The sequence below is a fragment of the Pleurodeles waltl genome, chromosome 7 (assembly GCF_031143425.1).
Source record: "Pleurodeles waltl isolate 20211129_DDA chromosome 7, aPleWal1.hap1.20221129, whole genome shotgun sequence".
Taxonomy (NCBI): Eukaryota; Metazoa; Chordata; class Amphibia; order Caudata; family Salamandridae; genus Pleurodeles; species Pleurodeles waltl.
In genome coordinates, this window is record NC_090446.1 from 12,439,189 (window position 1) to 12,511,277 (window position 72,089).

At 48.6% G+C, this 72,089-nt stretch overlaps 1 protein-coding gene across 1 annotated transcript; it reads right to left on the reverse strand.

The window, feature by feature from the left end:
• Positions 1 to 215: 215 nt before the first annotated feature.
• LOC138303551 (perlwapin-like) lies at positions 216 to 21,860 on the reverse strand. The gene is made up of 4 exons (XM_069242793.1): positions 21,711 to 21,860; positions 5,631 to 5,813; positions 4,283 to 4,385; positions 216 to 366 (listed from the first exon to the last, which is right to left on the reverse strand). The coding sequence occupies exons 1-3, from the start codon at positions 21,772 to 21,774 to the stop codon at positions 4,300 to 4,302; spliced, it is 333 nt and encodes a 110-aa protein (XP_069098894.1). The 5' UTR covers positions 21,775 to 21,860; the 3' UTR covers positions 216 to 366; positions 4,283 to 4,299.
• Between the last annotated feature and the right edge of the window lie 50,229 nt (positions 21,861 to 72,089).

The window sequence follows — 72,089 nt, forward strand, 5'->3', positions numbered from 1 at the left end:
ATGATTCTGCTTCAAAGACTAGAGTGCTGCAGAGTTTAGCTCCCTGATCTACCTGTCCCCAGTGGATCCTCTGGTCATGGGTGGCCTGTTCGGGCTTTGGCCTATGTCTTTCCTAGAATTGCTGCTTCTTTATAGTCTTCAAAAGCTTTTTACATAAACCGTTCCCTGACCATCATCACATGCAGGACACACAGAGTAAAACAAGGGACACAAGCAAAGGCCTAACACTTTATTTCTAAGTCTACTTTCAGAAATAGTTTGTCTTAGTTTCTTCTTCAAGGTGCTCATGTTTTAGGGGTGTTCATGTGTCAGCTGGTGATGTCCCAATCATCAAGAAACCTCCAGGTCAGCAGAGGGTGGACTTCCCTGAGGAGTAAAGAGAAGTGGAAGCTAATGTGTTTTAGCATTCAAGAGTCCTAAAGCAATGCGACGATTTCTCCACAAGCCTAGACTGGACAGGACAGGAGATTACAACAAATTACCAAAAATATATGTTAATAAACTGAGGATTGTGCTGGTCACATGCTGACTTTAACAACAGGAAACAAACATCCATTCCCTGCTCCTATATCTCAGACCCCTGTCTTCATAGGGTCTGTGCCCTAAGAGGCAACTGGCAGGACCTATACCTCTCCAACTGCACCTAGTGCTTAGTTTGTAAAGAAATAAAGTTTTACTTAACAACTCTCTGCTGGTGCTCTCGAATGGCGCATTTCTCAAACACTGGGATAGTGAATACTAAACTGCCTATTAAAATTCTACCTCGTGCCTCTTTCTTCTACCACCCTAGACTTCCACCGTCTTTATCCCATGAATTCCAAGAACACCTATTCTTTCTTACACCACCATAGACCTCCTGTCTCTATCTCAGGAACACCAAGGCTGCCTGGTGAAGAGTCTACCTGAAGCCTCTGTCGTCCTCCACCCTACACTTCCAGTTTCTTTCCAATACAAGAATACGAAGAATTCCTAAACTTGAGTTCACCACATGCCTATTTCTTTTATTACCCTTCTCTACTCTTCCTGTCTCTTTATCTCAGGAACTTCAAGGCTGTCTGGCCACAGTTACACCTCCTGCGTCTTTCTCCCACACCCATACACTTCCTGTCTCTGTATCTCATTAATTCCAAGGCTGCCTGGCCATGATTCCACCACATGCCTCTTTCTTCCACCATCCTACACTTCCTGTCTCTGTATCTTATAAATACCGAGGATCCCTAGTCTTGAGTTCTCCTCATGCCACTTTCTTCTACCACACTACACTTCCTGTCTCTGTACCTCATAAATACTAAGATTCCTAATATTGATTCCACCACATGCCTCTTACTTCCACCACCCTAGACGTCCTGTCTCTTTAGCTCATAAATGCTAAGATTCCTGATATTGATTCCACCTCATGCCTCTTTCTCCCACCATCCTGCACTTCCTGTCTCTTTATCACATGAACTTCAAAGCTATCTGGCCACAGTTCCAACTCCTGCCCCTTTCTCCCACCACCATACACTTCCTGTCTCTGTATCTCATGAATACAAAGGATGCCGAGCCTTGAATTTACCTCATGCCTCTTTCTTCTACCACCATACACTTCCTGTCTCTTTATGTCATTAATTCCAAAGCTGGTTGGCCATGATTCCACCACATGCCTCTTTCTTCCACCACCATACATTTTCTGTCTCTGTATCTCATTAATTCCAAGGTTGCCTGGTCATGATTTCACCACATGCCTCTTTCTCCCACCATCCTGCACTTCCTGTCTCTATATCTCATGAACTTCAAGGCTGTCTGGCCACAGTTCCACCTCCTGCCTCTTTCTCCCACCACCATACACTTCCTGTCTCTGTATCTCATGAATACGAAGGATGCTGAGCCTTGAATTCACCTCATGCCTCTTTCTTCTACCACCCTACACTTTCTGTCTCTTTATCTCATAAATGCTAAGATTTCTAATATTGATTCCAACTCATGCCTCTTTCTCCCACCATCGTACACGTCATGTCTCTTTATCTCATGAACTTCAAGGCTGTCTCGCCATGGTTCCACCTCCTGCCTCTTTCGTTCACCGCACTTCACTTCCTGTCTCTGTATCTCATGAATACGAAGGATGCTGAGCCTTGAATTCACCTCATGCCTCTTTCTTCTACCACCCTACACTTCCTGTCTCTTTATCTCATAAATGCTAAGATTCCTAATATTGATTCCACCTCATGCCTCTTTCTCCCACCATCCTGCACTTCCTGTCTCTATATCTCATGAACTTCAAGGCTGTCTGGCCACAGTTCCACCTCCTGCATCTTTCTCTCACCATCCTGCACTTCCTGTCTCTTTATCTCATGAACTTCAAGGCTGTCTGGTCACGGTTCCACTTCCTGCCTCTTTCTTTCACCGTACCTGACTTCCTGCCCAGTATCTCATGAATACCAAGGATGCTGAGCCTTGAATTCACCTCATGCCTCTTTCTTCTACCACCCTACACTCCCTGTCTCTTTATCTCATGAACTTCAAAGCTGTCTGGCCACAGTTCCACCTCCTGCTCCTTTATCTCACCACCATACACTTCCTGTCTCTGTATCTCATTAATTCAAAGGCTGCCTGGCCATGAGTCCACCACATGCCTCTTTCTTCCACCATCCTACACTTCCTGTCTCTGTATCTCATAAATACCGAGGATCCCTAGTCTCGAGTTCTCCTCATGCCTCTTTCTTCCACCACCCTACACTTCCTGTCTCTGTACCTCATAAATACTAAGATTCCAACTATTGATTCCACCACATGCCTCTTACTTCCACCACCCTAGACGTCCTGTCTCTATAGCTCATAAATACTAAGATTTCTAATATTGATTCCACCTCATGCCTCTTTCTCCCACCATCCTACACTTCCTGTCTCTTTATCTCATGAACTTCAAAGCTGTCTGGCCACAGTTCCACCTCCTGTTCCTTTATCTCACCACCATACACTTTCTGTCTCTGTATCTCATTAATTCAAAGGCTGCCTGGCAATGATTCCACCACATGCCTCTTTCTTCCACCACCCTACACTTCCTGTCTCTGTACCTCATAAATACAAAAATTCCTAATATTGCTTCCACCACATGCCTCTTACTTTCACCACCCTAGACTTCCTGTCTCTTTATCTCATGAACTTCAAGGCTGTCTGGCCATAGTTCCACCTCCTGCCTCTTTGTGTCACCGCACTTGACTTGCTGCCCGGTATCTCATAAATACCAAGGATCCCTAGTCTTGAATTCACCTCGTGCCTCTTTCTTCTACCACCATACACTTCCTGTCTCTTTATCTCATGAACCTCAAGGTTGTCTGGCCACAGTTCCACCTCCAGCCTCTTTCTTTCACTGCACTTGACTTCCTGCCCGGTATCTCATGAATACCAAGGATGCTGAGCCTTGAATTCACCTTGTGCCTCTTTCTTCTACGACCCTCCACTTCCTGTCTCTGTACCTCATAAATACTAAGATTCCTAATATTGCTTCCACCACATGCCTCTTACTTCCACCACCCTAGACTTCCTGTCTCTTTATCTCCTGAACTTCAAGGCTATCTGGCCACGGTTCCACCTCCTGCCCCTTTCTTTCACCACACTTGACTTCCTGCCTGGTATCTCATGAATACCAAGGATGCTGAGCCTTGAATTCACCTTGTGGCTCTTTCTTCTACCACCCTACACTTCCTGTCTCTTTATCTCATCAATACCAAGATGCTGAGCCTTGAATTCATGTTGTGGCTCTTTCTTCTACCACCCTACACTTCCTGTCTCTTTATCTCATGAATACCAAGATGCTGAGCCTTGAATTCACCTCTAGGCTGTTTCTTCTACCACCATACACTTCCTGTCACCTTTTCTCATGAATACAAAGGTTTCTTAATCTTGATTCCAGTGGGCAAAACTGCAAAATGTTTTCTTACCTAACATGTTTTTTTTGGAGAAAAATTGTCATACAACATCTTAGCGAGCAAAAAATACATGAAAAGCGTTACCAGATTGAAAAAAATAACGCAAAGCAGGCAAACACCAACAAATGAGAATTAGGCGAGATCTTGCTTGCATAGAAAGCTTTTTTCCAGAGTCTTCCTATTGGCAGGTAGTATGTATGTTATGCAGTTCTAGTAAGAACAGCCCCATCTAAACAGTCACACCCAGCCACAAAGCAGCCCACTTCTCTGATACCCCAACAAGCAAAGAACGATGGAGATTGAAATGGAAACTCTCAGACCATCAGGCAGGTTACTTTTCTGTAGCATGTCACAAGTGCAGACGTCACGCGTACCATGGTGAGGCGTTGAGTTAGTATTTCTCGCATGTGTCAGTGCAGGTCCCCGCACAGCATGTCAGTAGTTCAGGGCAGTCGTTGTCCTCTTCACAAGGGTTCTCTTAGGAAACAAAAAAACAGATGATGGAATGAGATGGATTGGAATCTGATAGACAGAGCACTGTGGTCAGAGGGGGTGTACCCCTAGTAGATCCCACTCAAACACCTCATCTCGCGTGGCACATGGGTGTCATGGTGGCGGCTCACAGATTTGGGTGTCAGGGGTCTCTCGTCTCTCTTATGCACTCAGTGAGGTGACACCCTGAAGAGAATGCTCCATTAATTGTCTTACCTCTGATGACATTCAGCTGTGACTTAGGGAAGCCCAAGCTTTGGATCCCTCCCTGTAACTGGTCCTGCTACAGGGGAACCAGCCTCCTCTTTTTCACAACTGTGCTCCTAATTTCCTGCTGTACCGTCCCAAATTGGCAGCTCGAACAGCAAGGATATCCTTTCCTCCTGTCTTCACTTCTTCACTGTATGTGCCTCAAGCTCTCTTCTATTCCGGGTACCACCATCTATCACTTCATATTGTTCACTGTGTTTTTGCTTTATTTTCTCGAGCTCTCTGCCATTGTGTGCCCCTCGTACGCCCTCATTGCCCACGCCCTTCTCCCTCTCCACCCTGCCTCTGTTGACACCAGGCCTCTGTCAGTTCCCCTTGATCAGACACAATGGCATCAAAACTGACACATCGCTCGAACGGTGGCTCGGACATGTAGCGCAAACATGTTCTGGGACTTTTTGGAGGCAATCTTGGGGAATCTCATGTGTACACTCCTTCCAGATCTCCTAACTGCCAATGTTGTGGGATCTCATCCAAATACTCTAGTAACCAGAACAGCTTCTCACCTTCCTGGTCCTATCCACTGATCCTGTGAATCTAGCTCTGGGTTGTGAAGTCTGGCCTAGAGGTCTTCCAAGGTGCACAAGCATCACTAGATCTCAAGAACTTTCAGAACTTTTGTCCTATTACTAAGCTGCCTTCTAAGGGTAAAGTTCTTTCATAAGTAGGGAAGCCGAAGGTTTAATATCCTATCATGCACTAGGGCCTCTGAGCCTTTGACCTATCAAGTCACTTTCCAGTTCTCATCACAGAGGAAAGTACATAGTGAACCTTGTGTGTTGTTCCCTGGCTAGCACCTTCAGCAGGGACTACTGCTGAGATCTTCTGACCTCTCAGCAGGCCCATGTGCTCTGTGATATTATCAGGGCTGCATGAACAGGGGTTCCAACTGGGGGTACAATGACCTTCTCTTTATTAAATCATATTCCTCAGTCAGGGAGGAGTTGAAAAATTACTCACTGAATATTGGGAGCAGGCATTTGTTTTGCCCAGAAAATGAGCAACACTTGAAGCTGCCGTCGCAATCTCGGTCATTTTCACAGGGCTTGCACTTTTGCTTGTCGCCATCTGGAATTAGTTGACATTCGGTGACTTCATTCACACCTGGGCACTCGCCCCTATGTGGCTTCGCCTCGCTGGTACCTGAAAGAGCGGAAGTAGAACCATCAATGGCATTCAGCAGTTGGATCCAACCTCCCCAGATCCCCCCTTGTCGAGGTTGTGAACGAACCTCATGAGTATCAGGTGGGCTGGTGATGTGATGGGCTGGGGGAACTGGCCAGTGACACGAGGTAGAGCGTGCTCTTGTATGTATGTAAGTATGTATGCATCCATGTATGGATTTATAAACTGATTACTTAGCAAAACATCTACAAAGCCTTCCAATTGGGGCAATGGGTCAAGATAGGTCTTTCAGAGATAGACTCTACTGTTTTCAGTAACTTTATAGAAATCAGGTTGCAGGAATCCAGGCGGTACCTAACTCCCTTCAGATACACTGCACTACACCTTTAAATACTGAGAGGCTGACTTCATTATTGGCAGATAGAGTAATGACATTTTCTGCCCCTGCGGACATCGCTAGCATTTCCAGGAGCCACCATCATGGCGGTTGCTGGAAATACATTGTAAGTTTGACGGATCGCTCTGTCAACATGTTGGAGCCGTACATCAAACGTACAACTTTTGTCAACCCTCCTCATCATGGGGGCATTCTTCCATGGCATGGGGGCCACTTAAAGGTTTTCACTGCCCCTTACCACCACTTTTATCATGGATATAACGAGCAGTGAAAACTAGCCATGTGTCCACCCAACCTAAATATGGCAGGTGGACACATGGCCAAATACCCGACATCAGCCCTTATTCCATCGGCCATCAGCGGTACATATAGGCGTTGGAGAGAGGGCAGTCTTTACCATCTATTCACTGAAGGTCCGCCGACCCTCAAAGAGATGTTTGGACCATCACATTGTCAGAAAGGGTACTCCCTCACCACTGCGATGGAGTTACCCTTCCCACTAACATTTAGCCCCTTAATCTGAGCGTGTCGAACCAGTAACTGAAGCACATGAACTTTAAGAGAATTTTAAAATCTGAGATTCCCCTATTTAGGGTGCAATATGGCCACATTAAGCCAACTCCACTACACCTTTAAAAAAATAAAGAATAGATGTGTGATGTTTATTCAACTACAGTGGGGACTTCTAAATCTCCAATCTAAGGGGCAGATGTATACTTTTTGCTGCAAACCTGCGTTAGCGCAAGTTTGCGGCAAAATGATTAACGCTGGCTAGCGCCATTCCTAAACACTGGCCGGGCACCATATTTAAGGCCCTGTTAGCGTCCTTGGGAAGGACGCTAACAGGGCCTGGGAGGCGTAGGGGGAAACGGGGATTGTGCACCAAATTATGGCGCTTCACTGTTTAGAGCCAAAAAAATTGCCTCTAAGCAGTGTAGCACCATTTTCGGGCGCACAAGTCCCATGGACATGGCTCCTGTCTTAGAAAAGACAGGAGCCATGCCCACCACCCCTGGGCATAGCCATTGGGGCCAGCGCTGTGCAGGTGGCCCCAAGTCAGGGCCCCCGAGCGGCGTTGAACAGAAAAAAAAATAATACCTACCCAGACTTACCTTTGGATGGGTCCCCCGTCCGTGGGTGACCACCTGGTGTGGGTAGGGGTGCGTGGGGGTGTCCCTGGGGACAGGGAAGGGCACCTGTGGGCAATTTCAATGGTCTCCGACCATGGAAATGTGCCTACAGGTCCCCTAACACCTGCCCATACCCAGACGTTAAATAATGACGCTAAGCAGGCTTAGCACCATTATTTAAGGTACCCCTCCTCCTGTGCGTGATTTTTGCACAGGAGGATAAATAAGGCGCTAGGACCTTTGAGGCATTTTTTGCCCGGGAATGCCTACCTTGCATCTCATTGACGCAAGGTAGTTTTCCACATGCAAAAAATGACGTTAACTCCAATATTTTGGCGCTAGACATGTCTAGCACCGAAATATAAATATGGGGTTAAGTTTATGCGGGATTTGCGTAAAAAAAAAATGACGCAAATCCGGTGCAAACAGAGTATAAATATGGGCCAAAGTACGTAGCTTGCCTTCCAAGCAATCAGCCCACAGGGGAACATGTCCATCCCTTGAATTCCAAAGAACTTGGCCAATGGACAGGTCTTTGAATGGACCTCCGTCACCCCGCTGCTTCCAAGTGAAAGAAACAGAAGTTATTTTTCTGTCACATACAGCGAATGGGACTGTTTGCAACTCTGAAAACTTATTTTAATTTGTACAAATCCTATTTTAGGAATCTGTTTGCAGCTTCACAAGGGATGTGTTGTAAGCGTCCCTTCCAAATATCAATTCTTTAGGCAACCAAAACCTGCAAAATATTACAAATATACTGACCTCTGAATTGGTGTGGTAAGCCATTTACAAACAAGGGGTCACCATGTGACCCCTTCCCCATTGTGAATTTACAAAAAAGAGGTTTGTTTAGGAATAGGCAATGCCCCAGAGAACCGACTGACAAATCTCCAACAAACATTTTAGAAAAAGTAAACCTTTCTTTGTAAATGCAGTCTTGTATCCTTAAGTTTAGTTTAAATAAAGTTTCTTCATTCAATTGTAATCAGTCATGCTGGTCCGCTGACCTCAGCAAACCACCATCGCTGGGATGGCATCCAATAGGAGTAAGTCTTAGTTTGTAACTTACTTCATTATTATTCTTGGGTTGGGTCACATCATTACCCACGCCAAAAGGGATTAAAGCACATTGAACTATGAGTTCCTAGGTCTGTATGAAAAACTGCACACTAGTTCTATAATACTGGTTGCACTTTTTAATCAGTATTTTGCAATCCGTGTTTTGTGCATCAAGTCCAAGCTTTTTATTAAAAGTGAACTTTTCTTGCTTCCTTAAATGAAAAAGGCTGTACTTAAAAAAAAAAGTTAACTTTTTTAACTGTGATCACAAACATGGTGGTTTGCTGAACCCAGTAGGCCACCATCTCTCTGATGTCAACCAACTGGAGAAGGTATAATTTACAAGGCTGTATCTTCAACTAATCGGGCTGAGGATGTAATCTACAACTGATTGGACTGAAATTTACAATAATTGGCTATGAACATCTTTTTAGGAAATGGGCTTATACTATTGAAATGATGGTGGTATTGGAGAAGTACATTTTGATATAAATAATGTAAACAAAAGGAAAATGTGAAGAAAAACAATGTAAATAAAATATTTGTAATTATTTTTGACATGTAAAGGAAATAGTGATTAACACTCAGATGTCCTTGAATAATTTGCAATGGATGATTTGATTACTGTACAAATGGATTGAATTGGATCCATAGCAATGTAGATTTGTGCGCCCCACTGTTATTTTGTTTTGATATTTACCGGCCTGTTGTTTGGTTCCAGTTTACACATTTTGGCAGCAGGTGTGATATAGTGCTTAGAGCACCGTATGTATTAACATTACAATCCGATAAAATTGGAGGAATGTGCAACTGAGGTAGTCATTGCTGCCTATATGCTTTTGTAATTTACAAGGTAGGTCATAGTGTGACCTGTTCTGAATGAGAATTTTGTGAACCAACCTTTTAAAACGTAGGCTGGGTTCACAAAGCTCCACACTGGTCACATCATTACTGGTCACAATTTGTGTCTAGTTTCCTGCGATCAGTGTTTAATACAAGACATCATTCCCTGGACCACCTACTAACCAACAAACTTTTCTTTAACATTTGCAAACGGGAAGGGGTCCGATCTGTACGCATTTCCTTTTGTGAATAGCTTAGCACCCCAACTGGGAAATGAGTCAAAATTCAAGGCCCTAATAACAAAGAGCCTCGCACTCATGGTGGAGGCTCCGCAGTTGTGGGGGGTCTCCACACTCTTGGGGGATCTCCACAATGAGAAACTGCCACGTGGAGATCCCACCACGACTGCGCAGCCCCCCTGCCCTCCACGAGTGCAGGAGGTCTTTGCGGAGCAGCCCTCAATATTTTATAACCAGAATTCAATTGCAAAAGATTGATACCTCTCATGGGGGCCACTGTTTGAAAGGAATGGCCGCCTAGTGCCCTTTCAAATGCTGATTCCCTGTGGAGGCGCAAACCTGTTTGAGGACTCTGCAGTGGTGTAACAAAGATCCCCGCTTCCCCCTGCGGAGTGGAGGGCCCCTGAGCTCGAGGGCCGCCCTCAGCACACTACCCGGACCTGAGAGCTCCTGAGTGAGTCTAGAGAGGGGGGACTCCTCCATGCACCGTGCAGGGGCCCCTCAAGTGTCATTAAGCAACAATTACCCTGTCCCGCAGTTGGGTTTGTACGCATTAGAAAACATTTTACGGTCTTTTTTGTTTAATTAGGCTGATAGGAGCGTGACGTCACCCTTCTGTGCATTCACACAGAGTTTTGCACAAAAAGAATAAAAACCTGCGCAGGTTAGAAAAGCAAAGCGGAGAGAGCATTCATTCCCTCAGGAGGATTGTGATTGATTAAACATGAGCTGTGTCAGGAGGACACTGAGTGGGCGGCTTCAGCTCAGACTGTGCAGTTGCTTGCACTGGAAATCATATCCCATTCTTTCATTTATGAATATTGATCACATCACTTTGCAAGAGCATCTTTTTTGCACTTTTTCACTTGATGGAGCAGCCATTGTTACGGTTTGAATCATCATTATTTGGAAAACTTGAATATAGACGATATTTTGCACTTGGGGGCATATTTATACTCCGTTTGCGCCGGAATTGCGTCGTTTTTTTTGACGCAATTTCGACGCAAAACTAACTCCATATTTATACTTTGGCATTAGACGCGTCTAGCGCCAAAGTCCATGGAGTTTGCGTCATTTTTTAGCGTGGACACCTACTTTGCGTTAATGAGATGCAAGGTAGGCGTTCACGTCTAAAAAATCGACTCCGAGGCATGTGCGGCGGATTTATACTCCCGGGCAAAATTCACGCCCGGGAGTGGGCGGGTCAAAAAAATGACGTACGGCCGCTTTTGCGCCGTTTTTTAGCGCCTGCAAAAGGCAGGCGTTAAGGGACCTGTGGGCTCTGAAGGAGCCCAGAGGTGCCCTCCCATGCCCCCAGGGACCCCCCCTGTCACCCTTGCCCACCCCAGGAGGACGCCCAAGGATGGAGGGACCCATCCCAGGGACATTGAGGTAAGTTCAGGTAAGTGTTTTTTTTTTAATTTTTATTGTGGCATAGGGGGGCCTGATTTGTGCCCCCCTACATGCTACTATGCCCAATGACCATGCCCAGGGGACATAAGTCCCCTGGGCATGGCCATTGGGCAAGGGGGCATGACTCCTGTCTTTGCTAAGACAGGAGTCATTTCTATGGGGGTTGGGAGTGAAAAAAAATGGCGCAAATCGGGTTGAGGCGAAAAAATTGCCTCAACCTGACTTGCCCCATTTCTTGACGCCCAAGCCCCATATCCCCCTACGCCGGCGCTGCCTGGTTGGTGTACGTCGTTTTTTCCACGCACACCAGGCAGCGCCGCCGGCTAACGCCGGCTAACGTCATTGATTAAATACGGCGCCCGCATGGCGCTTCAGAATGGCGTTAGCCGGCGCAAATTTTTTTGACGCAAAACTCCGTTAGCGCAGTTTTGCGTCAAAAAGTATAAATATAGCCCTTGGTGTGTTTCTTTCGTGCTCTCCCTTTTATCCCCCGTAGGGCTCAGCGTACGATTAATAACACTGCGTGTCCTGTGAGAATGTGTCTCTCCTTCCAAGTGACCTTTGCAGGCCCCGTTTGCACCACGTTGTTGTTTGTGCTCAGCTCCTGGGAGGGCAGATGAAATAATAAGCACAAGCCCTTGTGGAGTCCATCATTCACTCCTCACTCCGATGCACCAACCGTAATCCACAGTCCCTTACCCTCAGCTGGTCACTTGTTCATCTGCATTTACTCCTCCCAAACCTTGCCCTCCCTGGTCTACCCTTGCCACTGGCCACGCCCCCTGTGCCCATTCCCAACCCTTGCCCTCCCTGGTCTACCCTTGCCACAGGCCACGCCCCCTGTGCCCATTCCCAACCCTTTCCCTCCCTGGTCTACCCTTGCCACTGACCACGCCCCCTGTGCCCATTCCCAACCCTTGCCCTCCCTGGTCTACCCTTGCCACTGGCCACGCCCCCCCTTGCCACTGGCCACGCCCTCTATGCCCATTCCCAACACTTGCCCTCCCTGGTCTACCCTTGCCACTGGCCACGCCCCCTGTGCCCATTCCCAACCCTGGTCTTCCCCAGTCTACCCTTGCCACTGGCCCCGCCCCCCTGCACGCATTCCCAACCCTGGTCTTCCCCAGTCTACCCTTGCCACTGGCCCGCCCCCTGTGCCCATTCCCGACGCTTGCACTCCCTACTCTACCCTTGCCAATGGCCATGCCCCCTGTGCCCATTCCCAACCCTTGTCCTCCCTAGTTTACCCTTGCCACTGGCCCGCCCCTGTGCATATTCCCAACCCTTGCACTCCCTACTCTACCCTTTCCAATGGCCACGCCCCCTGTGCCCATTCCCAACCCTGGTCTTCCCTAGTCTACCCTTGCCACTGCGTACTAGCCACGCCCCCTGTGCCCATTCCCAGCCCTTGCCTCCCTAGTCTGCCCTTGCCACTGCTCAGTCTGGCCACGCCCCCTGTGCCCATTCCCAACCCTTGTCCTCCCTAGTCTACCCTTGCCACTGGCCACGCCCCCTGTGCCCATTCCCAACCCTTGCCCTCCCTGGTCTACCCTTGCCACTGGCCACGCCACCCTGTGCCCATTCCCAACCCTTGCCCTCCCTGGTCTACCCTTGCCACTGGCCACGCCCCCTGTGCCCATTCCCAACCCTTGCCCTCCCTGGTATACCCTTGTCACTGGCCACGCCCCCTGTGCCCATTCCCAACCCTGGTCTTCCCCAGTCTACCCTTGCCACTGGCCCGCCCCATGTTCTCATTCCCAACCCTTGTCCTCCCTACTCTACCCTTGCCACTGGCCACGCCCCCTGCGCCCATTCCCAGCCCTTGCCTCCCTAGTCTGCCCTTGCCACTGCTCAGTCTGGCCACGCCCCCTGCGCCCATTGCCAACCTGGCACAGCTACTGGCTGGTGCCTGTGCGTCTTCTCACTCTGGGCCCAGTAAAGGCGTTTGTTCATTCTGAGCCCCTATTCCTGGGCAAGCCGTATCCATTCTGACCCCACTCGTTACCCATTCAGCGTGTCCCCCCCGCCTCCTGGTGCAGCCCGTCTGTCCCCCCCGCCTCCTGGTGCAGCCCGTCTGTCCCCCCGCCTCCTGGTACAGCCCGTCTGTCCCCCCCGCCTCCTGGTGCAGCCCGTCTGTCCCCCCCGCCTCCTGGTGCAGCCCGTCTGTCCCCCCCGCCTCCTGGTGCAGCCCGTCTGTCCCCCCCGCCTCCTGGTACAGCCCGTCTGTCCCCCCCGCCTCCTGGTGCAGCCCGTCTGTCCCCCCCGCCTCCTGGTGCAGCCCGTCTGTCCCCCCCGCCTCCTGGTACAGCCCGTCTGTCCCCCCCGCCTCCTGGTGCAGCCCGTCTGTCCCCCCCGCCTCCTGGTGCAGCCCGTCTGTCCCCCCCGCCTCCTGGTACAGCCCGTCTGTCCCCCCGCCTCCTGGTACAGCCCGTCTGTCCCCCCCGCCTCCTGGTGCAGCCCGTCTGTCCCCCCGCCTCCTGGTGCAGCCCGTCTGTCCCCCCCGCCTCCTGGTACAGCCCGTCTGTCCCCCCCGCCTCCTGGTGCAGCCCGTCTGTCCCCCCCGCCTCCTGGTGCAGCCCGTCTGTCCCCCCCGCCTCCTGGTACAGCCCGTCTGTCCCCCCCGCCTCCTGGTACAGCCCGTCTGTCCCCCCCGCCTCCTGGTACAGCCCGTCTGTCCCCCCAGCCTCCGCCCACACCCTTTCTCTGCCCTGCCTCCACTTTCACCATCACCCTCTTGTTCTCAGTACAGTTATATTTTTGATAAAATGGTTTGACTTCTCAATAAATCAGTGCCCACAATACGGCATTTTATGAAGACGAAATACAAATCACCAGAGGGACTGACTGTGGAATGACTCCCTCTGCAGGCAGAGGCTGCCTGGTGCACACTGGTCGCACCAGGGGGGGCGCTGCTTACACTGAGAGGTGCCCACAGAGTCCAAGGGCACACACTTTACAGAGGGAACCAGCGGGCACTTCTCACGGGGCCTTGGAGTGAGCTTCATGTCAGTGCACGCGTAGCCCGTGTGCAGAGATGGTTAAGGTGTGGGCCAAGCGAGTGACTGCCAAGGGCCCCACCTTCCAGGGGCCCCTGTGGGAGTAAACGTCATCCCTCTCCAGCTCACCTCCGGCTCTCTGTATCCGGCCCCCTCCTCTCTCTCTCCCTCCTTCCCAGAGTCACCCCAAGGGTTTCCGGGGTCCCTGGCCAGACGCACTTCAACTCTTTCATCCTCGAAACCTGTTTCCAAACGTTTGTTGGCATCTTGTGGGCTACACCTTGTACAGAACGGAGTAATGAAATTCAAGGGGGGCGCAAAGTATCTCTTGCCCAGGTCCCTCAAAAACCCTTAAGACCACACTGCCTTGTAACTAGCGTTTATTTCTGACGTAAATATAGTGACCCTGAGACCACAAATCTATCATTCTATAAGCGTACCCTGAGATCACAAATCTATCATTGTATAAAAGTACCCCGAGACCACAAATCTATCATTGTATAAAAGTAACATGAGACCACAAATCTATCATTCTATAATCGTACCCTAAGACCACAAATCTATCATTCTATAAGCGTACCCTAAGACCACAAATCTATCATTCTATAAGCGTACCCTAAGACCACAAATCTATCATTCTATAAGCGTATCTTAAGACCCCAAATCTATCTTTCTATAAGCGTATCTTAAAACCACAATCTATCATTCTATAAAAGTACCCTGAGACCACAAATCTATCACTCTATGAAAATACCACAAATCGATCTTTTTGAAAAACTACCCAGAGACCAAAAATCTGTCATTCTATAAGAGTACACTGAGACCATAAACCTAGCAACATATAAAAGTACCCTGAGACCACAAATCAATCATTCCATAAAAGTACACTGAAACCACAAATCAATCATCGTATAAAAAAGACCCCTGAGAACACAAATCTATCATTCTATTAAAGTACCCTGAGACCACAAATATATCATAGTATGAGAGTACCCTGCGACCACAAATCTATCATTCTATAAAAGTACCCTGAGACCACAAATATATCATTGTATGAGAGTACCCTGAGACCACAAATCTATCATTCTATAAAAGTACCCTGAGACTACAAATCTATCATTGCATACAAGTACACAAATCTATCATTGTTTAAAATTACCCAGAGACCACAAATCTATCCTAGTATAAAAATACCCCGAGGCCACAAATCTATCATTCCATAAGAGTACCCTGAGGCCACAAACCTAGCATTCTATAACAGTACCCCGAGGCCACAAATCTATCATTGTACAAAAGTACACTGAGACCACAAATATATCATTGTACGAAAGTACCCTCAGACCACACATTTATCATTCTATAGGAGTACACTGACACCACAAATCTAGCATTATATAAAAGTACCATTAGACCACCAATCTATCATTCTATAAAGTACCCTGAGACCACAATTCTATCATTATATAAACGCAGCCTGAGACCACATATTATCATCGTATGAAAGTACCCTGAGACCACACATCTATCATTCTATAAAGTACCCTGAGACCACAATTCTATCACTGTAAGAAAGTGCCCTGAGACCACACATCTATCATTGTATGAAAGTACCCTGAGGCCACAAACCTATCACTGTATGAAAGTACCCTGAGACCACAATCTATCATTGTAAGAAAGTACCCTGAGACCACAATCTATCATTGTAAGAAAGTACCCTGAGACCACGAATCTATCATTGTATGAAAGTACCCTGAGACCACACATCTATCATTCTATAAAGTACCCTGAGACCACAATTCTGTCACCGTAAGAAAGTGCCCTGAGACCACACATCTATCATTGTATGAATGTACCCTGAGACCACAAATCTATCACTGTATGAAAGTACCCTGACACCACACATCTATCATTGTATGAATGTACCCTGAGACTCAATCTATCATTCTATAAGCGTATCTTAAGACCCCAAATCTATCTTTCTATAAGCGTATCTTAAAACCACAAATCTATCATTGTATAAAAGTACCCTGAGACCACAAATCTATCACTCTATGAAAATACCACAAATCGATCTTTTTGAAAAACTACCCAGAGACCAAAAATCTGTCATTCTATAAGAGTACACTGAGACCATAAACCTAGCAACATATAAAAGTACCCTGAGACCACAAATCAATCATTCCATAAAAGTACACTGAAACCACAAATCAATCATCGTATAAAAAAGACCCCTGAGAACACAAATCTATCATTCTATTAAAGTACCCTGAGACCACAAATATATCATTGTATGAGAGTACCCTGAGACCACAAATCTATCATTCTATAAAAGTACCCTGAGACCACAAATATATCATTGTATGAGAGTACCCTGAGACCACAAATCTATCATTCTATAAAAGTACCCTGAGACTACAAATCTATCATTGCATACAAGTACACAAATCTATCATTGTTTAAAATTACCCAGAGACCACAAATCTATCCTAGTATAAAAATACCCCGAGGCCACAAATCTATCATTCCATAAGAGTACCCTGAGGCCACAAACCTAGCATTCTATAACAGTACCCCGAGGCCACAAATCTATCATTGTACAAAAGTACACTGAGACCACAAATATATCATTGTACGAAAGTACCCTCAGACCACACATTTATCATTCTATAGGAGTACACTGACACCACAAATCTAGCATTATATAAAAGTACCATTAGACCACAAATCTATCATTCTATAAAGTACCCTGAGACCACAATTCTATCATTATATAAACGCAGCCTGAGACCACATATTATCATCGTATGAAAGTACCCTGAGACCACACATCTATCATTCTATAAAGTACCCTGAGACCACAATTCTATCACTGTAAGAAAGTGCCCTGAGACCACACATCTATCATTGTATGAAAGTACCCTGAGGCCACAATCCTATCACTGTATGAAAGTAACCTGAGACCACAATCTATCATTGTAAGAAAGTACCCTGAGACCACAATCTATCATTGTAAGAAAGTACCCTGAGACCACGAATCTATCATTGTATGAAAGTACCCTGAGACCACACATCTATCGTTCTATAAAGTACCCTGAGACCACAATTCTATCACCGTAAGAAAGTGCCCTGAGACCACACATCTATCATTGTATGAATGTACCCTGAGACCACAAATCTATCACTGTATGAAAGTACCCAGAGACCACACATCTATCATTGTATGAATGTACCCTGAGACTACAAATCTATCACTGTATGAAAGTACCCTGAGACCACAATTCTATCATTGTAAGAATGTACCCTGAGATCACGAATCTACCATTGTATGAAAGTACCCTGAAACCAAAAATCTACAATTGTTTAAAAATACTCTCAGACCACAAATCTATCATTGTGTAAAAGTACCCTGAGGCAACAAACATATCATTGTTTAACTGTTCACGATACCACAAATCAATCATTGTTTAAAAGTTCCCTGAAAAGACAAATCTATAATTGTTTAAAAGTTCCCCGAGACCACAAATCTATCATCGCATAAATGTACACTAATACCACAAATCTATCCTGTAACCGTAGCCTGGGCCCAGAAATCTATCATACGAAGGTACCCTGAGACCATAAATCTATATATGTGTAAAAGTACCCTCAGACCAGAAATCTATCATTGTAGATAAATACCCTGAAACCACAAATCTATCATCGCATAAACGTACAGTAAGACCACAAATCTATCATTGTGTAAAAGTACCCTGAGACCAGAAATGTATCATTGTATAAAAATACCCTGAGACCACAAATCTATCTTTGCATAAAAGTACCCTAAGACCACAGATCTACCATTGTCTAAGAGTACACTGACCACAAATTTAGCATTTTATAAATGTACCTTGAGACCACAAATCTATAATTGTTTAAGAATACCCTGAGACCACTAATCTTTCATTGTGTAAAAGTACCCTCAGACCAGAAATCCATCATTGGATAAAAGTACCCTGAAACCACAAATCTATCTTTGCATAAAAGTACTCTGAAACCACAAATCTATCTTTGCATAAAAGTACTCTGAAACCATAAATCTATCTTTGCATAAAATTACCCTGAAACCACAAATCTATCATTGTAAGAAAGTACCCTGAGACCAAAAATCTATCATTGTATGAAAGTACTCTGAAACCATAAATCTATCTTTGCATAAAATTACCCTGAAACCACAAATCTATCATTGTAAGAAAGTACCCTGAGACCAAAAATCTATCATTGTATGAGAGTACAATGAGACCACAAATCTAGCATTATATAAAAGTACCCTTAGACCACAAATCTATCATTCTATAAAGTACCCTGAAACCAAAATTCTACCATTATATAAACGCACCCTGAGACCACAAATCTATCATTGTATAAACGTATCCTGACATCTCATATTTAGCATTATGTAAACTCAGCCTGAGACCACATATTATCATCGCATGAAAGTACCCTCAGAGCACAAATCTATCATTGTATAAGAGTACACTGAGACCACAAATCTATCATTGTATAAAAGTACAGTGAGACCACAATTATATCATTGTAAGAAAGTACCCTGAGACCACAAATGAAAGATTGTTTGAAAGTAACATGAGACCACCATTCTATCATTGTAAGAAAGTACCCTGAAACCACAAATCTATATTTGCATAAAAGTACCCTAAGGCCACACATCTAACATTGTCTAAGAGTACACTGAGACCACAAATCTAGTGTTATAAAAGTACCCTGAGACCACAAATCTATCATTGTATGAAAGTACCCTGAGACCACAAATCTCTCATTGTTTAAGAATACCCTGAGACCACTAATCTATCATTGTGTAAAAGTACCCTCAGAGCAGAAATCCATCATTGGATAAAAGTACCCTGAAACCACAAATCTTTCTTTGCATAACAGTACCCTATGACCACAAACCTATCACTGTATAAGAGTACCCTGAAACCACAAATCTATCTTTGCATAAAATTACCCTGAAACCACAAATCTATCATTGGGGAAAGGTACCCTGAACAGCAAATCTATCATTGTAGAAAGTACCCTGAGACCACAATTCTATCATTATATAAACGCACCCTGAGACCACAAATCTATCATTGTATAAACGTATCCTGACATCTCATATTTAGCATTAAGTAAACGCAGCCTGAGACCACATATTATCATCGTATGAAAGTACCCTGAGAGCACAAATCTATCATTGTATAAGAGTACACTGAGACCACAAATCTATCATTGTATAAAAGTACAGTGAGACCACAATTATATCATTGTAAGAAAGTACCCTGAGACCAAATATCAAAGATTGTTTGAAAGTAACATGAGACCACCATTCTATCATTGTAAGAAAGCACCCTGAAACCACAAATCTATCATTGGGGAAAGGTACCCTGAGACCGCAAATCTATCATTGTAGGAATGGACCCTGAGCCCACAACTCTAACATTGTGGAAATGGCCCCTGAGGCCACAACTCTATCATTGTGGAAAGGTCCCCTGAGACCACAAATCTATCATTGTGGAAAGGTTCCCTGAGACCACAAATCTATCATTGTGGAAAGATTACCCCGAGGCCACAACTCTATCATTGTGGAAAGTTCCCCTGAGACCACAAATCTATTATTGTGGAAGGGTACTCTGAGACCACTACTCTATCATTGTGGAAAGGCACCCTGAGTCCACAAATCTATCATTGTTTAGGAATACCAAGAGGCCACAATTCTCATTGTGGAAAGGTCCCCTGAGACCACAACTCTATCATTGTGGAAAGGTCCCCTGAGACCACAACTCTATCATTGTGGAAAGGTCCCCTGAGACCACAACTCTATCATTGTGGAAAGGTGCAGTGTGGCCACAAATCCATGTGGAAAGGTACCCTGGGTTAAGCAGGCACTAGTAGGCATCAGTAAACTCATTAACCCCTCTTCCCAAGCCAGACCTGGTGGTGCCCTGTTAATACACATTTGCTGGCAGCTGGATCATGTAGAGCCCATTTACAGCTGGCCAGCTGGGATTTCCCCTGGGTCGGTGTGCAGCTCTGATGTACCAGAGGTGCACGGCCCAGTGAGGCTGTCAGTGATGATAATGTGTCTCCCTCACATAGCGCGGATGAGGTCATTTCACAAAGGGTTTTATGGTCACCTGAAGTAGAACTCATTGGGGGTCACTTTACATATAAGGGTCAGTGAAATAATGCGCAGGAAAGGGCCAATTTATGCGGCACGGTTGAGTAAATTATGCTGCAAGAAAAGTCAAATTATGCGGCATAATGCGGCACATGTTGTTTAGTATGACTTCGTTATTTCATAATAGTTCAGCTTAGTAACAGTGGGCATTGGTAACACCTCATTAGTACCACTTTAACACCCACATATAGCACTAAGCAACATAAAGGTGACCAGTCTAGCTTTGCAAAGGGGCTCCTACAGTCTGGCAACATGTGACTCTGCATTTTTAGTAAGTTTCGAACTGTTTGAGTTACAAAATGTTTTTTGTTACAATCTGCAGATTATGCGGCAAATAGTGGATTATGTGGCAAATGCAGCAAATCTATAATCATGCAAAAATCGACGCTGCCGCACAATCACATAATTGCAGTGTCCATGCATATAGGGAACTTTGTCCTACTCTGCACTGCTGTGCACCCTTAAGTGGGTGTGGCCGGCACAGACTGGGACCGTGTGTGGTATTACTGTCACCGAGCTTTTCAGAGGCACTACACAAAGACACACCGACAGTCAAAGAGTGCATCAGTGGGAGACAGACCAGCTAGTTAAAGGCCCTGAGCCGCCCCCTTGCAACCGGAGGCCTGGGCTCAGTTTAAAGTGGAGGGCAGGACCCCCCCACCCCCCAGGTAGGTGCAGTCAGCGATGACACCTCCTGCAGTGTGATACCTGTGCTGGTCCCAGGAACCCTGTCCCCTCCGCCATGGGGCGCCCTCAGGAGGTGCATTGAGACTGCACCAGGTCTATGCTGCAGTCAGTCAGTGTGCCTGCTGAGATGCCTCACAGGCACCATCACAAAGGGTCCCCCCTGTTCCTGGGCCACATCCCCATGCAAATGAGGGAATCTCTCCTGCAGATTGCACGGGTACATACTTAGGCTGATATGACCCATATTACAGAATGGGCAACGCACGCATCTGCACCCCTTCAGCAATGCCAAAGTGCCCGAGGGAAGCAAACAACTGGTGCCCAGGGGCACCTCCTGTAAGAGTGAGCCTGTGGTACTCCCACACATACACATAAATGCAGGGCCAGCTTTAGCACTGGTGGGGCCCAGTGCAACCATCTTTTTTGACCCCCCCATGACCTCCGGATTCCCTCACTAGTACCCCGCAAAAGTGCCCCTGATCCCTCTGTAGCCCCTCTCTCACATACATTTCATTTGTTTTAAAGCCCTGGTAAAGGCTGGTTTTACTAATCTACTCAGCTATCCACTTGACATACTGATCTGTTCTTTGCAGCAGGCACATTAACCCTCTGCACTACTTTATGGAAAGTCAAAGCTGCCCCTAGACAAAAGTCCCATCTCCTCTCTAGCAGAAACATTAATCACATTATCTTGATATTTTTATTGCTGCCTGAAAGCTAGACCCACCAGCAAGTGTTTTAAAATAGAAAGTTACTGCTCAACTAGGCAGCCACCTTTGTCAATAGCGCCCCCCTTCCAGGTCAGAGCCCAGTGCGGCTGCACCAGTCGCACCCCCCTGTCACTCCACCCTGCATTAATGACTTTGTGAAGCGCCCTGATGCCTTCAGGGTTTAGACGTGTTTTTTTTATGTCAGTTTCCTAAAGGTCACTTACCTTGTTCAGCACTGTCTGCCAGCACCAGGCCCAGCAGCACGGACAGAGTGAGTATCCTTAGCATTGTGCGTGAGAGCGCGTGACCCGCAGCAATCTGTGCGTGACGACAGGGCAAGAGGGATGGCTCACGCTGATGGGTGAGGATGGCACTGCCTGTATTTATAACTTACCACCCCCTCCAGGGCAGCAGCAGAGAGGCCTCCCTCAGTGTCCCTGCCAGGGAGGGATCACCATCGTGCCTCTGGGGCGCACAGGCTCATGTGACAGCTTTGCCAGGGCGTGCTAAAGCTTCCCACGCGGGGCGCGTAAGAGGACCCTTGAATTAACAATGTCGGGTGCCTCGGGCAGGTGGCATCATCTATCTGCAGACACTTATCCCTGTTCAAGGGCAGAACAAGAGGCTGTTGTGCAAGTGGAGGGGTCTGCTGAAGTCATCTTTTGTGATCTGCACACGTGATGCCAAGGGGCTCAGGTAAAGGGGTGGGGGGTTGGGAGGGGGTCTCAGTTAAAAATGTGTGACGTACTCCTTAGTTTGGGTACACCGCTACCCTCTGCTCCAAGGAGGAACAAAAAACTATTGTGCAAGTGGAGGGACGTGCTGACATCATCATTTGTGATCTGCACATGTGATGCCAAGGAGGTCCGGTGAAGGAGCTGGGGGCGGCGGGTGCTCGATGCACATAGAACCCCCCACCCCTCTTCCATAGCAGGACTGCAGCCTTTGGGCAGTCCTCTGATGTCATGTTCTGGGCCTGCATCCAACGTGGCAGGGGGGCGTGCTTGCTGGTTTGAACATACAGACATCCCCTCTGCTCCAGTAGATAACATGACTCTAGAGTGCACGTTCAGGGGCCCTGAAATGTAGTCTTTTTTGACCTGCCCCTCAAGTTGCTAAGGGGGTGAAGAGCTGAGTGGGGGCATGCTCCTCAGTGCATGACCAGACTCATTGTGGGGTGTGGTGTGTAGAGTGTAAGGTGTGGTGTGTGGTATGTGGTGTGTGGGGTGTGGTGTGAGGGTTGTAGCGTGTAGTGTGTAGGGTGGGGGTGTAGTGTGTGGAGTGTGGTGTGTGGTGTTTGTGGTCAGGGTGGGTAGGTTGTGGGGTGTGTAGGTTGTGGTGTGTGGTGTGTAGGATGTGGTGTGTAGAGTTTGGAGCAACTGTGTGGTGTGTAGGTTGTGGGGTGTGGGGTATGGGATGTGGTGTGTGGGGTGGGTGTGTAGGATGTGGTGTGTGGTACATGGTGTGTAGAGAGTGGTGTGTGGCATATACAGTGTGGAGTGAGAGTGTAGGGTGTAGTGTGTGGTGTGTAGGGTGTGGGGTATAGGGTGTGGAGTGAGGGTGTGATATGCTGTGTGTAGGTTGTCGGGTGTGATGTGTAGGGTGTAGGGTGTAGGGTGTGGATTGTGGTGTGTAGGGTGTGGTGTTTAGGGTGTGGAGTGGTGTTGTGGTGTGTGTATGGTGTGGGGGTGCTGTGTGGTGTATAGGGATGGAGTAGGGATGTGGTGTGTGGTGTGTAGGGTGTGTTTTGTGGTGTGTAGGGTGTTGTGTGTGGTATGTAGGGAGTGGTGTGTGTTATGTAGGGTGTGGTGTTTGGTGTGTAGGGTTTGGTGTGGTGTGTAGTGTGTGGTATGTAGGGTGTGGTGTGTGGCATATATGGTGTGGAGTGGAGGTGTGGTGTGTGTAGGTTTTGGGGTGTGGTGTGTAGGAAGTGCGGTATGGGGTATGGGGTGTGGTGTGTAGGGTGTGGTGTGTAGGGTGTGGAGTAGGGATGCGGTGTGTGGTGTGTAGGGTGTATGGTGTGGTGTGTACGGTACAGAGTGTGGGGTGTGGAGTGTAGGGTGTGGTGTGTGGTATGTAGGGAGTGGTGTGTGGTATGTAGGGTGTGGTGTTTGGTGTGTAGGGTGTGGTCTGTAGGGTACAGTGTGTGTAAGTAGGGTGTGGTGTGTGGTGTGTAGGGTGTGATGTGTTGTGTGTAGGTTGTCAAGTGGGAGTGTGGTGTGTAGGGTGTAGTGTGGTGTGTAGGGTGTGGTGTGTGGGTGTGGTGTGTAAGGTGTGGAGTATGGTGTGTGGAGTGTGGTGTGTAGAGTGTGGGGTGTTGGGCGTGGGGTATAGGGTGTGGTGTTTAAGGTGTGGAGTGGTGGTGTGTGGTGTGTATGGTGTGGGTGTTGTGTGTGGTGTGTAGGGGTAGAGTAGGGATGTGGTGTGTTGTGTGTAGGGTGTGGTGTGGGGCGTGGGGTATAGGGTGTGGTGTGTAGGGTATGGTGTGTGGTGTGTAGGGTGTGATGTGTGGTGTGTTGTATGTAGGGTATGGAGTGGGCGTGTGGTGTGTAGGGTGTACAGTGTGGTGTGTAGGGTGTGGTGTGTAGGGTGTTGTGTGTGGTATGTACTGAGTGGTGTGTGGGATGTAGAGTGTGGTTTTTGGTGTGTAGGATTTGGTGTGGTGTGTATGGTATAGTGTGTGGTATGTAGGGTGTGGCCTATATGGTGTGGAGTGGAAGTATGGTGTGATGTGTGTAGGTTGTGGGGTGTGGTGTGAAGGATGTGGGGTAAGGGGTGTGTGGTATGGTGTGTGGGGTGTGGTGTGCAGGGTGTGGAGTAGGGGTGTGGTGTGAAGGGTGTGGGGTGTGGTGTGTAGGGTACAGGGTGTAGGGTGTAGGTTGTGGGGTGTGGTGTGTGGTATGTAGGATGTGGGGTAAGGGGTGTGGGGGGTGGGGTATGGTGTGTGGTGTGTAGGAGGTGGAGTGGGGATGTGGTGTGTGGTGTGTGGTGTGTAGGGTGTGGGGTGTGGTATGTTGGGAGTGGTGTGTGGTATGTTGGGAGTGGCGTTTGGTGTGTATGGTGTGGCCTGTATGATATAGTGTGTGTATGTAGGGTGTGGTGCGTAGGATGTGGTGTGTGGTGTGTAGGGTGTGATGTATTGTGTGTTGTGTGTATGGTGTGGAGTGGGAGTGTGGTGTGTAGGGTGTACAGTGTGATGTGTAGGGTGTGGAGTGTGGTGTGTGGAGTGGAGTGTGTATGGTGTCAGGTATGGTGTGTTGGGTGTGGAGTGTGGTGTTTAGCTTGTGCAGTGTAGTGCGTAGAGTGTGGTGTGGGGCTGTGGTGTGTAGGGTGTGCAGTGTGCTGCTTAGGATGTGGTGAGTGGTGTGTGGTGTGTTGGGTGTGGGGTGTGGGGTGTGGGGTGTATGGTGTGGAGTGGGGGTATGGTGTGAGGTGTGTGGGTTGTGTGGTGTGGTGTGTAGGGTGTGGAGTAGGGGTGTGGTGTGTAGGCTGTGGGTTGGGGATGTGGTGTGTGGGGTGCAAGGTGTGGGCTGTGGGGTGTGGTGTGTAGGGTGTGTGGTGTGCTGTGTAGGATGTGGTGAGTGGTATGTGGTGTGTGGTGTGTTGTGTAGGGTGTGGAGTGGGGTTATGGTGTGAGGTGTGTAGGTTGTGTGGTGTGGTGTGAGGGTGTGGAGTAGGGGTGTGGTGTGTGGTGGGTAGGCTGTGGGTTGGGGATTTGGTGTGTGGGGTGCAAGGTGTGGGCTGTGTGGTGTGGTGTGGGGGTGTAGAGTTTATGGTGGGAGTGTGGTAAAATGTTTCTTGTCCCTGAATGATTACATCTTCTGTATTTGCTTGTTTAAACATGTTTTGAAGAGGGCATGCAACAGTGTTGCTTCCCATAAATCGTTTGCCTCAAGGGCCTCCATAGCCAAAACAAAAGCCTGAGCCCAGCTATTTGTTTTTGAAGTTGCCATTTGGATTTCTTCCCATATTTCAGGAAGCACAGTGGACCTGTCGGCTAGCCTTAATAATGACATGTACTAAAGTAGAGAAGCATGTTGTACTAATTGTTGATTTAGTAGGCCAACTCCAGCCTCACTTGCAGGAGCAGTGCTTTGCGAAAAATTATGCAAAATGCTTTGCTTTGTGCAGAATTGAGAGAGGCCCCAAGCTTCCCCAGAAAGGCCACTGAGCCAAAACTAATTGTTGGAGTAAATTTGGCTTTTATCATGGCAGTTAGGGGCACCAAGGTAGGACTTTGCAGTTTTGGAAATAGGAATTGAGAAGCTGAAATTGATGAGGGGGTCTTTGGCTTTATTGAATTGATGTAAATGGAAGGATAAACCTTTCTGCAGCCAGACACCAAGATATGTATAACAAGTGCCTCTTGAAAGTGGCAGACCACCCAGGAACCAGTGACCTTTCTTCCAGACCTTCCTTCCAAATACTATGATCTTAGTTTTAGAGAGGTTCACCACAATTTCATTTCTGTCACGGTAGGCATGAAGATTGTTTAAGAGTCTCTGGAGCCCAATGCTTTGTCAAGTTTAACAAAACTACATCATCTGCATATAGTAGCGAGGTCGCCTGCGATGTCCCAGTTTTGGTGGATGAGATTTGACAACGTCCAGATGGGAACTTAAGTCCGATATTTACAGATTAAAGAGCAGTGGGGCCAGGACACATCCTTGTTTCAGGTCCCTTTTCACTGCTATTGGATGTCAAGCAATGGTTTGAACCAAGTTTGCCCATTGCCCAGTTGTTTGAGTACAATAGTTGAATGGCATTTAGTAGTTTGTAGTTTTGCTAGAATGTTCCAGTCGATCAGGTTTCTCCATTGGAGGGTATGGTTGACATGATCAAATGCTTTGGAAAAATCCACAAAGCCAGAATATAAGAGTTGTTCACAGCTAATGATATATTTATCAGCAATGATTGAGACCGCAACTAGATTATCTGTGGTGCTAGAATTGGCTCTGGATCCAGTTTGATTGAAGACAATCAATTCTAAGCTAGCAAAGATGTTAGTCTACATCCAAAAGGACGATCATGCGATAGCTGTCGGGGAGTCGTACCTTTGTTTCTCATAGATGGTTGGAAGATTGAACCACACCATGATTCCGGGACAACCTTTTCCTTTAGGCTAAAGTTGAACATAGAGTAGAGACGTGCAATTCAAAAATCACAGTCTTGTTTGTAAATAGCTGCAGGAAGTCCATTTGGGACAGGTTCCCCATCCCTTCTACATTTCAAAATGTTTCCCTTAATTTCGCTCGCCGATAACGATAAGGAGATTGTACAATTCTCATAGTGCAATGGAAGAGGACGTTGATCTTAACTTTTGCATGAGGATTCGATATGCCTCACCCTTGTTGTTCCAGTGACAGTGTTATCTATAATAGCAAGATCTCTGTCCCATTGATTGATTAATAACCACAGAGCTTTAGAACTGTTGCTTTTACAGGCCTGGTGATTTCAATCCACTCCTGTTCAGTTTGAGATATTTTTGCCAACTAAACTGCTCTTTTATATTCTTTGTGTAGCTCAGGGAATTTTTCATGCTGGAATGCGAGATCAGGTGCAGTGTTGACAGCATTCATTTCAGTTGTCATTGCTCATCGTTGAAGCCTTGGAAGGTTCAAGTACCACTTTCTGTTTTTCCTTGATTGAGAGAGATCTCTCCAGGACCTTTTAATACATTTTGAGAGATGGTTATAGAGTTCATCTAACGTAATTTGCCATGCCCTGATTGGATCGTCATGGTTCCATTTTAATGTTACACTGGTCTGCTTCCACCCTTCATAATTGGGCAAAACAGGGGAGACCATCTGACACTTTGAGAATGGCTACTAACAGCCTGAACACAGATGGCATTGTATGAATGTACTAATTCATTAGAATTCTTGATCCTAATTATCTAAGGTGAATGATCACTCTTATGTCTTGCACCTATGTTAAAGTAAATTTTTTTACTAATAAGGGGAAGTGTGGCAAAAGTATAATCCAGGACGGTCTTGGATTTGAGGGATTTTCTTGTAGCAGTCATTGGGATATCAACTTGGCATCCCCCGTTGAGTGCCTGATATCCAAGAGCCTCTAAAATACGGAGGCAGACGTGGTCTATGAATACAACTGTATTTTGAAGTTTGTAGCAGTATGACCCAATGTATGTCCATTCTTCTTAAATTACCACTTTTTCTTAAATGATTAGCCAGATTAAAATTAAAACCGCCAGTAAATATTCGAGGAACATCATTATTCATGCTTTCTAGTGCTGTTAGAACATTTTCAATGGATGTTATATTTTGCTGCTTTTGTCTGGAGCCTAGGTTGATGCAAGCATTTAGGATTATTATTGGGCCAATTCTATTGCCAAAGTCCCAGTTAGAAATTATTAGGCCAAGTGTACACAATGCATTGGACTCCAAGCAACTCATGCAGAATGGCCTACCCAGTGTCACATAAATTGAGAGGCCACCCTGGCTTTTTCTGCTGGGGTGAATATTTCGGCATACCCTTCCAGTAGCTCTTCCTCCATTTTCCATGTTTCCTGGTGGAAGATCACATCAAAATTCTTAAAATAAGCCTCAAGTTCTGGATCTGAGTGGAGTTTTTTTTAATTCCTGCAATGTTCCATGAGATGATAGATGCCGGGCATGGCATGGGGTGTGTTGTGTAGAGTGTGGGGTGGGGTAATGAGTGGGGTGGGGTGTGGTGTATTGTTGTTTGGTGTGTGGTGGGTGAGGTGTGGTGTGTGGGGTCAGGGTGTGGTGTGTGTTAAGGTTGTGGGGTCAGTGTGTGGTGTGTAGGGTGTGATGTGTAGGGTGGGGGTGTGGTGTGTGGTGTGTGGGGTGTAGGGTATGGGGGTGTAGGGTATGGGGTGTGATGGGTGGGTGTGGTGTCTGGTGTATGGGGTGGGGTTATGGTGTGTAGGGTGTGGTGTACAGGGTGTGGGATGATGTGTGGTGCGTAGGGTGTGCTGTGTGGGATGTAGGGTCAGGTGTGGAGTCTAGAGTGTGGTGTGTGGTATGTAGGGTGTGGTGTGTTGTGTGTATGGTGTATGACGGGGTAGGGGTGGGATGTGTAGGGTGTGCTGTGTGGTGTGTAGGGTGTGGTTTGTAGCCTGGTGTGTAGGGTGGGGTGTGGGATGTGGTATATAGGGTGTGGGGTGGTGTAGATGGTGGAGTAGGGTTTGGGGTGTGGTGTTTGGGGTGTGATATGTGGTGTGTAAGGTGTGGGGTCATGGTGTGGAATGTGGCATGTAGGGTGTGGAGTCAGTGTGTGGTGTGTAGAGTGTGGTATATAGTGTGTGGGTGGGGGTGTAGTGTGTGGTGTGTGGGGTATGGGGTTGGGGTGTGCGGGTGTGGTGTGTAGTTCTGAGGTCCCTGCTCACGTATGTATGTGTACACTTGTGTGGGAAACTGGCCTCTTGTTTGCAGTTCTCCCCACTTTTTGCCTGATATCTGATGCTAACTTGAATGAGTGTGCGCTGGGGTCCTACTAACCAGGCCTCAGCATCTGTGTTCTTTCCCGAAAACTGTACCATTGTTCCATAATTGGCACACCCCTGGCACACAGCTAACTCCCTTGTAAAAGGTACCAGTGGTACCAAGGGCTCTGTGACCAGGAAGGTTCCCTAAGGGTTCGGAAAGATATTGTGCTACCCTAAGGGACTCCTCCCCAAACACATGCGCACTCCCAATGCAGCTTGTGTGTGTTGGTGGGGAGAAAAAGTTAAAGTCGACATGGCAGCCCCATCAGGGTGCCATGCCCACCAACCACTGCCTGCAGCATGGGTAAGTCACCCCTCTAGCAGGCCTTACAGTCCTAGGGCAGGGCGCACTATACCACAGGTGAGGTCATTGCTACATTAGCAATATGCCCCTGCAGTGTCTAAGTCCTTTCTTAGACATTGTAAGTGCAGTGTGGCCATATTGAGTACATGGGCTGGGAGTTTGTCATCATGAATTCCGCAGCCCCATGATGGCTACACTGAAGTCTGGGAAGTTCGGTATCAATCGTCTCAGCATGATAAACCCACACTGATGCCAGTGTTGGATTGATTGTCAAAAGCACAAAGAGCGCATCTTAGAGATGGCCCCTGTATTTTACCCAATCCTTTAGTGCAGGACTGACCAGTCTGTGCAGTCTGCCACTATGTGACAAGTTTCTGACCCCTTGTGGTGAGTGCCTTTGTGCTCTCTGAGGCCAGAAACAAAGCCTGCACTGGGTGGAGTTGCCTCATACTTCCCCCCTGCAGGAACTGTAACACTTGGCAGTGAGCCTCAAAGGCTCAGGCCTCCTGTTACACTGCCCCAGGGCACTCCAGCTAGTGGAGATGACCGCTGTAGGAAAATACCATCTTGCCTGGCATGTTCCCCCATTTTTACTTGTATGTCAGTTTGTTTTCGCCTGTTTCACTGGGATCCCGCTAGCCAGGACCCCAGTGCTCATAGTTTGTGGCCTGAATATGTGTCCCTGTGTAGTGCTTAACTGTGTCACTGAGGCTCTGCTAATCAGAACCTCAGTGCTTATGCTCTCTCTGCCTTTAAAATTGTCACTATAGGCTAGTGACCATTTTCACCAATTCTAATTGGCACATTGGAACACCCTTATAATCCCCTAGTATATGGTACCAGGGTACCCAGGGTATTGGCTTTCCAGGAGTTCCCTATGGGCTGCAGCATTTCTTTTGCCACCCACAGGGAGCTCTGACAATTCATACACAGGACTGCCACTGCAGCCTGAGTGAAATAACGTCCACGTTATTTCACAGCCATTTACCACTGCACTTAAGTAACGTATAAGTCACCTATATGTCTAACCTTTACCTGGTAAAGGTTAGGTGCAAAGTTACTAAGTGTGAGGGCACCCTGGCACTAGCCCAGGTGCCCCCACATTGTTCAGGGCAATCTCCCCGGACTTTGTGAGTGTGGGGACACCATTACACGCGTGCACTACATATAGGTCACTACCTATATGTAGCTTCACAATGGTAACTCCGAACATGGCCATGTAACATGTCTAAGATCATGGAATTGTCCCCCCAATGCCAAATCTGGTATTGGGGTGCCAATCCCATGCTTCCCCGGGGCTCCAGCACAGAACCCGGGTACTGCCAAACCAGCTCTCTGGGGTTTTCTCTGCAGCTGCTGCTGCTGCCAACCCTCAGACAGGGTTCTGCCCTCCTGAGGTCTGGGCAGCCCAGTCCCAGGAAGGCAGAACAAAGGATTCCCTCAGAGAGAGGGTGTTACACCCTCTCTCTTTGGAAATAGGTGTCAGGGCTGGGGAGGAGTAGCCTCCCCCAGCCTCTGGAAATGCTTTGAAGGGCACAGATGGTGCCCATTTCCGCATAAGCCAGTCTACACCTGTTTAGGGAACCCCCAGTCCCTGCTCTGGCACAAAAATGGACAAAGGAACGGGGAGTGACCACTAACCTGTCCATCGCCACCCCAGGGGTGGTGCCCAGAGCTCCTCCAGTGTGTCCCAGACCTCTGCCATCTTGGAAACAGAGGTGTGAGGGCACAATGGAGTCCTCTGAGCAACCAGTGCCAGCAGGTGACGTCAGAGACCCCTCCTAATAGGTGCTTACCTCTCTAGGTGGCCAATCCTTCTCTGAGGGCTATTTAGTGTCTCTTCTGTGGGCTTTTCCTCAGATAATGACTTGCAAGAATTCACCAGACTTCCTCTGCATCTCCCTCTTCGACTTCTGCCAAGGATCAACCGCTGACTGCTCCAGAACGCCTGCAAAACTGCAACAAAGTAGCAAGAAGACTACCAGTGACATTGTAGCGCCTAATCCTGCCGGCTTTCTCGACTACTTCCTGGTGGTGCATGCTCTGGGGGCTGTCTGCCTTCACCCTGCACTGGAAGTCATGAAGAAATCTCCAGTGGTTCGACGGAATGTAAATGTAAATGTAAATTAGCACTTGTATAGCGCACTACTCACCCGTTAGGGTCTCAAGGCGCTGTACTCATACCGCTATGGAACCCCTCCTGGCTTTTCCCTGTGAGGCGCCCACTCCTGAGCACCCCCAGGGTGAAGCCAGGCATCCAAGCGCTGTTGGGGCCGTTGTGGAGATTAAGCAAGCTATTGCCCAGAGTTGCAGAGTGGGACCCATGAATTAGATTAGGCACCGAGGCGAGAATTATCTGGTCAAGGGGAATTGAGCCCAAGACCTGCCGAAGCGGGACTTGAACCCTGGTCTTGAGCCAGATCTCTTCAGAATCTTCCGTCTGATCCAGTAGGCACCAAACTTCAGCATCACTGGTACTCTGGGTCCCCTCTCATCCTGATGAGCGTGGCCCCTGTAACACAGGTGGTGGACCCAAGTGACCCAGACTGTCCAGTGGTCCAACTGTCAAAATTTGGAGGAGGTAAGTCCTTGCCTCCCCTCTCCAGACAGGAATCCTGTGTACTGCATGAACCGCAGCTGCTAAGGCTTCTGTGCACTTTTGCAAGGAATCCTTCGTGCACAGCCAAGCCCAGGTCCCCAGCACTCCGTCATGAATTGTTTAACTCGCTGAGTTGATCACCGGATTCGTGGGACCCTCTTTTGTAGTGTTGAGATGACCACTATGCTCAGTCTTCTTGAACCCGTGTTTAAGGACTTCTGCGGGTGCTGCCTTCTTGTGCATGGACTCTCTGTATTGCTGAGGGCCCCCTCTGTCTCCTCTTCCAAGTGGCGACCTCATGATCCTTCCTTGGCCCAGGCAGCACCCTTTTACTTCAACCGCAACCTTTGCAGCTAGCAAGGCTTGTTTATGGTCTTTCTCCAAAGAAACAGCTCTGCATCCTACAGCACTCCCTGAGACATCTTCTGCACAAAGGAGAAGTTCCTGGCACCTTTTGTTGTTGCAGAATCTTAAGCTTCTTCCACCCAGAGGCAGCCATTTTGCACCTTCATCCGGGGTTTAGTGGGCTCCTGCCCCCCCGGACACTTTCGTGACTCTTGGACTTGGTCCCCTTCCTTTACAGGTCCTCAGGTCCAGGAATCTGTCTTCAGTACTTTTCAGTCTGTTGTGGTCTTTGCAGAATCTCCTATCACGACTTAGTGTCTTTCTGGGGAAGTAGTAACACTTTATTCCTACTTTTCAGGGTCTTGGGGTGTGGTATCTTGGACACCCTTAGTGATTTATTACACTCCCAGTGACCCTCTACACACTACACTAGGCCGGGGGTCCGTAAGTGGTTCGCAATCCACTTTCTTAGTATATAGTTTGTGTTGCATCCTATTGTATTCTACAGTGTTTGCACTACTTTTCTGAATGTTTACTTATCTGATTTTGGTTTGTGTGTATATTTTGTGTATTTTACTTACCTCCTAAGGGAGTATATCCTCTGAGATATTTTTTGCACATTGTCACTAAAATAAAGTACCTTTATTTTTAGTAACCCTGAGTATTGTGTCTCTTATTATATAGTACCTATATGATATAAGTGGTATAGTGGGAGCTTTGCATGTCTCCTAGTTCAGCCTAAGCTGCTCTGCTATAGCTACCTCTATCAGCCTAAGCTGCTAGAACACTACTAATCTACTAATGAGGGATAACTGGACCTGGCACAAGGTGTAAGTACCATCAGGTACCCACTATAAGCCAGGGCAGCCTCCTACACCGCCCTCCAGACAAAGCCCCGCTTTAGACAGCAGCAAGTTCAGCAGGAAACTTAGGAAAAACAAGGAGGAGTGACCACTTCAGCTGGGACCACCCCTAAGGTGTCCAGAGCTGAAGTGACCCCCTCCCAGCAGAATCCTCCATCTTGATTTGGAGGACGGGGACCAATAGGGCTAGGGCTGTGTCCCCCTCCCCAAAGGGAGTGGACACCGGAAGGGTGTAGTCACCCTCAGGGACAATAGCCATTGGCTATGGCCCCCTGACCCCGTGACACCCCTAAATCTAGGATTTAAGGGCCTGCCTGAACCCAGCTCACCAGATTCCTGGCTACCTCAAGAAGACAACAAGAAGAAAGAAGAAGTACTGCTGAGCTGACCCCCAGCAGAGAAGACTTAAGACACCAACAGGCTTGGCCCCAGCCCTACCGCTTTTGAAGCCCTGCTTCAGGAAGGCGACACATCTTACAGGACCAGAGACCTCTTAAAAGCCTCAAGAAGACTTCCTACTCCCCAGAGGGCCAAGATCTCCTGTGGACAGCGGCCCTGTCCAAAAAGAAACTCCAACAAAGGACTGCAAAACCGCCCTGGATCCCCAAGTCCTGCCCACTCTGCACCCAACACCCACAGCCCATGTCGCCCAACTGACTGGAGCTGGGCCCCAGGCAATTCTGACCTAGTGTCCACCCTGGGTTGACCCCTCCTGTCCAACACGACAATGCCTGAAGCCTAAATCCGGAGGACCCCCGACCGCTAGAGAACCGGACGAAGATACCTGACGTCCACAGGTACCTCTGCACCCACAGCCCCCTGGCCCTGGGGAACCCAACCACCGGTCCAGCAACTTCCAGCAGGCGGCCCTCCTCCTTGTCCAACCTGTGGTTTCCTGGAACCGATCCCCTGGACTTAACCTGTGGAAAGCATTTGGGAGCTCGACACTGTGTTTGCACCCTGCACCCGGCTGCCCCTGCGCCGCTGAGGGTGTGTGTTTGGTGCTGCTCTATGGCCCCCGGTGCTCACCTAAACCCTCCAGGTCTGCCCTCCAAAGATGCTGGTACTTACCTGCAAGCAGGCCTGATTCCAAGAGCCCCCTGTCTCCATAGGACTCAATGTTAAACCTTGCATCATTTGTGACCTCTGCTCCCAGCCGGCCCGTGTTGCTGGTGGTGGGTGTTTGGGGTTAACTTGAACCCTAACCTGTGGACATCCTAACCCCCGGAAACTGGAACTGTAAGTCTTGTAGTTACCTTGAAATTGTGCTAACTTTTCTTTCCCCCTTAGAACTGTGTTTGAAAATTGCAGTGTGAACTTTTAAAACAGACATTTGTTATTTTCTCAAAAACCGTTTAACTTGCCAAATTGAAACAAAGTGGTGTTCATACATATGTCTGATACTTACTTACAAATGTACTTACCTGCAAACTGACTCTTATGGTTCTAGAAATAAAGTAGCAAAATGTATTTTTGCTATATAAAAAACATTGGTCTGGCGTTAGTCATTGAGTGTGTGCTTCCTTTATTGTGTGTGTGTACAATAAATGCTGAACACTACCCTCTCATAAGCCAAACTGCTCGACCACACTACCACAAAGGAGAGCATTAGTATTATCTATTATTGCCTATGTCAAGCCTCTGGGGAACCCCTGGACTCTGTGCACACTACATCTCATTTTGATATAGTATATGCAGAACCAGCTTCCTACAACTTGGTTTTCACGCCCCCACTTCTGCTGCCCCTAGGGACATGTATACCTGGTCCTCACTCCCCCCCCCCTCTGCCGCTCCTAGGGACATGTATACCTGGCATTCACTCCCCCACCTCTGCTGCTGCTAGGGACATGTATACCTGGTCCTCACTCCCCCACCTCTGCTGCTCCTAGGGGCATGTATACCTGGTCCTCACTCCCCCCCTCTGCTGCCCCTAAGGACATGCATACCTGGCATTCACTCCCCCACCTCTGCTGCCCCTAGGGACATGTATACCTGGTCCTCACTCCCCCACCTCTGCTGCCCCTAGGGACATGTATACCTGGCATTCACTCCCCCACCTCTGCTGCCCCTAGGGACATGTATACCTGGCATTCAGTCCCCCAACTCTGCTGCCCATAGGGACATGTATACCTGGTCCTCACTCCCCCACCTCTGCTGCCCCTAGGGACATGTATACCTGGTCCTCACTCCCCCACCTCTGCTACTCCTAGGGACATGTATACCTGGTCTTCACCCCCCACCTCTGTTGCCCCTCGGGACATGTATACCTGGTCCTCACTCCCCCACCTCTGCTGCCCCTAGGGACATGTATACCTGGTCCTCACTCCCCCCCCCTGTGCTGCCGCTAGGGACATGTATACCTGGCATTCACTCCCCCACCTCTGCTGCCCCTAGGGACATGTATACCTGGCATTCATTCCCCACCTCTGCTGCCGCTGGGGACATGTATACCTGGTCCTCAGTCCCCACCCCTCTGCTGCCCCTAGGGACATGTATACCTGGTCCTCACTCCCCCCCCCCTCTGCTGCCCCTAGGGACATGTATACCTGGTCTTCACCCCCCACCTCTGCTGCCCCTAGGGACATGTATACCTGGTCTTCACTCCCCACCTCTGTTGCCCCTAGGGACATGTATACCTGGCATTCATTCCCCACCTCTGCTGCCCCTAGGGACATGTATACCTGGTCTTCACCCCCCACCTCTGTTGCCCCTAGGGACATGTATACCTGGTCCTCACTCCCCCACCTCTGCTGCTGCTGGGGACATGTATACCTGGTCCTCACTCCACCACCTCTGCTGCCCCTAGAGACATGTATACCTGGTCCTCACTCCCCCACCTCTGCTGCCCCTAGGGACATGTATACCTGGTCCTCGCTCCCCCCCCTCTGCTGCCCCTGGGGACATGTATACCTGGTCTTCACTCCCCCCCTCTGCTGCCCCTAGGGACATGTATACCTGGCATTCACTCCCCCACCTCTGATGCCCCTAGGGACATGTATACCTGGCATTCACTCCCCCACCTCTGCTGCCCCTAGGGACATGTATACCTGGTCCTCACTCCCCCACCTCTGCTGCCCCTAGGGACATGTATACCTGGTCCTCACTCCCCCCCCCCCCTCTGCTGCCCCTGTGGACATGTATACCTGGTCCTCACTCCCCCACCTCTGCTGCTGCTGGGGACATGTAAACCTGGTCCTCACTCCCCCACCTCTGCTGCCCCTAGAGACATGTATACCTGGTCCTCACTCCCCCACCTCTGCTGCCCCTAGGGACATGTATACCTGGTCCTCACCCCCCCCCCCTCTGCTGCCCCTGGGGACATGTATACCTGGTCCTCACTCCCCCCCTCTGCTGCCCCTAGGGACATGTATACCTGGCATTCACTCCCCCACCTCTGATGCCCCTAGGGACATGTATACCTGGTCCTCACTCCCCCACCTCTGCTGCCCCTAGAGACATGTATACCTGGTCCTCACTCCCCCACCTCTGCTGCCCCTAGGGACATGTATACCTGGTCCTCACCCCCCTCCCCCTCTGCTGCCCCTGGGGACATGTATACCTGGTCCTCATTCCCCCCCTCTGCTGCCCCTAGGGACATGTATACCTGGCATTCACTCCCCCACCTCTGCTGCCCCTAGGGACATGTATACCTGGTCCTCACTCCCCCACCTCTGCTGCCCCTAGGGACATGTATACCTGGTCCTCACTCCCCCCCCTCTGCTGCCCCTGGGGACATGTATACCTGGTCCTCACTCCCCCCCCCTCTGCTGCCCCTAGGGACATGTATACCTGGCATTCACTTCCCCACCTCTGCTGCCTCTAGGGACATGTATACCTGGCATTCACTCCCCCACCACCGCTGCCCCAGGGACATGTATACCTGGTCCTCACTCCCCCCCTCTGCTGCCCCTAGGGACATGTATACCTGGTCCTCACTCCCCCACCTCTGCTGCCGCTGGGGACATGTATACCTGGTCCTCACTCCCCCCCTCTGCTGTCCCTAGGGACATGTATACCTGGCATTCACTCCCCCACCTCTGCTGCCCCTAGGGACATGTATACCTGGCATTCACTCCCCCACCTCTGCTGCCGCTGGGGACATGTATACCTGGTTCTCAGTCCCCCCCTCTGCTGCCCCTAGGGACATGTATACCTGGTCCGCACTCCCCCCCTCTGCTGCCCCTAGGGACATGTATACCTGGTCCTCACTCCCCCACCTCTGCTGCCGCTGGGGACATGTATACCTGGCATTCACTCCCCCAACTCTGCTGCCGCTGGGGACATGTATACCTGGCCCTCAGTCCCCCCCTCTGCTGCCCCTAGGGACATGTATACCTGGTCCTCACTCCCCCCTCTGCTGCCCCTAGGGACATGTATACCTGGTCCTCACTCCCCCACCTCTGCTGCTGCTGGGGACATGTATACCTGGCATTCACTCACCCACCTCTGCTGCCCCTAGGGACATGTATAGCTGGTCCTCACTCCCCCACCTCTGCTGCCCCTAGGGACATGTATACCTGGCATTCACTCCCCCACCTCTGCTGCCCCTAGGGACATGTATACCTGGCATTCACTCCCCCACCTCTGCTGCCGTTGGGGACATGTATACCTGGCATTCACTCCCCCACCTCTGCTGCCCCTAGGGACATGTATACCTGGCATTCACTCGCCCACCTTTGCTGCCCCTAGGGACATGTATACCTGGCATTCACTCCCCCACCTCTGTTGCCCCTAGGGACATGTATACCTGGTCCTCACTCCCCCACCTCTGCTGGCGCTGGGAACATGTATACCTGGTCCTCACTCCCCCCCCTCTGCTGCCCCTAGGGACATGTATACCTGGTCCTCACTCCCCCACCTCTGCTGCCGCTGGGGACATGTATACCTGGCATTCACTCCCCCCCCCCTCTGCTGCCCCTAGGGACATGTATACCTGGCATTCACTCCCCCACCTCTGCTGCTGCTGGGGACATGCATACCTGGCATTCACTCCCCCACCTCTGTTGCCCCTAGGGACATGTATACCTGGTCCTCACTCCCCCACCTCTGCTGCCCCTAGGGACATGTATACCTGGTCCTCACTCCCCCCCTCTGCTGCCCCTAGGGATATGTATACCTGGTCCTCACTCCCCACCTCTGCTGCCGCTGGGGACATGTATACCTGGTCCTCACTCCCCCCCTCTGCTGCCCCTAGGGACATGTATACCTGGTCCCCACTCCCCCACCTCTGCTGCCGCTGGGGACATGTATACTTGGCATTCACTCCCCCACCTCTGCTGCCCCTAGAGACATGTATACCTGGTCCTCACTCCCCCACCTCTGCTGCCCCTAGGGACATGTATACCTGGCATTCACTCCCCCACCTCTGCTGCCCCTAGGGACATGTATACCTGGTCCTCACTCCCCCCCCTCTGCTGCCCCTAGGGATATGTATACCTGGTCCTCACTCCCCAAATCTGCTGCCGCTGGGGACATGTATACCTGGTCCTCACTCCCCCACCTCTGCTGCTGCTGGGGACATGTATACCCGGCATTCACTCCCCCACCTCTGCTGCCCCTAGGGACATGTATACCTGGTCCTCACTCCCCCACCTCTGCTGCCCCTAGGGACATGTATACCTGGTCCTCACTCCCCCCCTCTGTTGCCTCTAGGGACATGTATACCTGGTCCTCACTCCCCCACCTTTGTTGCCCCTAGGGACATGTATACCTGGCATTCACTCCCCCACCTCTGCTGCCCCTAGGGACATGTATACATGGTCCTCACTCCCCAACCTCTGCTGCCCCTAAGGACATGTATACCTGGTCCTCACTCCCCCACCTCTGCTGCCGTTGGGGACATGTATACCTGGCATTCACTCCCCCACCTCTGCTGCCGCTGGGGACATGTATACCTGGGATTCACTCCCCCACCTCTGCTGCCTCTAGGGACATGTATACCTGGTCTTCACTCCCCCCCCCCCCCCTCTGCTGCTCCTAGGGACATGTATACCTGGCATTCACTCCCCCACCTCTGCTGCGGTTGTGGACATGTATACCTGGCATTCACTCCCCCACCTCTGCTGCCTCTAGGGACATGTATACCTGGTGTTCACTCCCCCACCCCTGCTGCCGCTGGGGACATGTATACCTGGTCCTCACTCCCCCCCTCTTCTGCCCCTAGGGACATGTATATATGGCATTCACTCCCCCACCTCTGCTGCCCCTAGGGACATGTATACCTGGTCTTGACTCCCCCACCTGTGCTGCCCCTAGAGATATATGTAAATGTGGTTTTCACCACCCCGCTACTCCTAGGGGTATGTGTATATCTGATTTTCACTGCTCTCTCTCTGCTGCGAGGACGTCCCTAGGAATGTGTATTTCTGCTTCCTCTAGGGATGTGTGTATCTGATTTGCAATACCCTGTCTCTGCTGGGAGGCTGTCCCAGGGATGTGTATATCTGATTTTCAATACCCTGACTCTACTGGGAGGCTGTCCCTAGGGATGTGTGTGTCTGCTTCCTCTAGGAGTGTGTATATCTGGTCTGCACTTCCCTCTTCTCTGCTACGAGACATTTTGTTCGTCTCTAGCCCTCTCTCGCCTCACCAGACTCCGCTGTTCTGACGGGGTCTGCTCCATGCACTTTTGAGACCCCCCCCACCCCCAGGTACCCTGAGCTGAGATTCCTTCCTGGAGCATCTCGCATGGGAGGATGCAGCATGGTGGACTGTGTGTGCTGATGGATTATGAGTGAATAAGGCTCGGCTCCCATGCTCTGGGATCCCTCCGCCTTGCACTGGTGGTTAAACCACCTCCAGGCTCCTAATCCAGTCAATCCGTCATTTTAAATCTGGCTTGAGACGGCTATAATGTTTCACAGAAATAATATTAACTCAGAGAGAGGAATACAAACTTCACATGCATATTTATCAGCCATTGGTTGATTGTAACTGTCAATCATGTATTCTGGAGATGTTCCCTAAATCATAAGGCGCAGCAACCCAGGGAGTGTAATAGTAGTGACGTCAGAGGGTAACACAACCTGTATTTTTTATCTGAAACCATCTCTCCTGTTGATGTGACAACTCCCAGCATCATCCTGGTCTGGTCACATACCTTACTCACATTCCAGATGTCACTAAAGTTACCTTCGAGACCCCTGAGCCGCCACCTGGCATGTATGACCTCTCACCTCCCACCCTGGAGACTACAATTATGCACTCAAGTAATTTAATGAAGATGTTTTAAAACTTTGCTAACTTCGTGTACGTGCGTGCGACATAACTCAGCCATCACCTCGTTTCTCTTTTAATTCACCAGTCTCCGCCGTCCGGCGCTACTTGGAGAGGTGATAACCAAAAATACTGAATGTGCCTAAAAGTGAATTTTAAAAACAGATTTATGGCAGCAAATGACTCTTAAAAAGAGAACCATGATAATGGGGTGAAGGGCGCAGTGGGGGAGCAGTTGGGGGAGAAGTCAGTATGGGGAAGCGAGGGAGCAGCCTTAGAAGGGTGCTAGTACAAAAAATGAATTACAATAAAGAATATAATTTACACTTAGGAGCAAGTTTACTACTTTTTGGCTATTCACAAAATCTGAGTATAAATTTACTCCAAATATGGAACTTACATGTTTCCACCAACTTTAAGGACCTGGAGGGTATTCGTAAACTGCCGGGGTTATTCACAAATTTGACTAATTTACACATGCAAGTTAGTCTTACACATTTGAGTAACTTTACACCCAGGTTTTGGTTATAGCCAAAAGTGGTAAAGTGACTCAAAAGTGTAAGTGTAAACTACACATGTAAATTACTCAAAAGCGTAAGTTACCTTTTAGCACATGTAGTTTGTGAGTGGCCCGGGCCATTAATTTGCTGTAAATGTACGCTCAGATTTTGTGAATAGCAGTCAACTGCCTCAAAAGTGCAAATTATTCAAAAGAGTAACTTACCTTTGTGAATCAGGCCCTAAATAATGTTTTTCTGTTTATTTGTCTATCAGGGGATTATGCAGATGGCAAATTACACAAAGAAACAGACCAGGTGTGAATGTTGCTCTCTATGTTCTGAAATTATCTAACAGCAGGTAGGTAATGTAGCCAGGTCACCCACAGAGCAGTAGCCTTTGGTTAGCTGTCTGGGAACTGTTACGTAGCCGCAGTCACCTCATTACAAGGTAGAGAAGACCTGATGTCAGTGAGGTGCACCTAGGTGATGTCATCATGCCCGCTCCACCTGAGAAGTTAGAATTTCAAGATGGTGGTTAAGGACTTTGTGAGGAAGGGCTTGGCCTGAGACACAGTTGTTTTCTTGCTCTGTGGTCCAGAGCTGCTTGTAGCTTCTTTGAGCAGACATCAGCTCCTAGAAGAAAGGATATCTGTTTATGTCATCATGCCCGCTCGACCTGCGAAGGTAGAATTTGAAGATGTTGGTTAAGGACATTGTGGGGAAGGTCCTGAGACATTTGTTTTTTTGCTCGGTGGTCCAGCGCAGGTGGTAGCTTCCTTGAGAAGACATCAACTCCTAAAAGAAAGGATCTCTGTGTATGTCATCATGCCTGCTCCACCTGAGAAGGTGGAATTTCAAGATGGTGGTTAAAGACTTTGTCAGGAAGGGCTTGGCCTGAGACACAGTTGTTTTTTGCTCTTTGGTCCAGAGCTGCTTGTAGCTTCCATTAGCAAGCATCAGCTCCCTGAAGAAAGGACCTCTGTGTATGTCATCATGCCCGCTAGACCTGAGAAGGTAGAATTTGAAGATGGTAGTTAAGGACTTTGTGGGGAAGGCCCTGAGACAGTTGTTTTCTTGCTCTATGGTCCAGAGCATGTGGTAGCTTCCTCTAGCAGACATCAGCTCCATGAAGAAAGATCTCTGTGTAGCAGTCCGGCTGTGGAATCATTAGTGGTCTCCCTTCCCGTGCTGAGGAGGGTACATCCTCCTCCCAAAAGCACAGGACTCTTGTGAAGCCTCATCTGCTGCAGGAAGTGGATGGATCAGGCCCCCACAGCTTCTCCCCTGCTGGACCAGGCAGATGCTGCAAGGTCACCCCCTCTCTCCTGGGTCCACTCCTTGGAGGTCTGGGCACTGAGCTGGCCCCTCCTCACTTCCCTGAACTTCTGTTTAGACAATTTGTAGACGTGAGCCTGTACTATATTGAAGTGCTACGTAGCCTGATGAATCCAAAAACTGCTCTGATCTACATCAGGCTTCTTGGCGCACTGCCACAGTTTGTGGTTCTTTCAGTGTTGGACGTAGCTTGGCCAACATGAAAGATGTCAGTGCCCTGCGCGAGGCTGAAGGACAAGCTTCAAGCATGGTGCATCAAATGAACCTGCAGATAAGCAGAAGATGCTCCAGTGAGAGTGAGAAGAGACGCCGTCAAGGATGGAAAGAATCGGTTTGAGCGCCTCTGAAACTCTTGGTAAATGGCACTTTTTCTTGTTCTTGCAGAAATTAAGGCCCATATTTATACTTTTTGACGCAAACCAGCGCCGGCTAACACCATTCCTACATGCCATGCGGGTGCATTATTTAAGGAATGACGTTAGCCGGCGCTGCGGACTGGGTTGAGTCACTAAAAATGACTCAAACCAGGCAGCGCCGGCGTAGGGGAAAATGGAGGTTGTGCATCAAAAAATCATGCCTCAAACTGGACTTGTGCCATTTTATGACGCACAACCCCCATTGAAATGACTCCTGTCTTAGCAAAGACAGGAGTCATGCCCCCTTGCCCAATGGCCATGCCCAGGGGACTCCTGTCCAGGCGTTAAAACAGCGCACATCAGGCTGTGTGCCGGTTTTTAAGACCCGCCCTCTCCTGTGCGTCAAAATGACGCGGGAGTATAAATAAGGCGCACAGGCCTTAAAGTCATTTTTGGGGCGGGAACGCCTACCTTGCATGTAATTAACGCAAGGCAGTTTCCTGCATCCAAAAAATGACTCACACTGAGGAATTTTGACATCCACGGGCTTCAAAGTTTAAATATGGTGCACGGTTTGCGCCAAATGTGCGTCAAAATATTTGACGCCCGTTTGGCGCAAACAGAGTATAAATATGCCCCCAAGTTCACGAAATGAGCTACATGGACAGCTGGAGAGCGAGTGCCAGTTCATGATTTTTGGGGAGGAGCTGTGATCAGGCACCTATCCAGACCATAGCAGCCTTCTTTGCTGCAGCTGCTGGTGGTCTGCTGAGCCATGAGCTATTGTGGAGCTGCTGAAATGTTTACAGGTACTGATGTGCTCCTCTGTTTGCTGTTACGAGGACAACATCACTGAGGTTTCTCCAGGTATTCGTCAGGCTTTTGCACTGTGTTATGACATCATCTGTCTGAATCACATGGGGCAGATTTACAAGCCCCTCGTGCCTGTTAGCGCCGCCTTATTGTAATTTTCCTTAACGCTAAGGCAGAGCTAAGTAGGCCATCCCCATGCCATATTTACAAAGTGGCTCAATGCATGCAACCCCTGGCACCACATACGCCTACACCAGGCATAATGTGTGAAAGGGGGTGTTGCCCCGCAGGGAAGCCTGAAAAAATGCTGCAGTGAAATTTACAAGATTTCATGGCGCTTTATTTCTCTCGCACCAAGGCAGGCATTAAAGTGATGCTCCTGTATTGGCCGAATGGCCTGCTTTAGCAACACAAAAGGATGATGGACGGAGCGCTGAACAATGCAAGCACTCACCCCCAGTCACAGATCTGGGTTTAACCCATTGTTCTTTTGCTCACCATGCCACCCCAGTTTGGACCCAGCCATATGCAAATCAGTCTTGACCCTGTTCCTCATGGGTACAGTCCAGCCCGAACTGCTAGGCCAGGTCCTCCCTGGACCGGAAACAAGTATCCTGGGACCGGTTTCAGGGTTTCACCCTTAATCAGCCAGGCTAGCTTGAATCCTGTGGCAAAGTGAGCAAGGGACCCACATCTGGGCATACCCTTCCCACTTAGGGCAACTTTAGCAACACAAAAGGATGATGGACGGAGTGCTGAACAATGCAAGCACTCACCCCCAGTCACAGATCTGGGTTTAATCCATCGTTCTTTTGCTCACCATGCCACCCCAGTTTGGACCCAGCCATATGCAAATCAGTCTTGACCCTGTTCCCCATGGGTGCAGTCAAGCCCGAACTGCTAGGCCAGGTCCTCCCTGGACCGGAAACAAGTATCCTGGGACCGGTTTCAGGGTTTCACCCTTCATCAGCCAGGCTAACTTGAATCATGTGGCAAAGTGAGCCGATGGGCCGCCCTGTGCTTTGCTGCAGTTAGCGCCAAAAGTTTTGGCGATAGTGCATCAAAGTGTCGCAATAGTGTCAAAAACATTGACGCCGCTGTGGTTACGACCGACACGGCGTGCCACATTGTAAATTTGGCTGAACCATGGTGTCATTATGGGGGCACAGGGGGACACAAGACAAGTGGCGCACCTGGCCCGATGTGCTGGTGTCTTGTAAATACGCCCAATGGTTTCTGAGAGGGACCCAGTGTCGAGCCATGCATTCAAGGTTCAGGAATTCAACAATAATTTCTTTCTATGCTGTTATTTCACTTTATTGTAGTTTGTGCAACAGATACAGCTCCAAACAAGGTCACCTGGCTCATGTTTCTGTCTGTAATTCAAACTTTTCATCCCATTTGCAGGAACCATGGGCTCTGTGTAATGGGCTCCCTTGGCAGAGGCGCGCCTTCTCCAGGTAGATGCTCTACTCTGGTGCAGAGACCACCTTATTCTTGGTTTCCGGCCACAATGAAGGTATCAGGTCAATCTCAGCATATGCAGACTTTCACCATGTAACTACTTTGTAGAAGGATGACACTATCTCGGACCTGTTTTAAAATGCAATAGTCCTTTTTTCTTTTATTAGATTATTATATTTATCTTAGAACATGATATTTAATTATCTTTTATTTAATTGATATATTTTTTGCTCCCACAACAACTTATTCAATGTATTTTTCTTGTATTATATTTGTTTTATTTTGTAAAAATAATGTATTATTGCTTTCAGCTACAAGTCTTACTGAAACATTTATCAAAAAGTCGCACAACACAGCAAGACAATTGCTGCACTGCGTTGCATGACAAGGAGAGACCAAAAATGTGCCATATCTACTAAGATATGACACACTCCTGGTCTCCGCTGCCCTAGTGCACCAAGTGCTGCCTAGCCCCAATGCAGGCACCTTTGCGCTATGGTGCAAGGGTGCCTACGTTACAGTCAGGATTGTGTTTGTGCAGGAAGGTCGCCCTTCCTGTGCAACAATAATATTCTGAGGCATTTTCCTATTCTATGGGTGCTTCATTCTGCAGCACACATAGGTGAAATGACAAGGAACAGTAAAGATTTTTCTCCTCGATAAGACTCTGTTGGGTAGACATACTATTTTGATGCATTTCCAGGTTTACTTTTCTTAGTAACTGAGGGATTGCATCAAAATCCATGGATGCCTGTTGGGAACGCCCACATGCCACCCATGGAATGCCTTTCCGAAGCAGAGTAATGCAATGCAGCATTACTCTGCATTTACTATGCCACGCAAAGCCATGCAAGGTGTGTTTTTGCGGCTTAGTAAATCCAACTAAAGGTCTTCCTTTACCTTACGTCACCTTGTGTGATGGAAGGGCAACGCAGGCCCTTAGTAAATCTGGAGCAGAAAGTTTAAAAAAAACAACACAAGAATTTCAGTGAACCTTTGCTGCAATACTGCAGAACTTCATTTTCGGGGTAGGTGAAATGGGGTAAAAAGGGCATGAAGAAGGGTTTGGGTAGGTCTAGCATAAGATTAAAGCACCTTCCATGTGATGCACAGAGAGACCGTCAATGGTTTTGGGTGGGTACAACTGAGGCTCCAGCATGAGAGAGCCTGGGGTCAAACGTGTATGGAGCTCCCAGGCTCCAGAATGGGAAATTCACTTCCTTAGGATGTGGGTGGGATTCACCGCAGGAACTCCCAGTGTTGGGAATGGGCCGATCAGACTCGGGAAGCTGCTGCAGGGACATAATAAATGGGTGGTAGTCACAAGTACAAAATATAGGAAGAGCTCAGTGACTTGGAAAAAGATAATCTGCAGGAAAACAGTAGCTCCCAAGGACTGATTCTAATATCCATTAAATATATCGCTTTATTCACTGAAAAAAACAAAAGTTCAAGTAACATTATAGTTAGGTGAAAACTTCAGTGACGATGTAATGTTTTACCCGAAAAAAATTAATTTGCCAGTTATAGTTATCTGAAGTAACTATAACTCTCACCCCCGCCATGCACAGTGATGTCACCAATGTTGTCATTTCAGATGGTGCAGTGATGTCATCAAGGGTGTCACAGAACATGTCATCAGTGATGTTATGTGAACTAAGTAGCAGTGCATCAGGCCATTTTTTCTTTTTCGGTGCAATCTTGTGGGTGTCCCCCGAGATCATGGCAAAAACTTTTTTTTTTCAATTTTGGAACGAGGAGTTAGGGAGGTAGGGTATGCCTTCTCCTCCTTTTATGTCTTTTTTCACTATTTCCAAGGCAGGGGACTAAGTCCGCGACGTCCAGTAATGGCTGCGCAACATTTTCTTTCATGGTGCGGCCAGCCAACCAGGGCACTCGCTGAGCAAGGTGGCCTAATTGAAAAAAGCTCCCTGGGCCAATCACAATGCTCTCTTTTAAGTTGAGCTTCCAGCACTCTTGTGGGAGTCCCTCAAACCCAACTGTCCAGATATGGCAATATATTTGTGCCTTCATTTCTCACGACTGATTTACACCAAATCACAAAAAGCACGCTTTCTGGATGAAGCTCTAGCTCCAGACAAATTTGGTGTAATTCCGTTCAGTAGTTTTTGCGGTATCGCTGTTCCAAAAAGTCTTTGAGAAATGCACATGGATTTTGCATTTAAGGACTCCCCTTTTTCTCTTTCCTCACTTGACGGATCACCCCAAAACGTTCTGTGAAGAGACTAGACAAAAAAAAGCACTTTTTAGGAAAGTTCGGTTATTGTATATCCCACATGGTGAGTTAGTATAAGGCAGTGGTTGTGCAACAAATGTCCAGGCTGAATTTGATTCAAGATTAGAAAGCACTTATTACTTATCTGCCTCTGCAACCTCTCAATCATTCTTGGACCCTGTTGGTATAAATTTGTAGGTCTTATCAGAACAAGAGGGGCTTTTCAGACTGCACCATATGAATCTGAGGCCCTTATTTATACTTTTTTAGCGCCGCGTTTATGCCGCTTTTTGACGCAAAAACGGCAAAAACTTACAAAATACAATTGTATTTTGTAAGTTTGCGCTGTTTTTGCGTCAAAAAGCGACGCAAATGCGGCTCAAAAATTTTATAAATATGGGCCTGAATTCTTTAATGGCAAGGGTCCTTACCTACCAAGGGTTGTAGCGTTTGCAGAATCTCCAAATCAATAAATCAGAGAGTTTGCAAATGCTAAAACCCTTTTAGAAATGCACTAAACTCAATAAATCAGAGGTTTTTCAAATCCCTAAACTGAATTTCTGCTAGATCAGTAGAAGACACACCGGGTGTGGGTGTGGTGATGGAATCACCCCCACATAGCGCTTAAAGTGGGTGTAAGAAGTCCCCAGGCGCAGAACACACAACACTGCACCACCCATGGAATTTTAACGCTGAGAGGTGTTGAAGAGGGGAAATTTAATTTTTTACCTTTTTACAACAATTGAAGAATGGATCATTTGAAGTTAATGAGATGTAGGCCTGGGCATATTTTGTATTTAAAATGAATACATGGATTTAAAAGAGTTGAAGGTCCTTGTACAAGTAGAGGGGTGCACGTGCAAGGCTTTGGGATAGTGCTTAGAGGGCAGGCAGGCCTTTATAAAGTCACAGTGAAGTGTGAGTGAAAGTGGATGGAGCCCCTGTAGGGATATGTCGATGCCACATAAAGGTATTACAGGAGCATTAATAGGGCCTGCATTTGCTCACAGTAAACTGGACACACTCTTTGATGTCATGACAAAGCAGGGTTCCGCTCAGTTCAATATCTATATGTGAAATCTCATTGTCCATCCCAAAATGTCTGTGTCTGCAGCAGGAAGATGAAACTCTGAGCTTTAAAATTCCAACAAATCGACCCCAAGAGGCCGCTGTGGTTCCCTTTTCACTATGTAAGCTTTCAGGTAGTCCAGCCCTCCGGCCTCTTGCGTTGCCTGACATCATGGCGCTGTAACCTAGGCGTGCACTGTTTTCACAAGGACACACCCTTGGAGCTCATGATTTCACTAGTGCGATGGGGACGCGGATCACTATTCCCACTGGTAATCCTGGGATACTTAGGCCCATATTTATACTTTTTTAGAGCCGCATTTGCATCATTTTTTGACGCAAAAGCGGCACAAACTTTCAAAATACAATTGTATTTTGTAAGTTTGTGCCGCTTTTGCGTCAAAAAGTGACGCAAATGCGACACTAATAAAGTATAAATACAGGCCTTAGGGCCTGATTGATTTCGGCGGATGGATAACTCTGTCACAACGGGATATGCGGCCACCGACATGTAAATCCCATTACATCCTATGGGACTTTTATTTCGGCGGATGGATAACTCTGTCATAATGCTGACGGATATCCCGTACACCGACATATAAATCCCACTATATGCTATGGGACTTTCATTTCGGCGGACGGATAGCTCTGTCACAACAGTGACGGATATCTCGTCCACCGACATATAAATCCCATTATATCCTATGGGACTTATATTTCGGTGGACGGGATATCCGTCAACGCTGTGATGATGTGACCCGTCCGCTGAGATCTAAATCAGGCCCAAAGACTCACAAATCTCCTGCTTCCCTTTCATTCTCCGTCCCTGAATCGTTTAGGACTGACGAGCTCCAAAAGCTTCTGATTTTAATATTATTAAATATGTAAAATACCTATAGAGGCTATCAGCCAGCTGCTTTTATCCATTGGTCTGTCAGTGTGTCATTCACATGTTTGCTCCGCCTACCACAGTCAGTCCACGTCAGTTATTGGCTTAGATCTGTGTGAGTGACAGCATTCTGCCTGTGCTCACACACAGGAAGTTGTCCCCTTGTACTGTTTTACAAACAACATTCACAAACATTGGCAAAGCCAAAAGTTGGAAGCCAACATCATACCTGGGGCTGTGATATAGAAGTGCCCCGGGGGTGCAACGGCGTTTGTGCCCGCTTTGCACACCCGTGGGGCACTTTGGTATTACAGAAAGGACCACAGATGCCTGGCACAAACAAGAATGCGCCACATTCTATATTATGGCTCCCGGGGGCCTGACAAATGCTTGTTCCGTTGTGACTGCGCATGTATTTTGTTATTTGTGACTTTGACAACAAACCACAAATGCCCTTGTTCCTGAGAAAACCCTTTCAAATCTGGTAAACCACGGGTAATATATTGACATTTTATTAAAGCCAGCCTGGGCCATCAGAACTGTGTGGCACTGACCCTGACTGAAACCAGCCCCAGCCTCTCAGCTTCTTGAACTAGGCCTTGACTTCTCGCCCACGTCTCCCTGGGGGGTCGAGGGGGCTTGGGAGGGCACATGCCCATCATAGGCCGAGCACCCCTGTCCTGGCTGCTCGGAGACCCCAGCGCTCTCATCTTTGGTGGGGCCTGGCCGTCACGGCGACTTCAGTGATGAAGGACATGCAGACCCTCGTGGCCAGGGTGGCCCTGGGCATCCAGCCTGGTCCACGAGGCCTTTCAAACATCTTAATTCCCTCTCCACCACCCTCCAGCAGCGGCCTCATCCCTCCACAGCCCCCCTTTGACACGCATTTCATTTTTAAAGCGCTCCTCGGAGTTAAGTTCCGTGATCTGCACGGTACACGTGCTTTGCAGCAGGCACATTAACCCCATGCGCCTATTTATCATGAGTCTAAACTGTAACTAGACAAAATTGTGATCTCTCACATTAGGATCATTAATCACCAGAGTTATTGTGACATTTTAATTGTTGCCTGAAACCTGCTGCACCAACAAGGAAGTTCACCTGCTTTTACACCAAAAGTTTTTTTTAACCACACCGCCGCTCACTAAAGTCAGTGCCGGGTGCCGCTGCACCGGTCACATCGCCCTAAAGCCGTCCCTGAAGCGCAGACCCTCATGGCTTGCTCATGAAAGCTGCGCCTAAGCCGTCCAATTCTGTGACACGGGGTGAGAGGGATTATGCGTGTGTGAGGTTACTGGGTAGCGCTTACGTAATTACTGTTCCAAGAAGGAATCTGGGCACATGTCCTTTGTACACATTTGTTCCGTATGTGCTGACAATTCACGAACAATAGTACCTTTAAGAGCTGGCAAACAGAGTCCATTGTACTGTGATAATAGCCCTCAGCAGCTGCGAGAACCAAACCCGGCACCTCTTCCAAGAAGTGGAAGGGAAGCCTCAGATCCCATTCCTAGAGCCGGAAGAGCCCGTTCCTAAACTGACACCACCAGGAGGGCACTGGGAGCCACGCCTGGCACTGAGAGTGCCACGAGGCCCTCACGCCCTCACATGCGCTTGGAGTGCGCAAAGCAGAGGCGACACTCTGTGATGATAGACACCTAAATCAATCAACCAATCGGTATTTGTAAAGCGCTGCTATTCACCCATGATGGTATCCAGGCGCTGGGATACTTTACAGCCTTGTGTGTAAAACTCCCCCATGGCCTTACATCAACTGTCACCTCTCACCCACTCCTGTCCGTCCAGGCCTCAGATATGATGACCCCTGACCTCTCTTAGCACACTGATGCAGAACTCCAACCTGAGCTGTAACTCAATCAATCAAAAAATTTATTAAGCGCACTACTCACCCGAAAGGGTCTCAAGGCGCTGTGTGTGGAGGGGGTAGAGGGGATGCCATTTACTGCTGAAAAAGCCAAGTCTTAAGGTGCTTTCTGAAAGTCAGGAGGTCCTGGGTCTTGCGTAGGTTGGTGGGGAGGGAGTGCCAGGTCTTGGAGGCGAGGCAGGAGAAGGATCTGCCACCGGAGGTGGCACGTTGGATGCGGGGGACTGTGTCGAGGGCGAGGTCAGCGGAGTGGAGAAGTCGAGTAGTTGTGTGGAAGTTCACTCGTTCGTTGGGATGAGACTTGCGGCTGCGTTCTGTATTCGCTGGAGTTTTTGCTGAAGCTTGGCTGTGGTACCAGCATAGAGGGTGTTTCCGTATTCTAATATGTTACTCATGAGTGCATGGATGACAGTTTTTCTGGTTTCTATGGGAATCCATTTGAAGGTCTTCCTTTGCATGCAAAGGGTGTTGAAACAGGAGGATGATATGGTGTTGAGTTGCTGGGCCATGGAGAGAGATGAGTCTAAGATGATGCCAAGGTTGCGTGCGTGGGTGGAGGGTGATGGGGGTGATCCTAGGGTGGTGGGCCACCAGGAGTCGTCCCATACTGTCTTGTTGGGGGCGAAGATGATGATTTCTGTTTTGTTGGAGTTGAGTTTGAGGTGGCTTGCTGTCATCCATTTGGCAATGTTGAGGAGTCCAGCGTGGAGGTTTGTCTTGGCGGTGGAAGGGTTCCTGGTGAGGGAGATGATGAGCTGGGTATCGTCTGCGTACGAGATGATGGTGATTCCGTGGGAGCGGAGGACGTTGGCGAGCAAGGTCAGGTAAATGTGAAGAGGGTAGGGCTGAGGGAGGATCCTTGGGGCACCCCGCAGATGATCTTAGTTGCTGGGGACTGGAAGGGAGGGAGGCAGACTTTCTGGGTTCTTTCGGCGAGGAAGGAGGTGAGCCAGTCCAGGGCCTTGTGCCGGATTCCTTCATCGAAAAGGCGTGTGCCGAGGATTTGGTGACATATAGGCCCTCATTGCAACCTTGGCGGGCGGCGGCGCTTTTCACTGTCTGTTGTGCAGACAGTGAAACGCAGGGTGGGGATGTGCCCTTCCCGCCAGCCTTTCCATGGCGGTCTTTACCGGGAAGGGGAGTCATAATCACCAGGGCAGCGCTGCAAGCAGCACTGCCCTGGTGGATTATAACCGCCGGGACAACCATGGCGGGAAACCGCCGGTCCCGGCGGTACGATTGCAACGCTACCGCCGCAGTCATAATACAGCAAATGGCATGCTTGTGGACGGAGAGGGTGTTTAGGAGTATCCAGTTAAGGTGGTTGCAGGGGCTGTTGTTGTTGTGGTGCATGTTGGTGTTGTTGTGGTGCGTGTTGGTGTTGTTGTGGTGCCTGTTGGTGTTGTTGTGGTGCATGTTAGTGTTGTTGTGGTGCGTGCTAGTGTTGTGTTGCGTGTTGGTGTTGTTGGTGTTTGTGGGAGTGCAAGAGAAGTGGCATGCGTGACATGTGAAAGGTCCGTGTGTGTGCTTGGGGTTGGCCTGAGCGCAGGCGGGATGTTGTCCTGGGTTGAGGGCGTGGAGTTTGGTGGAGGAGTAATGCTGCCTTGGGGGGTCAGGGCAGCGAGGGCCTGAGGGACTGGCGCTGGGCGCGGTCCAGGCGTGGACCGGCGCAGACGGGCTTACCTCTGGCTCACCAATGGCGCGGCCGCGCCGCAGCCGCCATTAATAGGGGAGGTGGGAGGGAGGAGCAGCTGGGAGGCGGGAGGGAAGGGACCAATGGGTGCGCGAGGTGGGCGGGCCACAGGGGACGCAGCAGCAGGGATGAGGAGACCGGCAAGAGCCGGTTGAAAACGGGCAAGCACAACGAAACGGACTACAAAAATGGCACAGGGGCAGAATACAGCAGTAAGTAAAACGTAAAAACAATATGTAAAAACGAAATAATACAAAATGCAAAAACCAGTGAACAACCAGATATGCGTACCACTAGGCACCAGGGATGAGGTGCAGGCGGTTGCCTGCTGGTGGTGGAGGGCCTTGAACTCTTATTCCTGGCGGCAGACGGCGGGATCAGGGGCACGGAGGTGGCTGGTGGAGCCAAGTAGACTCCTGGCCAGAACCAAGTCAGGGGGTCACACTGGGCTCCGCACAGCAGCCGCCATTAAGAGGGGGAGGTGGGAGGGAGGGGCAGCTGGGAGGCGGGAGGGAAGGGACCAATGGGTGCGCAAGGGGGTGGGGCTGCAGGGGACGCAGCAGCAGGGATCAGGAGACCAGCGAGAGCCGGTTGAAAATGGGTGAGCACAACGAAACGGAAAAATGAAACTGACTACAAAAATGGCCGGGGGCAGAATACAGCAGTAAGCAAAACATAAAAACGATATGTAAAAACGAAATAACACAAAATGCAAAAAACAGGGAACAACCAGATATGCCGACCACTAGGCACTAGGGATGAGGCGCAGGCAGGTGCCTGCGGGTGGTGGAGGGCCTCAAACTCTTATTCCTGGCAGCAGACTAGAACTAGAACTAGAATTAACTCAACTTTCCACAAGATTTGATGTTTGGACCAGCTGTCCTCACCAGCCCTGCCAGGCTTCCCGGGTCCGTGTGTGATGTGATGCTCCAGTCGAGGGTTTTTATTTTTTTAATTCTGAAATTTGTGGTCCTGTTTATTACATCATGAAAGAAGACTACACGTCCCAGAATTCAAATGAAAAACCTGGACTGGAGCAGCACATCACCCATGGAAACGTGGCAGCTACGCCTCACTGTTCTCGCCACACGACTCAAGAACAAAACACATGATCAAATGTCACAGCTCATGACGTTAACTCCTAGGCCTGCTACGTATGTCTCCCAGGGCAGTGACTTCTCTGCCCCAGGTGAAGGTGTGCTCCCTGGTGACATTGCATGGTCTCCAGACCCCTGTGTAATGGTGTACCTTGTGCCAGTGTGTCTGTGTGTTACTTGTCCTGTTGTCTCTGTTTACTTGTCTGGTGTGTGTGTTTACTTGTCTGGTGTGTGTGTTTACTTGTCTCAGTGTAATAGTGTCCCCTTCAGAGTGTGTGTGTATTACTTTCCTACTGTAATTTGTCCTGGTGTGTGTGTTTACTTATCTCAGTGTAATGGTGTTACCTGTTACAGTGTGTGTATGTTCTTCCCTCAGTGTTGCAATGTCCCGGTGTGGTTGTGCTATTGTCTCAGTGTAATAGTGTTCCCCTCGGAGTGTGTGTGTATTACTTGTCATGGTGTCTGTGTTTTAATTGTCTTGGTGTGTGTTTGCTTGTCTCGGTGTAGTGAAGTTATCTGTTACATAGTGTGTATGTTCTTGTCTCAGGGTGATTTTGTCGACTTCACAGTTTGTGTGTTTTATTTGTCCTACTGTCTGAGTTTTACTTGTCCCGGTGTGTGTGTGTTTACTTTTCTCAGTGTAATAGTGTCACCTGTTACAGTGTGTGTATGTTCTTGTCTCAGTGTAATAGTGTCACCTGTTACAGTGTGTGTATGTTCCCCTCTCAGTGTTACAATGTCCCTGTGTGTGTGCTCTTGTCTCAGTGTAATAGTGTCACCTGTTACAGTGTGTGTATGTTCCCCTCTCAGTGTTACAATGTCCCTGTGTGTGTCTGCTCTTGCCTCAGTGTAACAGTGTCACCTGTTACAGTGTGTGTATGTTCCTGTCTCAGTGTTACAATGTCCCTCTGTGTGTGCTCTTGCCCCAGTGTAACAGTGTCACCTGTTATAGTGTGTGTGTGTGTTCTTGTATCAGTGTTACAATGTCCCTCTGTGTCTGTTCTTGTCTCAGTGTAACAGTGTCACCTATTACAGTGTGTGTATGTTCCTGTCTCAGTGTTACAATGCCCCTATGTGTGTGCTCTTGTCTCAGTGTAATAGTGTCACCTATTACAGGGTGTGTATGTTCCCCTCTCAGTGTTACAATGTCCCTGTGTGTGTCTGCTCTTGTCTCAGTGTAACAGTGTCACCTGTTACAGAGTGTGTATGTTCCCCTCTCAGTGTTACAATGTCCCTGTGTGTGTCTGCTCTTGTTTCAATGTAATAGTGTCACCTGTTACAGAGTGTGCATGTTCCCGTCTCAGTGTTACAATGTCCCTGTGTGTGTGCTCTTGTCTCAGTGTAACAATGTCACCTGTTACAGTGTGTGTATCTTCTTGTATCAGTGTTACAATGTCCCTGTGTGTGTATGCTCTTGTCTCAGTGTAACAGTGTCACCTGTTACCGTGTGTGTATGTTCCCCTCTCAGTGTTACAATGTCCCTGTGTGTGTCTGCTCTTGTTTCAATGTAATAGTGTCACCTGTTACAGTGTGTATGTTCCCCTCTCAGTGTTACAATGTCCCTGTGTGTCTGCTCTTGTCTCAGTGTAATAGTGTCACCTGTTACAGTGTGTGTATGTTCCCCTCTCAGTGTTACAATGTCCCTGTGTGTGTATGCTCTTGTCTCAGTGTAATAGTGTAACCTGTTACAGTGTGTGTATGTTCCCCTCTCAGTGTTACAATGTCCCTGTGTGTGTCTGCTCTTGTCTCAGTGTAATAGTGTCACCTGTTACAGTGTGTGTATGTTCCCCTCTCAGTGTTACAATGTCCCTGTGTGTGTATGCTCTTGTCTCAGTGTAATAGTGTAACCTGTTACAGTGTGTGTATGTTCCCCTCTCAGTGTTGCAATGTCCCTGTGTGTGCCTGCTCTTGCCTCAGTGTAACAGTGTCACCTGTTACAGTGTGTGTATCTTCTTGTCTCAGTGTTACAATGTCCCTGTGCGTGTGCTCTTGCCTCAGTGTAACAGTGTCACCTGTTACAGTGTTGTGTATGTTCCCCTCTCAGTGTTACAATGTCCCTGTGTGTCTGCTCTTGCCTCAGTGTAATGGTGTCCCCTTCGGAGTGTGTGTGTTCACTTATCCTGGTGTGTGCGTTCACTTGTAATAGTGTCACCTGTTACAGTGTGTGTATGTTCCCCTCTCAGTGTTGCAATGTCCCTGTGTGTGCCTGCTCTTGCCTCAGTGTAACAATGTCACCTGTTACAGTGTGTGTATCTTCCTGTCTCAGTGTTACAATGTCCCTGTGTGTGTGCTCTTGCCTCAGTGTAACAGTGTCACCTGTTACAGTGTGTGTGTATGTTCCCCTCTCAGTGTTACAATGTCCCTGTGTGTCTGCTCTTGCCTCAGTGTAATGGTGTCCCCTTCGGAGTGTGTGTGTTCACTTATCCTGGTGTGTGCGTTCACTTGTAATAGTGTCACCTGTTGCAGTGTGTGTATGTTCCCCTCTCAGTGTTACAATGTCCCTCTGTGTGTGCTCTTGCCTCAGTGTAACAGTGTCACCTGTTACAGTGTGTGTATCTTCTTGTCTCAGTGTTACAATGTCCCTGTGTGTGTCTGCTCTTGCCTCAGTGTAACAGTGTCACCTGTTGCAGTGTGTGTATCTTCTTGTCTCAGTGTTACAATGTCCCTGTGTGTGTCTGCTCTTGCCTCAGTGTAACAGTGTCACCTGTTGCAGTGTGTGTATGTTCCTGTCTCAGTGTTACAATGTACCTCTGTGTGTGCTCTTGCCTCAGTGTAACAGTGTCACCTGTTACAGTGTGTGTGTGTGTTCTTGTATCAGTGTTACAATGTCCCTCTGTGTCTGTTCTTGTCTCAATGTAACAGTGTCACCTATTACAGTGTGTGTATGTTCCTGTCTCAGTGTTACAATGCCCCTATGTGTGTGCTCTTGTCTCAGTGTAATAGTGTCACCTATTACAGTGTGTGTATGTTCCCCTCTCAGTGTTACAATGTCCCTGTGTGTGTCTGCTCTTGTCTCAGTGTAACAGTGTCACCTGTTACAGAGTGTGTATGTTCCCCTCTCAGTGTTACAATGTCCCTGTGTGTGTCTGCTCTTGTTTCAATGTAATAGTGTCACCTGTTACAGAGTGTGCATGTTCCCGTCTCAGTGTTACAATGTCCCTGTGTGTGTGCTCTTGTCTCAGTGTAACAATGTCACCTGTTACAGTGTGTGTATCTTCTTGTATCAGTGTTACAATGTCCCTGTGTGTGTATGCTCTTGTCTCAGTGTAACAGTGTCACCTGTTACCGTGTGTGTATGTTCCCCTCTCAGTGTTACAATGCCCCTGTGTGTGTCTGCTCTTGTTTCAATGTAATAGTGTCGCCTGTTACAGTGTGTGTATGTTTTCCCTCTCAGTGTTACAATGTCCCTGTGTGTCTGCTCTTGTCTCAGTGTAATAATGTCACCTGTTACAGTGTGTGTATGTTCCCCTCTCAGTGTTACAATGTCCCTGTGTGTGTATGCTCTTGTCTCAGTGTAATAGTGTAACCTGTTACAGTGTGTGTATGTTCCCCTCTCAGTGTTACAATGTCCCTGTGTGTGTCTGCTCTTGTCTCAGTGTAATAGTGTCACCTGTTACAGTGTGTGTATGTTCCCCTCTCAGTGTTGCAATGTCCCTGTGTGTGCCTGCTCTTGCCTCAGTGTAACAGTGTCACCTGTTACAGTGTGTGTATCTTCTTGTCTCAATGTTACAATGTCCCTGTGTGTGTGCTCTTGCCTCAGTGTAACAGTGTCACCTGTTACAGTGTGTGTGTGTTCCCCTCTCAGTGTTACAATGTCCCTGTGTGTCTGCTCTTGCCTCAGTGTAATGGTGTCCCCTTCGGAGTGTGTGTGTTCACTTATCCTGGTGTGTGCGTTCACTTGTAATAGTGTCACCTGTTACAGTGTGTGTGTTTTCCTTGTCTCACTATACTGGTGTCCCCTTCGGAGTGTGTGTGTTGCACTGATTCCAGCTGCATTTTACTTGTGTCACTGTTTTAGTATTTACTCCCTCAGTTTGCATGTTTTACATGTCACAGTGTGTGTGCTTTACTCGCACCTGTGTCCTTACTGTGCTGCTCTATGATAAAATGAATGTTTCTTGAACCAGTTTTGTTCCTCCTAGATACTTTGATTGTCTCCTCTGTTGTACAGAGTGTGTTCACCTCCTGTGTGTGTTATTTTATAATAATAAGTGTCAGATGTTGAGCTGTGAACGGGTCCTGAAGCCACCATTGGAATGGGCTCTGTTTCATCCTTTCATCAGAGTATGATGACTGTTACTCCAAGATTAGTCACCAGTGCTGAGCATTGCAATGGACTCTGTTTCATCCTTTCATCAGAGTATGATGATTGTTACTCTAAGTTTAGTCATTAGTACCCGGATGATTTGGAATGGTTTCTGCATCCTTTCAGTGTAGGGACTGTTACTCCAGGATTAGTCATCAGTACTGAGCATTGGAATGGACACTGCTTTCATCTTTTGAGCAGAGTGTAAGGACAGTTACTAGAAGATTACTCATCAGTACCATTCATTGGAGTGGACTTTGCTCTCATTCCTTGAGCAGGCAACAACCATTTACTGTGTGAGTATTGGACAGTACCTCACATTGGAAGAGGTACTGCTTTCATCCTTTGAGCAGGATGTAAAGACTGTTACCTTTTGAGTAGTCATCAGTACCACAAATTGAAATGGTTCCTGCTTACATTCTTTCAGCAGAGTGTAAGTACTGTTACTTTAAGCTGTCATCAGATCCCTCCATTGGAATGGGCACTGCTTTCATCCTTTGAGCAGAGCACAAGGGTGGTTACTCTAGGATTAGTCATCAGTCTGCCTCAGTGCAATGCACGTTGCTCTCATTGCTTGAGTAGATTCAGATTGTCACTCTGACGCCTGAACAGTACCCCACATTGGAATTGATACTGATGATGAATGCTGCAGTGAAATGTTGTAAAGTTCACTGCACCATTTTTTCCGGCCTCTCTGTGGGGGAACGCCCCCTTGCATACATTATGTCTGATGCCGGCATAATGTGGCGCAAGGGGTTACAAATTGGCACAATGTAAGTATTGTGCCAGTTTGTCAATACGGTGCTGGGGAAAGCCCACCTTAGTGCTGCCTTAGCGTAAAAAAAAAATTACGCTATGGCTACACGGGGTGGCAATAGGGCCTTGTAAATATGTCCCCAAATACTTCACAAACAACGCAAGTGACAAACATGTTTGAGAAGTGTGTTGTATTAGGCAGTGAGGCTCTAAGTCATCCTCTTACTGGCGTCTTCTTAGTATCCGCCTTTCGTCCAACTATGGCTGAGAGCTCACATCTATAGTCCCCAATGCACTAAGGGCTTCATTTACAAGGCCTTTAAACCACTGTTGCATCATTTATTTTTTTTACGCAAAGATGGCGCAAGTAATGCTTTGGACTGCTCAACATTTACAAACTGATGCATTGGGCCCAATGTGTCAGTTTGTAAAACCTTGCTTCATATTATACCTGCACCAGGTATAATGAATGCAAAGGAGACGTTCCCTTGGGAACAGCCACGCAGAACTGATGCAGTGAAATTTACAACATTTCACTGCATCGTTCTGCTAATTCACTGCATCTGAATTTTGAGCCTGTTCAGAGCAGGCGTTAAAATGACGCAGGGCGTTTCTCAGTGGGAGCCTTCCCCTCATTTGCAAGGTCCTTGTGCTATTGTTGCGTGTTTTTTTTTTCATGCAGTGGTGGCACAAGCAGTGCTTTACACTCCTCCACATTTACAAACTGACGCATTGGGCCCAGTGCATCAGTTTGTAAAGCCTTGTGTCACAATACACCAGCGCCAGGAATAATGTATGCAAAGTAGATGTTCCCCTGGGAAAAGCCACAGAGAGCTGACACAGTGAAATTTACAACATTTTACTGCATCATTCTGCAACTTCACTATGTCAGAATTGTAATGCCTGCTAAGAGCAGGCATTAAACTGACACAGACCTTTTCGCTATGGGAGCCTTCCTCGCATTGCTGGAGGAGCATTTTTTTTTTTTACACTAGTCCAGCAATGCGTCAGTTTAGCACCATAGATGCGTCAGTATTTCTGACATATCTGTGAAAACATTCACCATGGAGCTGTGTATTGTAAGTACAGCGCATCCATGGGTTCGTAATGGGGCTGCAAGGCAGCGCACGAAATCTGACACATTGGAGCCCATCCATCTGTTTCTTGTAAATGAGGCCCTATGGGTCTCATTTAAAAAGATGCTGCATTGCATGACAAGGAGAGAGCAGGAGAGCGCCTTATCTACAATGATATGGCTCTCTCCTCTCCTCCCCTCTCCCTAGTGCCTGTGCAGAATTTTGCTGCCAGGCGCCACACACTCACCTTTGCACCATAGTGCAAGCGTGTGTGTAGGAGTCTAACATACATTTTGTGCTTAACGGCTACCCTACCAGAGCAAAATACTATGACTAGACAACTTTTAAAACTTTTCCTATTTTGTATGCATGGTGTACAGTGCAGCACACATGCAAAGCCAGAAAAGAAAGGACAAATTAAAAAGATTCTCCTTTTAGCGCCTGCTTTCCAGCAGCATTATTCTTTGGCACAAACCCCTATCTACTAATGTAGTAGATAGGGTTTTGAATCAAAAAGCATGGGTGGTTGCATGGGAAAGTCCACGTAACACCCATGTACCATGTACTTGATGCTAAGTAACTCAAAGCAATTCTTCACGTTAATTTTTCTTACAAACCAACGCAAATATCAATTTGCATTGGTTTGTAAATCCCCCAAAAGGTTTTGTGATGGGTTTGCATTAATAAAAGTAAAACAAACCGCAAGCAAAACCTTTGTAAATCTGGGCCTTAGAGTTTTAGACAAGGATTACTTACAGGTTCAGAATGCTTAATTTCTGTGGCAGGTAAATTTCACAATATATATTCACTGTATCTTTACTCTTTCTTGGCAAAAAGTATTAGCATGCAATACAGGCTCTTCTGAGCACATTTAGGGCCAGATGTAGCAAAGGGTTTTACCCATTCTGTGTCTTTGGGGAAATGTGTTCGTACATATGGCCCTTAATCTTTGATCTGGGGGGATTAGTCGGATTAGGCGCTGAGTGTTACCTGCTGGTTTCTCCAGCAGTTCTGGCAGCCAGCAGGATGGGATCAGAGCCACCCTTGTGGCAGTAGTTCCTTTCTGCCTAGGCCGGACCAGCAGGCTCTCTCAGCTGAGAAATGAACCGGGGATGTGGATCCACTGTCTAAGGCTTCAGAACCAGTCTGCGTTGGTTCTTTTTCGAGTGTCTAATTCGGGTTGCTCTCCGTGCTCAGTCTTTGTGTGAAGTGATGGTCTCACAGCAGTTAGCATTGGGAATGCACCAAGCCGGAGTATCCACAACAGGGCACAATGAAGTCTGACATCTCTGCATCCGGGTGTCCTCAGACTTCCCGAAGCAATACTCAGAGACAGACCAAAGGGCAGGCCCTGCCAAGATGCCTCCTCACCTTCAAGAACTGAAACTGCAGTCCCACTCAATGACCGTGCTTAGGATGAATTGCTTAGCAGCCTTCATTTATCAAGGACCTCATTGAATTTCTAAGGGGAGCTGAGTCTTCATCGCCCTCGCTTCAGTGGCTGGATTACCACCCCCAGCCACAGGGATGCAGGCAATGCACTTCCACTGCCTAGAGGAAGCTGCCCTGATCCTCCATCTCACGCCAAGCTAACCCAGGAGCATCCAATGTAGACTTCACATGGTCTATATTCTGACTCAAGTCCTCGAAGGAGCGCACACACACCTGCAGACACACACACACAAGCACACACACAAATACACACACGTGCACTCACGTGTGCTAAACACTCATTACACATACACTCATTCGACATGTACATGGATGTCAACGCCAGGTACTGGATTTAACAGCACAACTTTACATGAGAGGAATAAGTGCACTGAACTGTCACTGCCACAGAGAAAAATGTCCAGTAACACTGTTGACTCACAAAACACCATACACTGCAAGTGTTGTGTTATGTGATGCACCCAGGGCATGAACAGTGAACAGTGCTGACCCCGTGTGTCATGCGGTGAGACTTTGTAACGGATGCAGACACTGTGTGTCACGTGGTGAGACCGTGTGAAGGGTGCTGACACTGTGTGTCACGGTGAGACGATGTGAAGGATGCTGCCACTGTGTGTCACATGGTGGGACTGTGTGACGAGTGCTGACACTGTGTAATGAGGTGGAACCATGTGAAAAGTACTGATACTGTGTGTAATGTGGTGGAACCGTGTGAAGAGTACTGATACTGTGTGTCACATGGTGAAAATGCATGGAGAGTGCTGACCCCGTGTGTCACGCTATGAGACAGTGTGAAGGGTGCTGACGCCATGTGTCATGTGGTGAGACCCTGTGAAGAGTGCTGACACTGTGTGTCATGTGGTGAGACTGTGTTAAGTGTGCTGACACCAAGCATCATATGGTGATACCATGTGAAGAGTACGGATACCGTGTGTCACATGGTAAGACGGTGTGAAAAGTGCTGGCAGTGTGTCCCATGGTGAGACTGCATGAAATGGGATGACACCATGCATCACATAGTGAGACCGTGTGAAGAGTGCTGACAACGTGCATCACATGGTGATACTTTGTGAAGAGTACTGACACCATGTGTCACATGGTGAGACCATGAGAAAAGTGCTGACAGTGTGTCACATGGTGAGACCATGAGAAAAGTGCTGACAGTGTGTCACATGGTGAGACTGTGTGAAACGTGGGCACACTGTGTGAGACCCTGTGAGGAGTTCTGCCAGCATGTGTCATGTGGTGAGAGTATGTGAAGAGTGCTGGCACTATGGGGGTCATTTTGACCTCAGCGGTCTTTTTTGAAGACCGCTGAGGGACCCCCGTGCGGAAGCCCGCCATTGGTGGCGGTTTGCCGCTCGGCCTATTATGACCGTTGGCAGCTCTCCGTCCTTTTACGGACAGAGAGCCGCCAACAGCCATACTGGCGGGAGGCGGGGAAGTGGAGGTTGCTCCACCTCCACCGCCACGCCAACAGAACACCGCCCGTTCTCCGCCTTCCGCCAGGGTCATAATGACCCCCTATGTGTCACTTGGGGAGACCGTTGAAGAGTACTGATATCATGCGTCATGTGGTGAGATGTGTGAAGAATGCTGACACCCTGTGTCATGTGATGAGGCCATGTGAAGAGTGCAGACGCTGTGTGTTGCATGGCGAGACCATGTGAAGGGTGCTGACACCATGTGTTGAGATATGTGAAGAGTTCTGACACTGTCTGTCATGTGATGAGGCTGTGTGAAGAGTGCTGACAATGTGCATTGTGTGGTGAGATGTTCGAAGAATACTGACACCGTGTGTTATGTGGTGAGACCTTGTGAAATGTGCTGAAACCGTGTGCCACATAGTGAGACTGTGTGAAGAGTGCTGACACCATGTGTCATGTGTTGAGATATGTGAACAATGCTGACACAGTGTGTCACGTGTTGAGGCCGTGTGAAGAGTGAAGACACTGAGGCGGTCATTATGAACATGGTGGTGTGGGCCGCCAGCCGGCATGGTGGCCCACACCGCCACATAATGAACCCATGGAGGTCCGCCATAGGCGGCCCTCACCCACTGCCAGGATGCCTCCGTCAGGCAGCCTGGCAGCGGTCGGCATCATCATCCAACAGGGCAGCGGTGCTGCCCCTCGGATAATGATCCCTCAGCCTCCAGCCAAGACTGGCGGAAGGGGTGCACCGGGGCACCCCAGGGGGCTCCTGCCCTGCCCATGCACTTGGCATGGGCAGTGCAGGGGCCCCTGTGCAGTGCCCCATCGCGCAGGTCACTGCCCGGTTGACGGGCAGTGATCTGCACGACGGTTGCAGCTGCACCCACCGCACAGAGGCATTGGCGGCGACTCCATGTGGAGCCGCCGTCAAAGTCCCGGCCAGGCATTCCTCTGGGCCAGCGGGCGGAAACAATGTTTCCACCCACCGGCCCAGAGGAATGTTCATAATACGGCCGGCGGGGTTGCAGGGGCGCTGGCGGTCACGGAGAAGACCGTAAGCATGAACACGGTGGTTTCGACTGCCGTGTTCATAATGAGGGCCTGAGTGTCATGTGGTGAGACCGCATGACGAATGTGTCATGTGTTATATGTTGAGATATGTGAAAAGTGCTGACACCATTCTTTGTGTGATGAGATATGTGAAGAGTTCTGACACTATGGGGGTTATTCCAACTTTGGAGGAGGTGGTAATCCGTCCCAAATGTGACGGATTTACCACCAGCCGTATTACGAGTTCCATAGGATATAATGGACTCGTAATACGGCTGGTGGTATATCCGTCACTTTACCGTCACTTTTGGGACGGATTACCACTTCCTCCAAAGTTGGAATAACCCCCTATGTCATTTGGTGAAACCGTGAGAATAGTGCTGGCTCCATGTGTCACATGGCGAGACTATGTGAAGAGTGCTGACACCATGTATTGTGTGGTGAGATGCATGATGAGTGCTGACATCGAGTGTCACATGGTGAGACCGCATGAAGAGTGCTGAAACCATGTGTCATATGTTGAGACATGTGAAGAGTGCTGACATCATGTTTCGCGTGGTGAGATATGTGAAGAGTTCTGACACTGTGTCACATGCTGAAACCGTGAGAATAGTGCTGACACCATGTGTCACGTGGCGAGACTATGTGAAGAGTGCTGACACCCTGCGTTGTGTGGTGAGATGTTTGAAGAGTGCTGACACCATGTGTCACGCAGTAAGACCATGAGAAAAGTGCTGACAACATGCATCATATGGCGAGACTATGTGAAGAGTGCTGAGACTGTGTGTCATGTGATGAGAACATGTGAAGAGTGCTGACACTGTCTGCCACATGGTGAGACAGTGTGAAGAGTGCTGACACTGTGTTTCACTTGATGAGACCGTCTGAAGAGTGCCAACACCGTGTGTCATTTGTTGAGTCAGTTTAAAGAGTGCTGACACCGAGTGTCACATGGTGAGACTGTGTGAAGAGTGTTGACATGTGTCATGTGGTGAGATGTGTCAAGAGTGGTGAGACCGTGTGCCACATGGTGAGACATGTGAAGAGTTCTGACACCATGTATCACATGATAAGACCGTGGGAAGAGTTCTGACACCGTGTGTCACATGATGAGACGGTGTGAAGAGTGCTGACAACATGTGTCATTTGCCGAGACTGTGTAAAGAGTGCTGACACCGTTTGTCACATGATGAGACAGTGTGAATAGTGCTCACACTGTGTGTCACCTGATGAGACAGTGTGAAGTGTGCTGACACCGTGTGTCTGATGATGAATCAGTGTGAAGAGTGCTGACACCATGTGTCACATGATGAGACCGTGTGAAGAGTGCTGACACCGTGTGTCACAGGATGAGACAGTGTGAAGAGTGCTGACACCGTGTGTCACATAATGAGACGGTGTGAATAGTGCTCACACTGTGTGTCACCTGATGAGACAGTGTGAAGTGCGCTGACACTGTGTGTCTGATGATGAATCAGAGTGAAGAGTGCTGACACCATGTGTCACAGGATGAGACCGTGTGAAGAGTGCTGACACCGTGTGTCACAGGATGAGACAGTGTGAAGAGTGCTCACACCGTGTGTCACGTGATGAGACCGTGAGAAGTGTGCTGACACTGTGTGTCACATGATGAGACAGTGTGAATAGTGCTCACACTGTGTGTCACCTGATGAGACAGTGTGAAGTGTGCTGACACCGTATGTCTGATGATGAATCAGTGTGAAGAGTGCTGACACCTTGTGTCACATGATGAGACCGTGTGAAGAGTGCTGACACCGTGTGTCACAGGATGAGACAGTGTGAAGAGTGCTGACACTGTGTGTCACGTGATAAGACCGTGGGAAGTGTGCTGACACCGTGTGTCACATGATGAGACGGTGTGAATAGTGCTTACACTGTGTGTCACCTGGTGAGTCTGTGTGATCGGGCAGGTCTGCAGGCAGTCCTTCCTTCGGGAATCCTGGTTTTCTACATTTCTTAGTTTTGGAAGGCAATCTTGTTTTCCCCAGAAATGGCATTATCAGAAGAGATGCAGGAATTCTCTACTCCCAGTTCCCTGCTTACCTCACTCCTCAGACACTTCACCTGATAAACCAGTGAAATGTGCAGATGCAAAACCATCAACAACTGGGGAATTAGCCTGGGAAATGGGTGTGGAAATTAGTGGGCATATTTAACAAAGAGTTGCGGTGCCCTTGTGCCATGCAGTGGGCGCAAGAGCCACACAACTCTTAAGTCAGATTTATCACGGCACGCAAGGCCATGTTGCATGGCCTTGCCTGGCTAGATAAATCTAGAGTAACGTAACGCAGCGGAAATTATTGCATTGTGTTACTCTTCCCTGGGAAGGCGTTCCAAGGGTGGAAAATGGGTGTTCTCACACATCCACCTATTTTTTTGTACGCATTCCCAGATTTCCTATTACTGGTAAACCTGTGAATGCATCAAAAACCTACTCCTCCTCAGGTGAGGTGTACCAAGGGCAAATATCTTTATTTTCTCTCCTTGTCGCATTCTGCAGCACACACAGAAAGAGGAAAATACTTTTCGGTATTCTTTTTGTGCAGGAAGCTGTTCCTTCCTGCAAAAAAACAATTCTGTTTACAACGTAGGCACCCTGGCACCAGGTTGCATGGGTGCCTGGGTTACGCCGCACGTTGTGCGCCAGCGCGGGGGAAGGACAGGACTGTGCCCTACTGTGTTAAGTACGGTGAATTCCTGCCCTTTCCGTATCACTCAGCACAGCGCGGTAAGATGAACTGTTGCGCTGCGTGATTTGTTCCTTAATATGACCCTAAGTTCGCTCTAAAATTTGCAACTTCTAAAATCACTCTCAGGGTTGCACTTGGAATACCACAGAGCTGCTGAAATCATTGATATCTCTGGTATCAGTAATTCTGGTTCTGCCAATACTGCAGGAGCATCCCACACCTTTGCCCTTTTTAGAAGGACCGCCTTCACCTTTGACACATCTTCTGAATTCTAAGCCTTTGAGAAAGCAAGTTAAATAAATAACTGTTTCCTTCTAACCCTTGTCACTGCAGTTGGGCCATTCTGAATGGTTGTCAGGGCCAGGAGCTTCTATTCCCCCAAATTAGTGTCCCTCAATTCATTGACTTCAGGAGGATAAAAGGCTGAGCCGGTCCTGCTGGGATTTAATTTAACGTGCTGTTCACACCACGCATTAGCAGTAAGAGCTTAACTTGCCGAGCTAGCTCACCAGTGTGTTAGTATGTCATAAGCACTGGAAGTAGGGGTGCTACAGCACCCCCAAAATAACCATGCTGGGGTTCAGAAAGTGAGTGACCACTAAGGAAGCCTTTAAATTTTGTTTTTATCCTGCCACATTGGGGTGTATTCAAAGACAGGGGTCAAATGTTATTCTTTTAACATGGAGATTGGTGTTCCTATTTATTTTCTAATTGCAAAGTTAGAGCCTTTTCTGAGGTGAACAATCTGACAATCTTGCTGAGGTACAGGGAATGTGAAAGGAAAACTGTAGGGTGTCAGTTTATTTTAACACACAACAATATGTAAATACCTGTAAATTAACTATCCAAAGATCTCAACATCTATCAGTAGTTAGGAAAGCACAAATTAAGCATCTATTTTTTGTAATTCCGAAGTGTGATAAAACAAATAATTTAAAAGTACCAAAAAAAATCAAAATACCTTACTTGGTGATGCTGAAAGGAAAAATATTCACTAAACCCCAATTTCTAAACATTACAATTTGTGTGCTCTAAGTTTCAACAGCTGAACTCCCTGTAAATTTAGTGGCAGTTTTGATGGAAAATGTGCTGTCTGTAACTGACGGTGGTACCACAGCATGTTTTAGTAATATAGGTCCATATTTATGAAAAACGACGCACAACTGTGCTAGCCAGGGAGAAATGGGGTTAGGGAAAAAGGCGCCAGTGGGCCAAACATGATGCTAGACTGGTTAGCGGCAAACATATTGCAGTTAGTCAGCCTAGCGTCATTTTTTGGTTGCACAAGAAGCAAAAGAATTAAGCCTGTCTAAGTGTAAACAGGAGTCATTCCCACAACCCCAGTACCCACCACAGGGGACAGGTGTCCCCAAGACAACCCCAGCACAACCAATGCCGGCCAGGGGGCCCCATATAAGTGGCCCCAGTGGCACACAACACACATACACTTACACTTACCTGGGATGGGCACCCTCCTCCTGTGGTGTGGGTGGTGATGATGCTGGTGGTTGGGGACGGCATCTATGTGCCCAAAACAAAACAGTGACACCATGGTGGACTCCATGGTGTTTCCCGAAGGAAACAGGCATTAAATAATGACGCTAATCAGCCTTGGCGTCATTATTTGGGTCCGCTACCTGAGTGTGTGTCGTTTTCTGTAAGGGAGGTAAATATGGAGCTAGAGGGCTAGCATCATTTTTTGGACGGAAACGCCTACATTGCATATCATTGTTGCAATGCAACGCAAGGTTGGTTGGCGCTTCCAAAAAATGACGCTAACTGAGATATTTTGACGCTAGACAGGTCTAGCATGAAAATATAAATATGAAGTTAAGTTAGCACCCCTTTAGCACAAAAAAAGACGCTAAGGTGGTGCAAACTTCCATAAATATGGGGCATATTTAAATGCACCACCGGGTACATACCGCAGCCGTTCCACTCCCCTGCTGAATTGACGTTGCTCACTTGTGACAATTGATGTTCGGGTGATGCTTGGATTTTTAGAACCCCTATGAGTTCACTGACGTAACATTGATGAGAGCCCCCCCTCGCCCCCCCCACCCCCCCCCAGATGAAAGCTGCTCCATCCCCACTGAAATACTTTATTTCATGTGGTTTAGTGTTTCAAAGAGGCAGTAACCTGAGCCAGAGCTTGTTTCACTTCCTCGCCGGGGCACATTCCAGGAGGGATGAGACCTCCTGGGAGGACTGGCCTCGCCATGTGAGAAAGTGATCACAGTCCCAGGGGTGTAATCCAACCTGCTAAGAGTTCAGTACTGTGCTGGATCAGTGGCTCCTGTGCACTGCACTGAGAAAGCACACTTTACACCTGTGAGTCTCTGGACTGGAGGGACCAGAGAATCTAGTCTCTCACATGCACAATATCTCTGCCCAGGAGTGATGATGGATGTGTTTAAAAACAAACCTATTTACAGCAAATGAACATTCGTCAGCATGACCTACACATGATGGAATGGTTTTATTGCATGCGAGCAGGTGAGCCTGACCCCAGAACACGCTTTAATGAATGAAGGGTCCTCATTCACCTTACAGCACCATCTTTCAATGATCATTGCTCGAAAGCTAGGGCTTTACATGCAGTTACGTACAACAAGCACTGCAAACCAATTGGCTTGGCTGTTTTGTAAGTGGAGGGTGAGTTTGTGATTCTGGGGACGTGTGAATGGGTGGATGTCTTCATGAATGAAGGATTGGATGAATGAGTGAGTGACTGCATCAATCAACTAATAGATGAACAGTTAAATAAATCGAATAGTAACAGGTTGAGGGTATTCTTCTCAGTGATGTAGGATGGCAGGACTGCCAGTGGGGGGCAGCAAACCCCAGAACAGCCCCTGCCCTCGAGCTACAAGCCCCTCCCTGCTCTCAGAGACTCCTTTCTGTCTCTGTCCCCCGGAGTGGGCGTGGCTCTCAGCACTTCATGTCTTCAGAGTTCTTCCGGGTCACCCTGAGCCAGCCGGCTGCTGTGAACACTGCCAGGGGCTGTTTACAAGGGGCTGTAATAACCGCAGCCAGGGTCAGACAGACCTATAGAGCAATCTGGCAGTGCCCCAAGGGCTAGTCTCACAGACCGGTGTGTGGGCAGCAGTTCTGCCTGTTTGTGGCCTGTTTTGTGGACTAGTGGGATGTTTTTTACTGTTGATTTCTCTGCTGCAACCACACATGCAGGCCATCTCCCATGCCTTGCAAACACTTACACAGAATGTCTTTTCAAACTGCCCTGATTCCCAAATGGGCCACTTTGGTAGCTCTCTGATTTGCTAATGGGGCTCTCTTTTATTCCGGTGCCCGGGGCTATTGTCTGTGCTCTACAATCCTGGCCCCAGTGGCACTGCCAGGCTGGTCTAGTGGTCCTGCTGTCTCCCTACATCTGGAGTATTACCGACCTGTGGCCTCGGAAGCTGGGCTTCTCTGCACACTAGGGGCATAACACGGTCACCCGCAGCCTTCGCAGTGCGAGATCCAGGGGGCCTCCTCAGCACAGTACCCTAGCCTGAGAGCTCCTGACTGGGGGCCTTATTACGACTTCAGCAGTCCTTTCACAGGACCGCCGAAGCCGCTGCAGGCAAAAGACCGCCAGTAATGGAGGTCTTTTGCCCACCCTATTAGGAGTTTTCCGCTGGGCCAGCGGGCGAAAACAGCGTTTCCGCCCACTGGCCCAGTGGAAAACTCACCACAACATTGACGTCGGCTCGTAATCGAGGCGGTGGCAATGTTGTGGTGTATTGAGTGCGATAGCACCCGTCACGCATTTCACTGCCCGTAATTTGGGCAGTGAAATGTGCGACAGGGCTGTCCATGGGGGCCCCTGCACTGCCCATGCCAAGTGCATGGGCAGTGCAGGGGCCCCCATGGGGCACTCAACACCCCCTTTTCACCAGCCTTTGCATGGCGGTGAGATCACCATGCAAAGGCTGGGGGAAAGAGGACTCGTAATCACCAGGGCAGCGCTGCCCTGGTGGATTGCGACCGCTGAGACCGTCAGGCTGTCGACAGGGAACAACCTGGCGGTGCCGGTGGTCAGACCGTGGCACATCTGCCACTGTCATAATAGGGCGCTCGGACCACTCTGTCTGCGGCGGTCTGACCGCCATCGCGAGTGTGGAGGTCTTGAGACTGCCACACTCGTACTGAGGGCCTGAGTCTCGGGGGACCTCTATCAGAGGCGTAACCTAGGCCCCCGCAGCCCAAACGGTGCGACGGGGGCCCCGAGCTACAAGGGACCCCTCAGCACAGTACTCTGGCCTGAGAGCTCCAGCCTGAGTCCAGAAGGAGGGGGGCTCCTTGTACATCGTGGGTTGGTCCGTCAAGGTTCGTTAGGTCACTGGTGCACACAGGAGTGTACAACTCTCATGAGAAACGATACCCAAGGCTTGGTGAACACTCACAACTCTTACAAACAAGCAGTGTGCAGCGGGTTATTGTCGCTGAACAGTTTGCTGTAGCGCCTCGTTGTAGTGTTTTTGAACTTCGATCATACAAGGTTTGTAGCAAGCGGGTTGGGGGTCCCGTGACTCGCGAGAGGCTCCCTATTTTTCAGGACAAAAATAGCTTTATTTCGACTGCCTCCCCCCCACATGCCTGTAAATAACTGTCCTTCTAAAGAAGTCAAGGAGTTAATGGATTCTCCCGCTTATTTTTGGAGAATCTCCTTCTTTGCTCTTTTAAAATGTCGGCCTGTGTGCACTGATAGCTCGTGTGGACAGCAGGTGCAGCGGCACCGGGCACACGTGCAGTCTGGTCCGGGGTGAGAGTGTTATCTGCCTTTGGTTTACACCAGGGGGGAGGAATGAGGAATAACATGCACACATGGTATTTGCACCTGTTTTTCTCACATTACCACCTATAGCGCTGCGGTTGGGAGGGCAGGAGGCGCTAGGAAGGCTGTACTTGCTTGTGCAAGCACAGAAGTGAGGCGAATGCGCCCCAAGCACCTGACCCCGGAAGCCTCTCAGCGCTGTAAGTCCACAGTAGCACCTGGGACCAGTGCGTGCTTGGGGAGCCAGGTGGCTCACTCTGTGGTGAGTGTGTAATTTGTATGAGTAGCAAGACATGCAAATCTTACACTAACACGAGCCAGCATCACAGGGGGCGCACCCAGAACATTCTACCAGGTTCTGGGGCCGGAGGCAGGGGCTCACCTGTGCTTACCTGAGCCAAGGAGCAGCCCGGCTCAACCAATCAGGAGCGAGCTGAGAGTATCAAATGCACATTGTTGGGAAGGTTTCACTCAGAACATTCTACCAGGTTCTGGGGCTGGAGGCGGGGGCTCACCTGTGCTCACCTGAGCCAGACAGCAACCCGGCTCAACCAATCAGGAGCAAGCTCAGACTATCAAATGCACATTGTGGGGTGCCTCACCCAAAACATTCTACCAGGTTCTGGGGCCGTAGGCAGGGGCTCACCTGTGCTTACCTGAGCCAAGGAGCAGCCCGGCTCAACCAATCAGGAGCGAGCTGCTTTCAGATTATCACCTAAATATCACATTTTGTAGGACGAGTGGCTTTAAAAATAGCATTTTCTTACCTTTACTGCAGATTAGCAACACAGAAGGCAGAAAATACTTTCAGTTTCGCAATATCTGAAGGTCTCCAGCGCTGCGATCCATTTACATATTCCAGCTACGTATGTCTAAATCCTTGCATTGGAAAGACCGTGCAAGCTT

Coding starts and splice junctions, on each gene's coding strand:
- LOC138303551 (XM_069242793.1), bottom strand. CDS start 21,774: ATGCTAAGGATACTCACTCTGTCCGTGCTGCTGGGCCTGGTGCTGGCA. Junction 5,814..21,710: donor GGCAGACAGTGCTGAACAAG/GTAAGTGACCTT, acceptor CCGCTCTTTCAG/GTACCAGCGAGGCGAAGCCA. Junction 4,386..5,630: donor ATGCCTGCTCCCAATATTCA/GTGAGTAATTTT, acceptor TTGTTTCCTAAG/AGAACCCTTGTGAAGAGGAC.